Source organism: Ornithorhynchus anatinus, chromosome 4, assembly GCF_004115215.2.
Source record: "Ornithorhynchus anatinus isolate Pmale09 chromosome 4, mOrnAna1.pri.v4, whole genome shotgun sequence".
Taxonomy (NCBI): domain Eukaryota; kingdom Metazoa; phylum Chordata; class Mammalia; order Monotremata; family Ornithorhynchidae; genus Ornithorhynchus; species Ornithorhynchus anatinus.
Genome location: NC_041731.1, coordinates 41,654,588 through 41,715,535, shown reverse-complemented (window position 1 = coordinate 41,715,535; position 60,948 = coordinate 41,654,588). Strand labels below are relative to the sequence as shown.

General features: G+C 43.6%; 1 protein-coding gene across 1 annotated transcript; it reads right to left on the bottom strand.

The window, feature by feature from the left end:
• Positions 1-2,627: 2,627 nt before the first annotated feature.
• On the bottom strand, positions 2,628-36,700 carry UBAC1 (UBA domain containing 1). The gene is made up of 10 exons (XM_029063965.1): positions 36,533-36,700; positions 20,385-20,505; positions 18,811-18,884; positions 17,486-17,593; positions 15,434-15,536; positions 14,822-14,930; positions 12,872-13,094; positions 7,073-7,159; positions 6,234-6,372; positions 2,628-3,257 (listed from the first exon to the last, which is right to left on the bottom strand). Exons 1-10 carry the CDS (start codon positions 36,683-36,685, stop codon positions 3,142-3,144), a joined length of 1,233 nt encoding a protein of 410 aa, XP_028919798.1. The 5' UTR covers positions 36,686-36,700; the 3' UTR covers positions 2,628-3,141.
• Between the last annotated feature and the right edge of the window lie 24,248 nt (positions 36,701-60,948).

Genomic DNA, 60,948 nt, shown 5'->3' with positions numbered 1-60,948 from the left:
CTACATCCCTAAACATGATATGCCAGGCCACAGCCACTGGAAACAATGTTTTAAAAAGACAAGCATTTAGGGAGGACACATATAATCTACTACCTTTTATTCCTTCTCAAACTATGAAAGATTAAAATGGTAAAATGAGTTTGGAACCCATCAAAAACAACAACAACAACAAAAAAAACACACCCCAAAAACCCTTTCATCACTTACCCCCTTTCAGATATTTTAAAGATGCGGTATTTCTTTAGTTACGATGGCTTGCTTTCAACGCAGCTGCAGTGTACAGTGAATTATGAAGGGGCTTTTTCACTATCTAATTTATAAAACAGGTAGTCTGATCTGGGCATGGGAAACTAACTGCTTGTTTAAAAAGACGGTACTTTTACTGCCTTTAAAACAGTAATGAAAACTGTCCTTCTTCGCCCAGATTCGCCAAATAGACTAGAAGTGCAATTTAATTCTAGTTCTCTTGAGCCATTCCGAAAATCAACACAAAAATGAAGGAAACCACACACCCCTATATTAAAAGACTCCCTGAAGTGTTTGTAAAAATCTGTTAAAATTGACATGGATTTTCTGAAGTACTTTGCTCCTCCACAGATATGGTATACAGAATGGGACGTGCACTGAGACCAAATGCAGTGTTTACTTTCTGCTACAATTACTCTTTACCGTAAATTCCCAACTACAAATTGCGGATCATCATTCCCACCTTAACCCTAAACTGAAGTTTAATTGCAAGAGTAAAGTAAGTCCCAACTTGGTTAGGTACATATGGGGTGGGGAGGGGAAAGAGACAATGAACAGTACGAATTCCTACAGTCCAACAGCGCTTTGAGAAGGGAAAAGGAAACCTATGGGTAAATGTCAAATACAATGATTGATATACAGAATCACAATTAACTAAATGATACCTGAACAATGTATCTCAAATTTAAACCTAACACTGCCTCTCGGAACACCTTACTACTTTTTATTCCTTACTCTTTAGGAGGCAGCATGGTGTAGTGGAGAGAACACGGGTCTGGGAGTCGGAAGGTCGTGGGTTCTAATCCCTGCTCCGCCACTCATCTGCTGTATGACCTTGGGCAAGTTTCTTCACTTTTCTATGCCTCAGTTACTTCACATTTAAACTGGGGATTGAGACTGTGAGCCCCACGTGGGACAGGTACTGTGTCCAACCCGATTTGTTTGTATCAACCCTAGCACTTAGTACAGTGCCTGGCACATAGTAAGCACTTAATTACTATGAGAAGCAGCGTGGCTCAGTGGAAAGAGCATGGGCTTGGGAGTCAGGGGTCGTTGGTTCTAATCCTGGCTCCACCACTTGTCAGCTTTGTGACTTTGGGCAAGTCACTTAACTTCTCTGTGCCTCAGTTATCTGTAAAATGGGGATTAAGACTGAGCCCCATGTAGGACCACTTGATTACCCTATACCCCTCCCCAGCGCTTAGAACAGTGCTTGGCACATAGTATGTGCTTAACAAATACCATCATTATTAGAGTATTCCAGAGTGATTTACTGTCATTTGAGAAGCAGCATGACCTAGTGGAAAGAGCAAAGCCCTGGGAGTCAGAAGGACCTGGGTTCTAATACCGGCTCTGCCACTTGTCTGCTGTGGGACCTTGGGCAAGTCTCTGTACCTCAGTTCCCTCATTAATAAAATGATGATGAAGTCTGTGAGCCCTATGTGGGACATGGACTGTGTCCAACCTGATTATCCTGTATCTATCCCAATGCTTAGTAGAGTGCCAGAAACATAGTAAGCACTTAAATATCATTAAAAAAAAAACCTGAAGCAAAAAACTCTGTGCTTCGGGAGTGTTTTACAGGTCTTTAAAAAAGTAAATAATTAGCATCTGTAATAATTATTTTTAAAAATTCCTCTACATGAAATTTTGATATGGAAATCCAGAACCATAAAAATATTTGGATTGATCATGTAAAATGGTTTTCTTAAAATGAAGTCACTTGAGATCATAATCAAGATATGACCTCAACTTCTACTTCCACACCCATTAGTTATTTATGGTTTAAAGGCAACTCATAAAACTGGCACTGCCTCCTATTTAGGTGCCAACATTCAAGGCAGGTCATGCTGGTTGGATTAAGGCAGATGTTGGTTGCCCTCAGGAGGGAGGCTGATTTAATTAAAATGTTAAAATGCTTAAGGAGGACAGCTGTTTTCGGCAGGAAGAATGAGCAGAGTTAAAAAAATAATAAGGTGAAAGGCTGCAAACAAATTGGAGGGTAATAGCTCTGCTCTCAGAGAACTGGGAAAATAAGTTGAGTTTTAAAGTCAGACAAAAGTCATTTAAATCCCATGAAGACATGGCACATTTTCAGGAACAAAATATATTTAAATAGAATAAGCTTTCCAACATTGTGACTGTGATTAGCATTCTCCTGCTAATGATGCAAGTGAATGTCCATGAAGAGAAATACTGCATCTTTAATCCAGTGAAAAGACATTAAATTTAAAGTACAAGAACCCCACTTCCTCGGAAAAGATGAAAAAAGAAAATAAAGAAATTATATCTATGAATTACTTTGCTTAAATCAATATGTAAAATATGAACCTTTTGAATGTGTTCCTCCAAAAATGTATGGAATTTAAAAACAAACTGTGTCAATTAAAAGTAGAATTTCACTTTATTAGCCATAACTTAATACTCTTTAGAGATGAGAATCATTTCATTCACCCACTGTAGTGGCCAGTGACTTTTTGTAAACACCAGTCAGATACAAAAAACACTGACTTATAAATTATTGTAACAAGTTCAGCTTTTTCTTGAGGAGTAAGAAGGGAATTTGAGCAGTCATTACTCTCCCAATCAACTGCCAGTTGTTTTCACAAATGTACTCCTGGATATGGATTGCTTTTTTTTTCCTTCCCAATCTAACAACTGAATACAAAGAGTCTTCTCACACCTCTTCCCCTACCACTAAATCCACAAGGCAACTAAACTTCTGGGTGGCCATGAGCTTATACACTTCCCTTCTTGCCTGAGAAGTGTAAAGAAGAGGGGCTCTAGTCAAAGAATAACAGCAATTTTTCTTTCCCTCTCCCCAAATCTCCAGTTCCTCCTTCTTTAGGGAACATGAAGTTATGCCAGGAAGTGGCTCAAGAGAAAGGAGTCACCCTATGTGCGGTTCAGCGTCTGGAAGATCCTGGAGATCTGTAGCATGACGGGTCCTGTTTCAGGATCGTTCATCCACTGAGTGCTATTTAAAGGATTTTCAAGCATATCTTCAAATGCTGTAGAGAAAGGAGGGGCGGTATTAACTTCAGGAGACCATCGTTTGCAAAAACTAGCAAATGAATATTTTTGAAAGCTCCCCAAAACTTCAACGGAAGGGGTTGTTAGCTAGAAACAAATCAGTCATCGATTTCATCAAGTTTTCAAACTTCTGTCACCAAAACTCACTCTTCCACCCCAAATATAAATATCTATGTGCCTTAAAGGTTTTCAACACCTTCCCCATAAAAACAAAGGTACTTTTAGGGGAAACGGCAACAGTCAAGTACAACAGAAATGCTAATTATTTGGGGGGTTTATTTTGAAGACTAATTTTGTTTTACTGTGGGCAGGGAATGTATCTGCCAACTCTGTTATATTGTTATATTGTACTCTCCCAAGTGCTTAGTGCAGTGCTCTGCACACAGTAAGTGCTCAATACAGATTGATTATCTGGGTTAACAGCAAAACATCTTTTTTGATCATTCGCACTTTTGTTTAGCGGGTTGAATTTTACAGGTGAGGCACAAAAAAGGGCAGCTTTGTTGTAAAATTTGAGCACTTGATAAATTCTGGCTGCTTAATTTTGCAGGCTTCACTATCATACTGATTTGCTATTGCACATGATTTCAATTTCAATTTAGAAACCACGTATAGAAAGTAGAGTTTCCTTCAACTATTTGAGGGCTATCTTGCTCTAATCAGAAATTCATGATCTTGGGATTTTGGCATTATAATTTGTTTATGAGTTCCCTAATTGGTGAAGCAGCACAGCCTGTTGGAGAGAGTGCAGCCTAAGGAGTCAGGGTACCTGGGTTCCAATCTTGACTCACTTACCTGCTGTGTTGCTTTGGGGAAGTCATTTCTCTGTGCCTTACTGTTCTCATCTGTAAAATGGGGATTAAATACTTACTTTCCCCCCATTCTAGACTGTGAACCCCATATGAGAAAGGGATTGGGTCCCACCTGATAATCTTGTATCTACCTCAGTGCTAAGTACAGTGCTTTGCACAAAAAAAGTGCCTAAGAATATAATTATGATTGTTACTAAACTACTAGGAAACTAAGAAACTGAAACAATCTTAAAACTTCAATACTCAGGATCCCTTTTAAAATCTTAAGTATCTTATAACTAAAGTCAAACTAAAGAATTTTTCTCTTCTAAAGGTGGGAAAAAATGTTGTTTTCTACCATTCAGAACTTATTAAGGACAGTACCATTGTCACATAAATAAAAATTAAGTTCATACAAAGTTTTTGATAGAATTTCTGAAAAGAAAGACTTTCACCAAAATGGTGAAAGTTTAGTTTGAAAAGCTTCAGGAAATATGTTCTTTTGTAAAATTTGAAATATGTTCTTTTGTAAAATTTTCCAGTAATTTTCACTGATTGAAATTATGCCCTACAAAGTGATATGCAGCCTGGAATCTTGATTTTACCAAATCTCAGTGCTGCCATCTTCTGAGATTAATCTCAGAATTATAGAGCAATCACAGAAACCTGATGCATTCTGTTTCAGGGTCGGAACGAATGGGTCTTCCCTGGGAGAGGCACTTTTTGGATTGTGAAAACAGCTGCACTTCAGGGCAAAACTCCAAGAGGGGCAAACCACATGGTCAGAGTTGCTATTTCAGCCTTGGGAGATCACATGTAAAAAGCCAGGGCTGAAAGCTTCCCAAATCATTTAACTCAACCAACCTCACTGCCTTTTAATATTATGCAAAAGACAAAAACTCCAGTGGATTAAAAAAAAAAAGAAATATATGTGACCCAAGATTTTGCTTTTAGTCTCTCCCATTCATTCACTCAATCGTATTTATTGAGAGCTTATTGTGTGCAGAGCACTGTACTAAGCACTTGCCTAGAGGGGAATGGTTCAGGTACCTTCAGTCTACCAAATTAATATATCAGTTACAGTTGGGAAATAGCATGGACTAGTGGAAAGTGCACGGGTCTGGGAGTCAGAGGACCTGCGCTCTAATCCCGGTTCTGCCACTTGTCTATGTGACCTTGGGCAAGTCACTTCACTCCTCTGTGCCTCAGTTCCCTCATCTGTAAAGTGGGGATTTATCCTACTCATTCATTAATTCAATCGTATTTATTGAGTGCTTACTGTGTGCAGAGCACTGTACTAAGTGCTTGGAAAATACAGTTCGGCAACAGTTAGAGACAAACCCTACCCAACAATGGGCTCACAGTGTGGTGGGGGGACAGACAACAAAACAAATAGACAGGCATCAATACCATCAAAATAGATAAATAGAACCATAGATAAATGCACATCATTAATAAAATAAATACAGCAATAAATATGTACAAAGATATACAAGTGTCGTGGGGAGGGGAAGGGGGAAGAGCAGAGGAGGGAGAAGAGGGAATGGGGAGGGGCTGAGGAGCAGAGGGAAAGGGAGGGCTCAGACTCGGAAGGCCTCCTGGAAGCCTCCTACTCCCTCCTACATAGACTGTGAGCCCCATGTAGGACAGGGACTGTGTCCAACTAGATTATCTTGTATCTTACTCCTCTTATCTTATCTCTAGACTATAAGATTTTTTGTGGGCAGGGAATGTGTCTGTTTATTGTTACAGTGTACTCTCCCCAAGCACTGAGTAAAGTGCTCTGCACAAAGTAAGCCTTCAGTAAATACAATTGACTGACTGACCCTAGGGGTGCTTAGAACAGTGCTTGGCACATAATAAGCACTTAACAAGTACCACTAAACACAACAAAACAAAAAAACTACCACGCAGGAAATCTGAAAGCTAGAGGTTCTAGCAGAACCTTTTGCCCAGGGGACTCACTATCATTTTATTGTGGGATGTTGAAGACTTTAAACAAACCAGGAGAGGGCCTAAAAGCTGAGAAACCTATTGCAAAGATCTGTAAGTAGGCATCTAAGTTTCAGTTTTATTTTAAAACCCAGTACTCTTCTCTTCATTACTCTCCAATGCCCCAAAGTTGTCAAAATTGTCAAAATCAAAATGCTGTGCAGTACTCACCTAACAAAGTTTTGGGATTTGTAAGTCCTAGCTGGACCACAGGGTTGTCAAGGATGGCTTGAAATAATGGACTATCAGTATCAATACCCTTATCCAAATCCTCTGGAGAGGGCTTTCTATCTCCCAATAGCCATTCACACTGCAAAATTCAAGAAGCAGAAGTAGTCCACAATTAGTTTCTTCAAAACATACATATTGAAAAGAAAGAACATGCTAGTTGTTTTCAATTTTCACATGGATGATTGCACATGGAAGGCTTTATTTTCTGGTCAAACCAATGTTTCTCTATTTTTGACATTCCCAGTGGTTTACCAATTGTAAAACAAACAAAAATAAGTGTGCTGGGGAGATCTCCACTTCAGGCCAAGATGCAGAAAAATACAGACGTTATAAGCCTGGGTTCACTGATGACCAAAGGCAAGCCTTTTAACCTACTAGCCTTTGTTTTTCCAGCTATAAAAGAGGGATGACAATATTTTCTTCCTCCTAGGGGTGCTATGAGACTGAATTAACAGATACTAATAACACACAGCAATTTTACTATTCTTAGGAGGAAATGAAGAATTGAAAGACACAGGAGGAAACCCACACAATGACCGAGCAGTTAATCACGCAACCCTTTGGATGGTTCTGAAATATTCCCTGCGCTTTAGTTTTCATATCTATCATATCCAAAATCCCAGAGTGACTAGAGTAGGACAATGGAAGGTACAAAGAGATTGGGATGCCTATTGAGGCCACATAGATTTCTGGGATAATTTGGATTGGGGTTTAACGAATTTGACCTGAGCAGACTACTACAGTTGCAAAAAGAAATTAAATAACTATAAAGTACTCACAGCTGCACTTTGCTGGTTGTTGTTTACTCTGAGGGCATCTACCACTTCTTTCTCATCAAATCCCATCTCCATCAGGGCAATGACAGCCTGAATTAGAATTCCACAGCTCATTAAATGTAGCACTCATTGGGAAAAGAACAGCGAATTCAACAAACAAGCTATTTTACACTCAGCTAATAGTTCTCTTTAACAACATTTTAACAGATGTCCCATTTGAGGTGTCATTCTTTGTCTCCAGAATTCTAAAACTCTTTTTCCTCTCAGCAGTTCTGCTATATATGTTGGGATCTAACTATTCTGATCATTTTAGTTAGCAACTCAATGTCTAATAAAATGTACTGTTTCATAAAATGGATTTAAAGAAAAGTCTGTAGAATGTCTCTCAGCAAAGTTAACATTCCCAGAGGAGTTTAATCCTTTTGAAGTTAATGAAGCTAATTATTCACCCTGCCTGGATCGTTTTTCTCCAAAAAGGTCAGTTCACGTTTCCCCATTCCACATGAACCTCCAGTGGTTGCCCATCCACCTCCCCATCAAATAGGAAGTCCTTACAATCAGCTTTAAAGCACTCAACCGGCTTGCTCCCTCCTACCTTCCCTCACTGATCTCCTACCATAGCTCACCCCACACATTTTGCTCCTATTCACTGTTCCTCGATCTCATCTATCCCGCTGTGGTCCTCTCATCCCCATCCTGCCTTTGGCCTGGAATGCCCTCCCTCTTCATATCCGACAGACGATCACTCTCCTCACCCTCCGAGTCTTACTGTCAGCACATCTCCTCCCAAACGCGTTTCCCAACAAGGCCCATGTTTCCTCTTCTCCTCTAGCACTTAGAACAGTGCTCCAGTGCTTAGACCAGTGCTTGGCACATAGTAAGCGCTTAACAAATACCATCATCATCATCACTCCCTTTGGCAGCACCCTTTCTCTTGGATTTGCACCCTTTATTCACCCCTCAACCCCACAGCACTTATGTACATACCCACAATTTATTCATTTATATTAATGTCTGCCTCCCCTACTAGACCATATGTCAGGAACCTGTCTACCAACTCTGTCACTCCCAAGTGCTTAGTATAGTGCTCTGCACACAGTAAGTGCTCAATAAAAATGACTGATTATTTTGTGTTTACTAAGAGCAGCAGAATGGAATAAGCACTTCAAGTTCAATATGTCCAACATTCCTTTCCTTCACCTAACTTTCCCATGACAACTCTCTAGCCTATAAGCCTGGCATTATCCTTGACACCTCCCTTCACTTCAACTAATCATAATAATTATGGTATTTAAGTGCTTACTGTCAGTCACTGTACTAAACGCTGGGGAGGATACAGCAAGCAAATCAGGTTGGACACAGTTCCTGTCCCATGTGGGGCTCACAGTCTCGATTCCCATTTTACAGATGAGGTAAGAGACAAAGAGAAGTTAAGGACTTGCCCAAGATCACACAGCATACAAGTGGTGGAGCCGGGATTAGAACCCATGACCACCTGACTCCCAGGCCCGTGCTCTAACCACTAATAATAATAATGATAGTAATAATAATTGTGGTATTTGTTCAGCACTTACTATGTGTCGTGCACCATTCTAAATGCTGGGATAGATACAAGATCATCAGATTGGACATGGTTCCTGAGAGGGAACTGAGGCACAGAGAAGTGACGTGACTTGCCCAAGGTCACCCAGCAGACAAGCGGCGGAGCGGGGATTAGAACCCAGGTCCTCTTACTCCTTGACCCAGGCTCTTTCCACTAGGCAGTTCTGCTTCTCATCAGGAAAACAGTCACCATGGACCCTGGTCCAACAGCTCCTTTTAAGTGAGAAGCAGCACAGCTTAGTGGAAAGAGCACAGGCCTGGGAGTCAGAGGACCTGGATTCTAATCCTGGCTCCACTCCGTGTCTGTTGTGTGACCTTGGGTGAGTCACTTAACTTCGTGACGTCTCAGTTGCCTCACCTGTAAAGTGAGGATTAAGACCGTGAGCCCCATAAGGGACAAGTACTATGCCCACCGGATTAGCTTTTATCTACCCAAGTGCTTAGAGCAGTGCTTGGCACATGGTATGTGCTTAACAAAAACCATGAAAAAAACCCAACAATTGATATTAAGGCACTCGATTACTTCTCCCACCTCCTCTTTTCTCCCACTACTACCACGCTCACACTCTTCAAACTTTTCAAAGTTTTAACTCCCTCCTCAAACCCTGTCCTCTCATCTCGACCCCTATTGACCTTGCCATGCATTTCCTCGATAAATTGAAACCATCAGGCTTGCTCTCCTAAAGTCTCCTCTGTACTTCTCCACTCCCACCCTACTCCTGCCCCCCCTTCAACTTTCCCATCCTCCCAGCAGTATCTCAAGAGATCTTCTATTTCCCTCCAACTGAGCCTCCAACCCTATCCCTTCAATCCTTATAATACTTGCCACCTCCCTTCAACTGCTCTCCTTCCTCGGTGCTTTCAAATATGCTCATGTATCCCCTATCCCATAAAACCCTCCCTTGACCCCACGGCTCCCTGCAGTTATTGTCCCATTTCCTTCCTACCATTCCTCTCCACCTACACCTGCTGCCTCCACTTCCTCTTCTCCAACTCTCTCATCATCCCCCTGAAATCTGGTTTCCATTCCACTCGCTCCACAGAAACAGCCCTGTTTTTGGTTACCGATGACCCTGTTGTTAAATCCGATGGCTTCTACTCCTTACAAATCCGCCCCAACTGCTCAGCTGTCTTCAACACTGTGGACGGTGCCATTCTCCGGGAATGCTATCTAACCTTGGCTTCACTGACGCTGTCCTCTCCTGGTTCTTCTCCTATGTCTCCGGGTACTCACTTTCGCTTTCTTTTGTGGGTTCCTGATCCGGCTGCCACCCTGTAGCAGTAGGTGTCTCTCAAGGCTCAGTTCTGGGTCCCTTTCTATTCTCCATCTACACCCACACCCTTGAACAACTCATTTACTGTCATCATTTCAACTACCAACTTTCCATGGGTGACTCCCAAATGTACATCTCCAGCCCCGACCAACTTCCTTCCCTGCAGTCTTGCATTTTCTCCTGCCTATAGGACATCTCTACTTGTGTGTCCTGATAGCGCCTCAAATTTAATATGTACGAAAGAGAACTCCTAATCATCGCCCCCAAACCCTGTCCTCCCGATGATTTTTCTATTCCTGCGGACAACACCATCCTCCCTGTCTCACAAGCCCATAACCTTGGCACGATCTTCGATTACAGAAGTAGCGTGGCTCAGTGGAAAGAGCCTGGGCTTGAGAGTCAGAGGTCATGGGTGCGAATCCCGGCTCTGCCGCTTGTCAGCTGTGACCTTGAGCAAGTCACTTCACTTCTCTGTGCCTCAGTTACCTCATCTGTGAGACTGTAAGCCCCACGTGGAACAACCTCATTACCTGTATCTACCCCAGCGCTTAGAACAGTGCTTGGCACATAGTAAACACTTAAATACCAACATTATTATTATTATGAAACTCTCATTCAATCCACATATTCACCAAATCCTGTCAATTCTACCTGCATGACACCTCTAAAATCTGCCCTTTCCACTCCATCCAAACTACCACCCTGATTCGAGCACTTCTCATTTCCCGCCTTTTTTTTTAAAAGGTATTTGTTAAGTGTTCTGTACTAAGCGCTGGGTTAGAAACAAGTTAATCAAGTTGGACAAAGTCTCTGTCCCACAGAGACACAAAGCGTCTGTCCCAAGTCCCCGCTTGTCTGCTGTGTGACCTTGGCAAGTCACGTCACTTCTCTGTGCCTCAGTTCCCTTGCAGGAACCGTGTCCATCCTGATGATCTTGTATCTGTGGGACAGAGACTAAGCTCACAGGCTTAATCATCCTTTTACTGATGAGGAAACTGAGGCACAGAGAAGTTAAAAGATTTGCCCGAGGCCACACAGTAGACGAATGGCAGAGCTGGGTTTACAACCCAAGTCTTCTGACTCCGAGGCCCATGCTCTTTCCACTCGGCCATGCTGCTTCTCATTCGTTTTGACTACTGCATCAATCTCCTTGTTGACCTTCTTCTATCTTGTCTCTCCCCTCTCCAGCCCATATTTCACTTTGCTGTCTGAATCATTTTTCTGAAAAGCTGTTGATTCCACTCCCCATAAACTTTCAGTGGTTATCCATCCACTTCTGCATTAAACAGGAGCTCCTGACCATTAGCTTTACCCTATCTCATTGATTTCCTACTGCAACCCAACTGGCTCACTCCGCTCGTAACACCATTCTACTCTCCATACCTCATTCTTGTCTGTCATGCCACCAACCCTTTTCCCACATCCTCCCTCAGACCAGGAATTCCTTTCCTTTCATATCCAACATCCAGCATTCTCCCCACCTCTAAAACCCTCCTAAAATCACATCTCCATCAACAGGCCTTCCCTGTCTTAGAATTTCCTCTATCTGCTCTCCTCCTCTGCATTTGGTTATGTACTTCTTAAGAAATTTGACACTCACCCCAGCCCTAAGTACTTATGTAAATATCTTTACTATTTCCTCTGTCTGCCCCTGTAAACAGTCACCTTCTTGTGAGCAGGGACTGTGTCGACCAACTCTCTTGCACTGTACTTTCCCAGGCACTTAGTACAGTGTTCTGAATATAAGAAGGTGCTCAGTAGGTCATTCTGACTGACTGAATGTTATACCAATGGATTACAGTTCTGCCATTTCCCAAAATAGTGAGGGCTCAAACTTCTAAGTTTAGAACCTTGTACCAAAATAACCCCGATAACTCTTTTTCAGTAAACATCTATTCCTCGGGTCCTTGAAGGCCAAATAATTTGAAAAGACTCCAATTTCCGTCACTGATTTCTGCTATCTTATAGAAAGCTGTTTTGGGAAGGGATTATTGTCATTCAGTAATATTCTCGTGATTTCATGAACCCCTCAAGCGGGCTTATGTCACTCATTACCCAAGAGAAGCTGAATTAGTGGGGCCTTTATAAAAGCAGCAAATATATGAAAATTAAGTGTACCTAAGAGAGGCGAAGGAAACAGCATAATACTCATCCAGGTTGCCTCTGCAAGACTGAGGCCTTAAACCAAAATAAAAAAGTTAAGTTCAAATTTAGATCTAATATTATAGGTACAAAATACCAGTATTGTCTAGGTCTAATTTCAGTTGAAAATCAAATTGCTGAACTCTGGCCCCTGAAATGGAACCAAAGGCATATTTCGTGCTCAGAGATTAGAGATTCTGCAGATGTCATTAGTTTAAAAGCTTACAAATAAAGCTCATAAATTATTTTTTCTTTATAAGTCAATTATGTCAAACAAGGAACCAAGACACTGGATATCTCTCATGAAGTATGTCCAAAGTCACATCCTTGCAGGTGCTTTTATTGTTTAGATTTATACCATGACCCTTTAAAAACAAATTATTTAAGCACTGAGATGATTATTTTAAGAATGGAGGAATTTACTAATTTACTCCTAATTTACTCCTGCTAAGCATAATTTAAGAGGAGAAGAATTTCCTTTTAAGTTCCAGAGATTCAAAGGCAGGAAAAATAGGTCCGTCAAAGCTCCTGACTCTAAACCTGCTAGCTATAGGTAAGACCTTTCTATAGGTTTCTCACAACTATATGTTCTTTATTCCCTTCAAGAGTGCTTTAAGAAAGCCATGTTTCAATCATTTTTCAGTTCTTTCTTTTCTAACTTTGGAAGTTGACCCAGGTTGCCTAACAATGCCAGGACATTCCTCCCTTCTACATTACCACTGATATATCTTGAAGTCCAGGACTAAGAACACCGGCCTCAGGGCTAATGCCATTCCCAACGTACTCGTGGGTCAGGTCGAAATTCTCTTTTCCTGCGTATCTTCTTGAAAATCTCCGTCAGCTCATCCTTGATGTCTTCTCCTTCTGTACTGGCCCCGCCGGCTGCTTGAGAGGAGGAAGCGGTGGCCCCCGCAGCTTCTAACATGGCTTGACCAGGAAGAGGTGAGTCCACGGCGGGGTCTTCGGCATGCTCTATCAACCATTCCATGGCCTGCGTGACTGACATGCTGAAAAGCAAAATGGACAGAAGCACTACGAAACCAGTGGAAGGAAAATTAAAGCAGACTTCCTCAAGTTGGCAATGCAGGTCTTTATTTCTTCTTCCCTAATTCCTCAAATGCACTAATGTTCCTAAATACCCTGGTGTCTTTAGTAATATTCCTAAATTAACTGGCATTTCCCTCATAATGGTAATTTTGCAACGACTAAGACTCCTCTATTTGCTCAAGTGCTCTACATATCGTAGTCCATAAATCCCTTTACTGAGCCAATGGCTAGAGGAAAAATAAAAAAAATGTAGTGGCTGTGGCTATGAAATCAAAGAAGGGATTAGCACGCCTTCAGGGATTTGTGAAGCATGCATGAGGAACACAGTCCAGATACAATTTCTTGGTTGGGAATTGCTTTGGATTTAAATTAGTTTAGAGGGTAGAGAAAGAGCATTTAAATATGGAACTATATAGTACTGCAATACTACGGCACTACTCCATATATGGGGTTCCACTGAAAAATAATCATACTGTGTGGCCTGCTCTTGTGAGGAAAATAATGTCAACATGTTAACTGAATGCCCATTTAACTTTCCTACCCTTTCAAAACATTCACAGGTATTAGAGAAGCAGCGTGGCTCAGTGGAAAGAGCACGGGCTTGGGAGTCAGAGGTCATGGGTACGAATCCCGGCTCTGCCACTTGTCAACTGTGTGACTGTGGGCAAGTCACTTAACTTCTCTGTGCCTCAGTTACCTCATCTGTAAAATGGGGATTAAAACTGTGAGCCCCACGTGGGACAACCTGATCACCCTGTATCTACCCAGTGCTTAGAACAGTGCTCTGCACATAGTAAGTGCTTAATAAATACCAACATTACTATTATTATTATTGTTACTGATGGTGCAATTCAGAATGAACTGGCAAATTAGGTACTATCCACAAACAGCAGAACATTCAGAATCAGAGATACTTTCCCTTTAGCTAACTTCAACAGATCCAGGTTCCACTTTGCCCAGATCTTTCCCAGATGGCAGAAATAATGCTATGCACTGGTGTGGTATGGGGAATTGGTCATTGCTGACCAAATTACACTTCAGCATGCTTTTCTAAATTAAAATCATTTTGGGAAGGATTTACTCCCCATACAATAGCCTTGTAACTGCACAAGAAACAGTCTTAGCAAACACCTATCATTTACTGGATAGGGCCTCATCTTCCCTATTCGCTTTCCCCTATGCAGTTGGATCTGTACCCAGCCTGAGCTCTTGATATTCACCTCACCCCCAGCACTTATCTACACATCCCTATAATCTCCCATTTCCTCTATATCTAAGTTATTTCAATTTCTGTCTGCCCCTCTAGACTGTAAACCCCTTGTGGGCAGGGAATATGCCTACCAACTATACTGTACTGCACTCTCCCAAACCCCCTAGTACAGTGATTGGCACACAGTAAGCGCTCAATAAATTCCACTGACTGATTGATGTATCAGCATCATTACCAGGAGTTAAAAGTTATATCTTACAAAATTATTGTGCATTATTTTCATGATGTCAATTAACCATAAATTCGCTGTTACGAGTCAGGGTCTCTGGCATAAAATCCATCTGCACGAAAATGGGAACAGTCATTTCCAGGACATTATTTTATAACTTGTCAAAGTGGGTATGTCACTGATGACACCAGCAAGAAAGCAAAAATCACCTCTAAACCATTAAGGAATCTGGTGTTATGTGTACGTACTGGTTCAGTCGAAGTGCTTTCATAGCTCTGCTTTCAGGAAAACCCATTTCTGTAAGTTGGCGCAAAGCAGCTTCATCCACTCTCTCTTCCTCATCCTCATCCAACATTGCTGCACACAAATGAGAAAAACATTTGACTCTGGGTGACACCAAGTGCTAACCCCCCAATCATGAATTATCCTTTTATAATAATAACCTTATCAGCAAATAGTCTAAGCTTCAGAAAACCCAAGAGATGGTAATTCTTGTCTACTTCATAGTAATAAAAAATAAAAAAACTGCAAAAAGATAAAAAGAAAAGTGTACCACTATATGGCATGAGAATGGAAGCTCCTTGGCGGCAGGGAACATGTCACTGTTATTCTGTACTTCCTAAATGTACCACAATGAGTGACTGCTCATTAAATGCTGCTTCTATTGCTATGTGGCGAATGTTTGAAAATCCCAACACTCAACTTGGCCAACTTGACGTTCAGCCTGCTAGATTACAAATAACTAATTAAAAAGCAAACGATGCTATAGAATAGCTGCATGTCTGCTTTTTCAGGAATATGCAATCCATTTGGTTGAGTTGTGGGACCATAAAGTAAACAAATTTGGGGGATAATCATACCATTTGCCTTCTTAAATAACTCAACTGCATCTGGGTTCAGTGCCAATAATTTCTGGGCCACTTCTATAAGCGACACTAAGATCTTCCGGAGCTCTGTCTGAAACTGGAATAAAAAAGAGATCATGTCAAATATATCGAAAGGAATTTAACGAGATTGAAAAAAAAAGGGAATCCATTATCTTACTCTTGTGGTGGCCCTCAAGAAGTCTGAAGAGGCTCTTTATTTCATTCTAACATGTACAAATAACGAAAAACATATTGCCCCATATATTCTTGAAAACTCCATAGAACTCAATCAATAGATAACACATGTGGAAAACAGCTCTAGAGCAACACTAAAAAGACGTTGTTAGGCTCAATAAAAATGTGACAGGGTTACAATCTGGCTTCCCTAAAGACCTGTAGGTCCTTTTGGAGAACAGTCATACTGAAAGCATAAATTTGAAATACCCTCTGTTGCATTTAATGACCAAAAAATTAAACTAGCTGGTTGTAAAGAATGCCCAACATCCCTTCTTTCGCTTCATTCAACCAGAGAAAACAATTTTTCCTTAATCTGATGGTGCAAACACAATGTACAGATACCTAATATTATTCTTATTGGAATGGCTTGTCTAAATTTAGCTTGCATCTATATTCTCAATATAGCAATTGGATTTTATTCATCCGGGGGAAATAACTGCCGGAAATATTATTGGAGTATCAGGTGGTCGTGGGTCATGCGAATTCATTGCGATGTACAGGACTGAGATATCACACATATTCTATTTGACCATCAAGGCAGTTATGATGTTCTAATCGCATTTTTAATCCTTTTCCAGAGGAGCTGCTTTCCTTAATGGCTCTGAAGGATCAGAGCCGAGGTCTTCACTCCATATGTCCTTAAAATCTGACTCCTACTATCACTGTACACACTAGCCATGACTATCACCGTGTCCTTTAATGGTATTTATTGAGTCAATAGTATTTATTGAGCACTTAATGTATGCAGAACACTATACTAAGCACTTGGGAAAGTACAATAGAACAATATAACAGGCACATTCCCTGCCCACAATGAGCTTATAGTCTAGAGGAGAACACCGGATTAATGACATGCAGGGGTACCCGCTTCAGAGGGGAGGCAAGAAAAGGAGGTGGGTGAAGCTAGCAGTTTGCCCCACAGCATTTTAGGCTTCCTGTCCAACCCTTCTTTGAAAGAAAGGAGCGTCAGCTGGAATTTAGAGCTGCCACAGGGCTTCTGGCCATGGCCGACGCTAAGCCCCAGGCTCAAACAGGGCAAGAATGTTCTGGACCCCGCTGTTGAGCTAGCAACAGGCTCCCCACCTGACTGTTCCTGGTGAATAACCCCCCTGGTCTTGTGTGTCTGGGTTTCCCTCTTTTCCCTCTGTGTCTATAGTAATAGTAGTAAAAGTATTTATTATGCACTTACTATGTGCAAAGCACCAAAATAAGCCCTGGGAGAAAATACCAGGGGGAAATTCAACCTGGTCCCCGTCCCTGACGGGGCTCACGATCTAATCAAAGAGTCCACTTCCCTGACTATGGGTGGAGATGATAATAATGATGGTATTTGTTAAGCGCTTACTATGTGCCAAGCACTGTTCTAAGCGCCCCCACTTCCCAGCACCACTGGCATATGTCTTCATGCTTCTTTAGTTCCAGGTGTGCTTCTGCCGGCCCAACTCCTCAGGCCTAAATGTGACCTGCCTTTCACTTTTTCCCCAGTCTGCTCTCTCTTGGAGCCCTACCTCAAGATCAACCCACACTCAAAATGGGCACTGGCACTCCTGATATCCCCTGATTGGGTGATATATCCTCATGTTCACCTGAAGCCTCTGCTACCAAACAACTCAGAACTTGGTGAAAAAAAATTCCTTCGGAGCCCAAATTTTCTCAGATGGAGCTTTCTTTAGATACCCCAAAGCAACATCCTTTAATGGGTTTGAACAAAACTTCACCCCTAATCCACTGTGAAATCTAAGAATGGAGGTTTTCCACAACATAAGGACCAGAAAGTGGTATACTGTCACACAGAAGTTAAATGCTTACATCTCTCATGTTGTGTTGGGTAACGGTCCGATCCACACCGTGAGACGGAAGATTTGCTGTAGCTTTGAGAATAGCATCTTTATCTGGAGCCTTCTGTTCCTGCTTTTTCTAGGCAAAATAAAATGCGGAAAATCGGTAACGTGTGGGAGAGCAGTAAAGGGAAAGGTGTTCTGTAAATCTAAAATAAACAACCTAACGGACTCTACCAGGAGAACAGGTTGTTCATCTCATTATTAGCTCAAATTCATAGGGTTGTTAATGCAACACCACCTTTAAAGCTCTAATCAGAGACAGAACTGAATTTGTAGAATGGAACCAGCTGGGGTAATGTTTGTAGACGTTTCCATTTGAATAAATTCCCAATTAACTCAAAAGGCTTTGTGAAAGGTCTCCAAAATTTTTCCTTTTTTTCATAAAATACTAAACATAGAAAAGAGCTACCATTTTCTGATAAGGTTTAAAGATCAAACAGAGAAGTCCTGAGTGCTAATAAATTAAGCATAGAAACTAAAAACAGAAAGCAATAACCAGAGGGAAGACAAAACTGGAGACATAAAAAGAGATTCAGACAGAAAATTATCCTGGGGTATATTAGACAAGGAGCCTTTAGATCTGTATAAAACTTCACCCTTAAACAGAAAGGGACAAAACAAAATGCCATTTGTGAAGCTGTCCGTAGGTGGTTTTCGCTTGCTTTTATTAAATACAGAATGTATTTCTTCCACAATTTCTCAGAATTGTCCTGGCTCCTTTAGAGATAGGAGAGAGAGACTCCAGTCTGTGCTGTGGAGATCTGATGGGAGGCATTAACTCTGAGGGGGTGTGTATAAAGGCTGGAGGCCAGATGTGGCTAAAGATAGAAGTCAAGCCCTCCCTGCACAACCTGGCCCCACTGCAGCTGGAAATGCAGCTTGATGCCGCCTTCAAATAACTCATTCACTGTATCTGTCTTAAAATAGTCTGGTTTTCCCCTTCTCTTGAGTGATCGCTTTCCTAGTTCATTATGCAGCCTTCCAGTATGGACCTTGAGAGACGATGAAACTAAATTTTCTGAACAAGGAAGCATATAGTATCACCCTAAAAAAACAAGCTAACATGCTTTCTTTCAAAGATAGGTACCACGAAAGATGGTTACCTTTTACAAAAACTATTCAATGCTGCCTAATTCAAATTGGGTAGTCTGGGAAGAAACCAAGCTAGTAAATTATTCCCAAAAACAGATTCCCATTTTGTTTTGTAGTAATGTGAAAGGCTAGTATAATACACCCACAAAAAAAAAAAAAATCAGAGGTGAATAGCCTCTAAGCCCTATTTTTGGAACTTACTTTTTCCTCAGCAGAGACGTCAGCCATTTTAGGAGGAGTAGGGGGGGCTCGCTTTTTTACTAATAGTAAGACATCTGGAAAAAAAAGAATTTTGACACTATGAAAAAACTAAAATAATAAAAAGGTTTATCTTCATGAAATATGTTATAACGAGTTCCATCCCTACCTGAGGCAGAAGGTTGGCCTGAATGATTCCTTTAGTTCCCTAAGCTACGATTCCATGACTCTAAATCCATTATCGCCCAAGCAATTAGAAAAGTGGTTTTCACCCAGCAGAAGCTCAGTAAATACCATTGAGTACAGTGCTCCATCTTACAACAAGTTCGGTTCCACCACGTCTGCTGTGTGACCTTGGGCAAATCAATTAACTTCTCTGTGCCTCAGTTTCCTCATCTGTAAAATGGGGATTAAGACTGTGAGCCCCATGTGGGACATGGACTGTGTCAACCCTGATTAGCTTGTATCTACCCCAGCACTTAGTACAGTGCCTGGCAAAATAAGTGCTTAACAAATATAAGTATTATCATTACTGTTGTCAATAATATTTACATAAAAACTTGGATGTTATTCATGTTCATTTACACTTAAGCCCTTTGAGATTCACTTCAGTCCCACAATACTTAAATGTAACTGTTCTTATACTATTTACCCTATCCCCAATCTACTTTAATATCTACCTCCCCCCAAGACTATAAGCCCCTTCTGTGCAAGGATTATGCCTACCAACTCTATTACACTGTACTTTCCCAAGTGCCTAAGTACAGTGCTCTCTGCACACAATAAACACTCAATAAATACAATCGACTGTCTCAGTCAGTGGTATTTATTGAGCGCTAATTGGGAGTATGTGTTAGATGTGAAAACTAGCACACAGGCATACTGACCCCAAGGCTTGAAAGAATCAGTTAAAAGACATGTAAAGCATTATCCTTTCAAGTTTCTGAAGGTCTTGAGGAGCAGGTACACTGTGATCTTGGTCAGGTTGGTGAAAATATTGTGACATGGAAAACTTTTCCTGGCTATAGATCCTTGGAATTTACCTAAGACTGGTAGGTGGTACCTCCTCCAAGAGGCCTTCCCAGACAAAGCCCCACTTTTCCTCAGCTCCCCCTCCCTTCCTTGTCACCACGACTCGCTCCCTCTGCTCTTCCCCCCCTCCCCACACCACAGCACTTATGCATATATGTACAGATCTATAATTCGATTTATCTATATTGATGCCTGTTTACTTGTATTGACGTCTGTCTCCCCTCCTCTAGATTGTGAGCCCACTGGGCAGCAGGGATTGTCCCTCTTTATTGCTATACTCTGCTTTCCAAGCGCTTAATACAGTGCTGTGCACACACAGTAAGCAGTCAATAAATACCATTCATTGATTAACTAGGGAGGAAAGAGCAGGGGAAGGGAATGATTGTTCTTTGGAGATGGATTTTATGCTTTTTATCCAATCAGAGATCCAATACCTTGACTTGAGTTCCTGAAGATTACAGAGCGGAGCATGCCCCTAGGAAATGAAGGGAGTTAGATGTGTTGGGGCAAGTTGGTACAGGAGGGATGCTCCTTAAGATGCTCACCGTTATCTTGAATGTTCTCTTCTAAGACTGTTTTTGTATCCGACAGCACTCTCTCAGAAGTTGCGTGGATCAATTTATGATGGGTTATACTTTTGGGATCTTCTAAACTCCCATGCAAGCACTAGAGAAAAAGATAAAAGGGAACATAAGATATGAAAGGTATTGCCCAAAGCACGTACTACCAGAAATTTTGCTGCTTCTGAGGATGCCAATATTTGCAATTTATCCTGGGCTGCCGACAGTTAAGAAATTAAAGTTCTTTTGAGCTTTAACCAGCACTACGCCAAGTGATTTTTGTTTCTGCTTAGCTGATCTTCCTGGATGTAGAATGATGTTCCCCTGAGAACAAAGACTGTTGAATTCATGGTCAAAAAGGTAATATCTTGGCTCCTTCAAGTTAGCTAAATCACTACCCAAATTTAAAAAAAAAATATTCAAAAAGTTCAAGACGAAAGCAACCACGCTACTATCTTTGAACCAAAATGCCTCCTCAAATGCAGAGGTAAACCTTAAAAAGCAATTTGAAAGAACATACACTAGAACAGTCCAATTCTATAGAAAATTCACAGGTTGATTTCAAAGCCATCCTATAAAGAAATAACCAACATTTTATCTACCTCCTACCTCCTGTTGAAATTGGGAGTCACCATGAAATTCCAGAGTGCTGGGTTGACTGTTTATTGTTCTGATGCACTTTCCCAAGCCCTTAGTACAGTCCTCTGCACACAGTAAGTGCTCAGTAAATACGACTGCATGAATGAAACATGCAGCCCATCTTATGAGGTTAATATAGATTAGTTGAGGTGATTATCTTCTTACGTGGCTCTCGGGGGTGCTGCCATCCTCTACCAGGAGCTGTGTGGAGGAGGGAGCGCCCTATGCCACTTCTGGATCTTCTGCTTTTGGCAGGCTGACTCCAAATAGCCACCAGTAGGACTGGCACTACTCTGCTCTCCCGCATAATGCAGCCAACTCAGGGGCGAACGCATGCAGTGGCCTAATTCTCCAGCCCCACAATCTTTGGGGTGCCTCTGAGGCTCCCGAATGCTGAAGGGGCCTAATTGGGTTTGCAGGTTCTCCCGCAATATAGTCAATCGCATTTATCGAGCGTGTTGATTGAACACTGCGCTGTGCTACGGCTTGGGAGAGTATGCTATAACAATAAACTGACAATTTCCCTGCCCACAGCGAGCTTACAGGCTAGAGGCTCCTAACAGAGGTGTCTGGTTTAGATCACTGAGGGGCCCTTGCACCTGAGCGGTCTTCTCGACAGGCCCAGGGAACCTTAGGTACCCCAAGCACCGGAGGGTTCAGGGCCGTGTTACTAGGGATGCCCAGGGAGGCATCCTGGCAGCTGCTGTGCAGGTGGAAGCCTTGGCATTAACGTGAAGCAGCCACCGTGCCTTTGACCCCAAAGTGGCAGAAAGTGCCCAATGTCAGCCTGCAGGGAGGGCACATCCGGAGGGGAGATCTCCATGGTCCAGACCTGTTCCTATCCAAGGAAGAAAGGGTTCAAGGCCATTCTTATTACTTAGAACTTAGCTTTGAAGAGTTCTTCCTAAGGCCTCAAATTCCTTTGAAATATAATACCTCATTTCTCTTTACATCTTCCCAGTGAAGTGGTGAGGTATCCCCATTTTAGGAATCGGGAAACAGGCTCGGCTAGAACACCATCCAAGCTTCCCTGGCAGTCAGGGACTGTGATTGAATATCCCCGTGCATTTTATCCAATAGTTTTTGCCCCAAATAAGCATTTAGCTAATAACGACACATGACTTAGCCTTTTGGGGGGCCTAGGGAGCAAGGGGGAGGAGGAAGGGGAGGGAGGGAAGACGGGCCCAGGGCTGAGGTCTACTGACTTCTGGCCTAAAACTTCACTCTCTAAACCACTCAACATCCCTAAGTACCATTAACCCCCATGAATCTCTGATGCATAGTAAAAAGAATATTACTTAAAAAAAAAAATAACAGACGATTCAGGAATGTCTTCCAAAGTTCAGAATGACAGTTACCTCGGGATGATAAAAAGATGCCCAGTTCTCCTCTAATGCAACTATTACATCGTCGCAGGACCCCACAATGAGGAAACCTCAGGTTGTAGTTTTCCACATTATGCCTGACACCTCACTCATATGCAAAACTGTTTCTGCCAACACTGCATCAAGTTGTATCCAGGCAGATATGTGTTGCCTGAAGAGCATTCCCTAATTCTGCTGCCATATTTTGCTGTCATATGCTGAGAAGCAGCGTGGCTCAGTGGAAAGAGCACAGGCTTTGGAGTCAGAGGTCATGGGTTCGAATCCAGGCTCTGCCACCTGTCAGCTGTGTGACTGTGGGCAAGTCACTTAACTTCTCTGCGCCTCAGTTACCTCATCTGTAAAATGGGGATTAAGACTGTGAGCCCCACGTGGGACAACCTGATTCCCCTGTGTCTACCCCAGTGCTTAGAACACTGCTCTGCACATAGTAAGCGCTTAACAAATACCATTATTATTATTTTTCCAGAACATGGGGTGAAAACACATATTTTGGAAAAGCTGAGTGTATCTAGAACTGTTAAACTAAAATGGTGCTACAGTTGGCCCTAACTGTGGATTGCAAAGGAGAATGGTGGGGGTGAAATGGATAATTTGAACTATGATTACGGTCTTAACAAGGAAGCATTCTTTTTAAGACTACTTAATAGAGACTCAATCAATCAATCAAGAGTATTTATTGAGTGCTGACTGTGTGCAGAGCACTGTATTAAGTGCCTGGGAGAGTACAATACAATGGAGTAGGTAGACGTGTTTCCCGCTCACAAGGAGCTTACAGGTTAGAGGAGTGTGTGGTTGGATCAGAGATAGGCAGTACATCGTGTAGACAAGCTAAACGTAACAAAATCTTTTGGCAGTGGGCGCACAAAGACACACACTAGTTACGGCACCCCAAATGATCAGTGATTTCATTAGATCGCGATGCTCAGTGCCATGTGTTGACGTTATAATAATAACAATTGTGTATTTGTTAAGCACTTACTCCGTGCCAGGCACTGAACTATGCGCTGTATAAGCTAATCGGATTGGACACGGTCCCTGTCCCGCAGGGAGCTCACAGTCTTAAACTTCATTTTACAGATGAGGTAACTGAAGCCCAAGACCACCCAGGAGACAAGTGGTGGAATTAGAACTCACAGACCTCTTGACTCCTGGCCCCGTACTCTATCCACTATACCATGCTGCTCATGGCTGTCTCACAGTAAAAGCTGTCACTGTTTAGGGGAAGGCAGGGTGGGGAAGACAGTCAGCTACAGGCAGTGCGCCAGAGATTGTCAGCAACAGGCTTGGGCCTGCTTGGGTCTGCCTTGGGCCTTCTGCCAGGCAAGGGCCGGTGGGCACCAACCTCCAGAAAGCCTCGGCCCCAGCCTCCTGCCTTGAGAGGCCAGGAGGGCTTCCTGGGCCCAGACCTAACTTTCCACTGAGCCACCCAGGGTGGGAGTTTCTGTCTCTCATGTCACCCAGATGGAAAGGGAGTCTCCATCCATCCTGGATGCTCTGTGGGAGAAGGGAAGGCAGCTTTTCAACCGGTCCTTGGCCCTACTCTTGTCCTTAGTCCTAGTCCGGCCTAGCCTGCAGAACTGGTTTGGAGGAAATTCTCTCCCTTATTAGTGCCAGCAGGAGAAGCCGGGCAAGGAAGGGGTTGAGGGATTTGGAAATGTCCCACCCAGATATGTCCCACCCAGGTAATAATGATGGGGACAGTGTATGTGGGGGTGGGTCTGTGTATGTGTTAATAATGATGGGGACAGTGTATGTGGGGGTGGGTCCGTGTATGTGTTAATGATGGGGACAGTGTATGTGGGGGTGGGTCTGTGTATGTGTGTGGGAGAGGGAGAAGAAGAGGGAAAGAAAATATAGAGAATGAAAAGTCAGGTCCTTTTGTACTCCTTCTCTATGCTTTAACTTGGCCATTCCCACACACAGTGCACGCTAAGGCCCTGTGAGAAGTGCTGAGGTGCCCAGCTGGGTGGTTCAACTCACTCCTGACCCCAGCTCTGGCACTCCCCTGCTGCCATCAGGGCTTGCTGTGGAGCCGCTCCGGAGCCTGGCGGACATGGGGAGCGAGCGGTTTCATTGACCGCCTGACTTTGGTGGCCCAGCTCGATGCCACCGCCGCCGCTTGCGGCGATGGGCAGCTACTGTGCGGAGGTGGGGACGAGAGCAGCTCCCGCTCACCCACTCGTCTGGTTAGGAGTGGAGCTGCCATCTTGGTTCTAATGTAAAAAGTGTGGGCCTGGGAGTCAGAGACCCGAGGCTCTATACCCAGCTCTGCCACTAGCCTACTGTGTGCCCGTGGGCAAATCACTTCACTTCTCTGTGCCTGTTTCCTCATCTGTAAAATGGGGATTAAGACTGGGAGCCCCATGTGGGACAGGGACTGTGTCCAACCCGATTATCTTGGATCTACCTCAGCAGCAAGTACAGTGCCTGACATATAGTACGCATGTAATACCACCATAATTATGGTAATCGATACATAGGAAGCACCTAACGAACACCACTATCATCATCATCTCTCAGACCCTTTCCAAATCAAAGGGATGGGCCACCTGGTTCCTGCCCAGCTTCCTGCGGAGCTGTTGGCCATAGGGCCGTAAAGCCAATGTCCCGGACCTCGGAGAGCAAGTGGGCCAAAGGGCTTCTATGCTTGAAAGTTACAGTTGATTCCAAGAAGAGCCATATCTGGCTTGCGTGTCACAGGTTCCCGACACCTATTTTAGAACAATATAATTTTCAAATGTTCAAAGTTTAACCTCTAGTTGCAAGACAGCTTTTCTATTGATGGGCAAATTTCCTTAATATAATTGCTTGCAGAGACAATAAAATAAATGGAATCTGAATAATTCTTTTCCTTTTAGTCTTGCCATTTCAATTTTGGGGCTTTAGAGGCTCATGAATGCAGATGTGGTAGTGAGAGAGAACAAAAAAGGCTGGCTTGGAGATAATAACTTTATCTTCAAGTTACAAGGCCCATGGAGAAAAAGGCTCTGCCCACTTAGAGCACACAAAACTTCAAAGGGATGGAAAAAAAAAAAGAAAGCGTATAATGCTGCTTTTTTTTTGCCCCTGCCAGGTTTTTGTCCTTGACACAAATGGCAATTTTGATCTTTTGATCTTTTCGTACACAATAATAACATTTCCACAAATTAATATGTGCAAATACCCGCTTTGATTTCAAGGTGAGTCATTAAACCTCGCAAGCAAGGAACTAAAGGAGAAAGTAGCTATGGTACTTGCTAACGACCATCCAGAGGGTTAGTTGCAGAACAAGCAAAACAGTCAGTCATTCCCAATATTTGGAATATTTGACTGTTTTACCAAAGATGTAATTTTACACACGTTGCTTTGTTCCCTATAGCGCTGCTAGCCTTGAGTCCTCTTTATACATGTAGCATCTGCCTTGCTCCTACAATTTTCCAACACTAATTTGGTTCCAGTAATTCCGAAAAACTTTCATAGTTCTTAAATTACACCTTCCTTGAAAAACTCTACAGTGAATGCCAACAGAAATTCTTGAAGTCTGTTCGAATTTGCTCCAAAAACACAGCAGAAAACCACTTTTAAGCCATTTTAAGATTTAAAATTGGACCGTAAATTTTGAGATGAAAGAGCTAAACTGCAGTTTGGAACTTTGGCAAGAAAAGCACAAGCCCCACAAAATATACCTGAATCTATAAATACTCCTGTACATTTGCCTAAATTTCCAAGGGATATACAATTTCACGCTACCCGGGCATTAGCGTTAGCACTGCATTGCGACATAAAACACATCCAGTTCACACTGACTCATCTTCACACAAAGGTGGTTCACTGACCTACAGCGATAGCTTCCAAGAATAATATTGAAGTCAGCATATTTTATCTTCTAATTTAAGGGGGAAAATTATAAAGGCTGCAATTTTAGAAAAGAGGCAAAAGGAAAATTTGTGACTCTGTGACCCTGCTAAGGCACTGATAAGCAGAAAGCTCACTTAGATAAACTATAATCCTGCACCGGGGCAACCTTGAGCAAGACCTTGCTGCAGTTACGCTCTCTCAAAAAACAAAGCGCTTAGAAGAGTGCCTGGCACATAGTAAGCGCTTTTCAAATACCATATCCCACCCCCACTGAAATAAAAAGGAAAGTCTTCTAGGTGATAGCACTTTATCGATGCCTGGTTTAAAGAAATATTAAAGGGATCAAGGGGGTAAAAGACACAAACCTATCTTATAGTGGAACAAGAGAAAATGCCCCTCCTGCTTCTAGGTAGTAAGGATTGAAAGGATCCACCCTTCATGTGGATGTGAATCGTGCTGGTTTTAGCTAAAGCAGTATGGCCCAGTGGATAGAGCACGGGCCTGGGAGTTGGAAGGATCTGGGTTCTCCGCCACTTGTCTGTGTGACCTTGGGCAAGTCACTTCATTTCTTTTGGCCTCTGAGGATTAACACTGTGAGCCCCAAGTGGGACGTGGACTGTGTCTAAACTGATGAGCGTGTGTCTTAGTTGTCAGCTGGATGACTGTGGGCAAGTCACTTCACTTCTCTGGGCCTCAGTGACCTCAACTGTAAAATGGGGATTAACTGTGAGCCTCATGTGGGGCAACCTGATTACCCTGTATCTACCCCAGCACTTAAAACAGTGCTCTGCACATAGTAAGCGCTTAACAAATACCAACATTATTACACTGCCTGGTGCAAAATAAGCACTTTAACAAATGCAAGTATTATTTTTGATTATTCTTTAATCTCCAGTTAAGGTCCTGTGTGGAGGCATGCTCTGGGTTTTAGTGAGGATGAAGGTGAGCAGCAACTCCCGTGCAAGTGTCAGAGCTTCTGACTCCTCAACATGTACCAATTACTCATGGGTGGGGGGCAATCTCCAAAAAGGTGCGGCATCAGATTAGAATACCAGGACTGAGGTGGAAACTCCCGTAGACAGCTACCCACCTTTGGAGAAGTGTAAACACCAGCAGAGGGCCATTCTGGGAAATTTCAGAGAGAGCAGCTGGGAACGGCCCAGCCTAGGAGCAGGGCAGAAGGGAAAAGAGAGACTTCCCTAACTTGGCAGGAAGTCAGGGAGAGAGCAGCGTGGCTCAGTGGAGAGAGCACAGGCTTGGGAGTCAGAGGTCATGGGATCGAATCCCAGCTCCGCTGCTTGTCAGCTGTGTGACTCTGGGCAAGTCACTTAACTTCTCTGTGCCTCAGTTCCCTCATCTGTAAAATGGGGACTGTAAGCCTCATGTGGGACAACTTGACTACCCTGTATCTACCCCAGCGCTTAGAACTGTGCTCTGCACATAGTAAGCGCTTAATATCAACATTATTAATAACCGAGCCTCTTGCCTGCGGACTCCGCCTCTGCCTCGTTGGTTCTCTCCTTCTGCTTCGACTCCCTCTTCCCCACTGCCAACGGTCAGTAGATGGGGCATTTACACATTAAGATCTAAATCTGAGTGCTTTATTTTTCTTAAATAAAAAAATGAATTGCAAATATGAGTAGTTCTAAAATGAGATGTTCCACGTCTTCCAAGTGACTGCACTCCCTAACGAGGGTGACAGTAAGAGCAGCCTGGCTCAGTGGAAAGAGCAGGGGCTTGGGAGTCAGAGGTCATGGGTTCGAATCCTGGCTCTGCCACTTGTCAGCTGTGTGACTGTGGGCAAGTCACTTCACTTCTCTGGGCCTCAGTTACCTCATCTGTAAAATGGGGATTAAGACTTTGAGCCTCACGGGGGACAACCTGATTACCCTTTATCTACCCCAGCGCTTAGAACAGTGCTCTGCACATAGTAAGTGCTTAAATACCAACGTTATTATTATTAAAAAACAAACTTAGATCCAAAGATGCATGTGATGCCCACATGTAACTGGGGTCAAGCACCATTTTTGTACAGGTCTGCCTGATACTGGCCGAATTCACCTGAGCTTACAGGCATTTCTCCAGGCTACCTTGCTCTCCCCTATGCTTGCTCCAAAGTCACTGTGTTCCTTTACCGGGCCGGCGTGAATGCGGGTGCCACGTTGGGAGCCATGGAATTTGGTGGCAGCGACTGTGGCGGCGAGAGGCTCGGGGCTGAAAATGAAAATAGTGGATGGAACGACATCTGGCTCCAAACCCACACAGCGCAGGGGACAGGTGAGCTGAAAACTAGACTGACTGGTATAAAACAGGACAACTAGCCAGCCGTCCCAGCCCTTTCTCTTTCCTAACAATTCTTACCTACAGATTTTACTGGGTTGAGTAAAGGCTGGCAACTACGTGTTGGATTCTAGGACACGCTTGCAAAATACGATCAATAATTACTGCATTTTTAGGCCCGAAACAATTGAACCGTAAAATACAAATGTGAACAAATGTGATCATAAAGCTAATGAAAACATGGGAAGATAGATAAAGTTGTGAAAACATCAGAGCTGACACTGGGCTAAAAAAAAAAAAACTCGACAATCTAATCTTCGCAAGCAAAACTATTTAGAAACATGGAAATAGAGATATGAAAATTCCCATGTTGATGACCAAAGACTGGGTGGTGAAAAGCCTTATTGAAGAACCTGAAGATGCAGTGGTTTCTTAATTCTGCCTAACAAGAGTAGTCTCTATTTGGGGCAATGGTAACTTTGTGTGACTTGTGCAAAAAAGGACAAGGTCAAACCAGAAGGTACTAAGAAGCTCGCTGTGGGCAGGAACTGTGTCTATCAACTCTGATGTTGTATCCTCCCGAGTGCTTGGTACAGCGTGCTGTACACAGTAAGAATTCAATAAAATACGATTGATTGATACTAAGAAGTTTCACTGTTTAAAAAAAACAAAACGTTTCCAGCTGGCTCTGTAGAATAATGTTGATTCATCCATGTTCTTAGATTTTTTTTTTCTCAATTCAACCTCTGACTTTCAGACTAGTGAGGATTAGCGCTATGGGGAAGCGTCATCTAATTGTCCTTTAATGCAAACCACCTTTCATCAGTAACATTTCTGGTAACCTAGAAAAAAACTGCAGACATTTGGGAGATGAGAATTTGTCTTTCAAGTAAAATAAGGTTGGTGAGTGAGGAATTCCTCTCATTTTAATTTGATGATCAAGGGAAAGGAGATGCTTCATTATGAGCAGAACTAAAAATGTTAGGACTCAAGACTGGAAGATTGAGAACATGACACAACTGAAACAAAAAAAAAAATCACAAAACAGACTGACAGGAGAAACACAGAATTTCTGTTCAACAAAACTCATAACAAATGAAAGAAATGTACTTCCTGAAAGTTCATTTTCCAAAATTCAAATTGACCTCTGTAAACATTTACTCTGGGGGAACTGGGGAGAAATCATAGATATGATTCATTTTCATTATACAATTTACTTTGCAGGCAAGGAGTGTGGGGTTAAGATTCTATCAAAGATCAAGGCAAAGTCCCAAATGCAGCCGTTAAAAATAACTTTTATGTTAATATGTACTGCATATAATATATATACATATATATAAAACGCATAATGCATGTGTGTGATTATTATAACTTGGTGTCAATTTGGACGCTATTGACTTGCAGATTACTAGGCTATTGAGAGCAATTTTGTGGATGTGTGTGCCTCCATCTAAATTTTATTACTTATTCCAGTCTTGGAAACCATAATGTCAGTTTGGTTCTGGCAATTAAATGTGGCTACTGACAAGCTTTGGGGGAAAGGTATGATTCCTAAGGTCCTCAGGTTATAAGAATCTACTCTTGGAGTCCCATATGTATCATTAAAATCAGGACTTATTTGTTAAAAATTATTCACTTATATCAAGAGTTTTGAACACAAAATTACAGAAATATTTCAGTGTCAGAAAACGTATCATGGAAATATGATTTTAGGAAGCCTGGGAAACAGCTCAAACAATGTCACAAGAAAGGCATTCTTTCAGTATGGTACTGTTCAACTCTGACTGGGGAAATGATTTTTGACAAAAGACATGGGGCAGTTAAAGGCACCTCAGTTTGGAATTTAAAAATAAGAGCTTTGAATGTGGTGTAGAGGTATGAAAATGTACAGGGAAGAAGGTCAGAGGCAAATGGGGCATGCATTAAGGGGAGGGATAAATTGGAAAATGTGTTCACAAAAGCTGAAACCCACCCACTTATGTAGTACAGCTCTGCAGCCAAATAAATTCAGTAACCGGTTTCCAGGGGGACATTATGAAAAATTTCAGAATATTATGACTGCAGCTTGGAAGTCTGTTTCAATGGGTGGGATAGGAGAGGACATGGGGAATGGAATATTTTATGTCTGTCCCGTCTGACGTGAAAATGCCCTTGACTGGCTTGTCCCACATTCCGGGGAAGCTAATGAAAAATGAAATCTTGTGTCAAAGTAGGACAATCTACAAAAATACAAACAAACCAGGCAATTTCTCTTTGGCTAGAAGAATTAAGAAAGGTGTCTCAAATACAGTGATTTCCATCACATCTCAATTTAGCTATCCCAAAGTACTGCAATATTTTAGTACATAATCAGGTATTTTAGTTAGTGGTCACTGTGGTTCAAGCACTGAGCTAAATGCTGGCGTAGGTGCAATACAATCAGAACAGACAGTGTCTATCACCCAGAGGGCTCAAAGTCTAAAGGGAAGAAAAGATTCCCAATCCCCATTTTATAGGTAAGGAAACAGAGGCACAGAAGTCAAGTGACTTGCTCAAGGTCCCAATGCGGGCAAGTGGCAACGCTGCTTCCCTCTTTCTCTATTTCTTCCATACTTCTTTGACCAATCAAGAATTTTTTTAAAACTTTTAGTTCCCACTCCATAAATTAACCAAGTGTCCATAAGTATATGCAAATTTATTGTTTGCACGAAGCAGTGAGTCAAACTAAATACCACCAATCAAGGTAGCAACTCCCTTGAGGCATGACTCACATAGGTGAGCTCCTAACTAGATTTCTCGAAATCTAAGTTTTTTTGGAGTTCACAAGAGCATCACTTCATTTCAGGTGAACCTAATACAGCAAGAGGCCATTTGAGAAATATAACTGTATAATCCTCAACACCATCATGTACTGCAATGGGACAGAAATTAAATTTAGGGAAAAGAGGATGAGGCCCAAACTTGGCATTAACTAACTTATGGAAAATTACAAGAGTCCTGGAATCATATTTGAATCTGCAAGAAAACAAAATAATTTCATTTCCGGAACCTGAGCTTGAGGTGTGGCTTGCAGAGGCTAGTGTGTTCTAAACTGTCTTCACCTGAGCAGCTGCACCCAGATGAGTCCGGACCTGTTGTCTTTCTCCGTGGCATCCAGATGTTCAGAAAAGCCACAACTAATCAATGGTGCTTTCTTAAAAAAGTGCTTTCTATATGCCAAGCACAGTACCAAGCTCTGGGATAGAAACAAGATAATCGGTTAGGACACAGCCCCTGTGTCCAAGTTAAGTGACAGGTCCAAAGTCACACAGGAGACAAGTGGCAGAGCTGGGATTAGAACCCAGGTCCTCTTACTCCCAGACCTGTGCTCTCTCCACCAAAACACACTGCTTTTCTATTTATTGAGCTTCTCTATTGAGTGCTTACTATGTGCAAAGCACTCTACTAACTAAGCCCTTGGGGGAGTACACTACAACAGAAATAGCAGACAAATTCCCTATCCATAATGAGTTTACAGACTAGAGAGGGGGACTACAGTAGGCTGCAGTCCATCCTTTGTGACCCATAACAAAGGCATTACTGGCCTTCTGGATAGTTTCATTCTATTTTTTTTTTTTTGGTATTTTTCAAGTGCTTTCTCTGTGCCAGAAACTGAACTAAGCGCTGGGGTAGCTACAGGTAATTCAGGTTCGACACAGTCCCCATCCCGAGTAGGGCTTTCTCTTAATCCCTATTTTCCTGATGAGGTAACTGAAGCACAGAGAGGTTAAGTGACTCATCCAAGGTCACACAGTAGACAAGTGGTGAAACAGAATTAGAACCCAATGTCCTTCTGACTTTCAGGCTCATGCTCTACCCACAAGCCCACGCTGCTTCTCTTCTTCATTTACTCTAGAATGTATAACCGCATTGTGGGCAGGGAACATGTCTCCCAACTCGGTTGTATTGGACTCTCCCAAGCACTTAGTACAGTGCTCCGCACACAGTAAGCGCTCAATACAATGGATGATGATTTACCTGAATGCCTATCAATGGAATATAATGTAGCCATATTTTAGAGATCCTTAAAAAACCTGTTAGCTGTAAATCCCAAATATCATTGCTGTCATTTTATTAAGAAAACAACTTTAAAGGGGGGGAAAAAAAACAAGTGTAAAAAGAAAACACATTAGCCCCAGCCTGCCACACACAATAGCCCCAGCCAGTCACTTGACCGTAGATAACTCAGGCACCAAAAACGTACTAGTAAATTTTAAAGATACTTTACAGTCTCTTTGACAAAGACATGCATCTTGATCAGCCATGCCTCAATTTGGTCTTCTAACAGTGACCTCACTAATCATATGACGTTTAAAGCGGAAGAAAAACATTAATGAGAGAAAATGCCGGGAGCTGGGCCTAGGACTCTGCAATGTTACATAACACTGGAGAGATTATACAACATGCATTCCACTGCTGAGAAGTAGACAACAATAACAAAACAACCAAAACAAACAACAAAAAAGCAGTCATCTGAGAAGTTCCAGACAAAAGGGAAGCCTTAAAGGCCAAACCTCTTGCCTTTTCCTAAACACCTCCGTTTGCTGCCTCAATTTGTACCAGGAATTGGGGCACTTACTGAGGAGGAGGAGGAGGAGGAGAAGGAGGAGGAGTGGCTGCAACTTGGAGAGGAACTGAACTTGTCTTTCCTTGGCAACAAAAAAACACCACAATAATTAACCCAATCAAAGCCAAGAGAAACTCTGAGACTAAGTCTGCAAGGCTGCTCCTATTTACCCTTTCAGTCCTCACTGATCACTAGCCTACTGGGGTGGGCTTATTGAACTAACTGTATTATTAGTGGTATTATTGAATTTATAATAATAATAATAATTTTAAAACTCTTCCTCGTGTGCACATAATTATGCTACAATTCTCCTCAAATCATATTATCTTTTGAGCGGCCTCTTCACTCCCCCAACCTCATTAGGATGGGACTCTTCCTATTTTCCTCCTCCTTTCCTAACTCCTATCAAAGAACTGGCTGGGAGAATGGGGAAGGGGGGGGTCGAGATGGTCCAGGAATAGTATTAACAGTATTTACTAAGCACTTAGTGGGTGCGGGGAGATGGAAGTTAATACAGAGGTGAGAAGTGGGGGCATCGAAGAAAGAAAAGATGGAGAGAAAGAACAAAAGGAAGGGCAAAAACAGGATAAGAGGAAAAAAAGCAATCCGGGAAGTGACCCATTCATCCAAATGGTATTCACTGAGCGCTTACTCTGTGCAAAGCACTGTAATTCCGGCTCCGCCACTTGTCTGCTGTGTGACCCTGGCTAAGTCACTTCACTTCTCTGTGCCTCAATTACCTCATCTGTAAAAGGGGGATTGAGACTGTGAGCCCCACGTGACGACCAGCCCCATGGACCACAGGGATCGGGTCCAACCTGATTTGCTTGTACCCACCCTGGCGCTTAGTAGATTGCCTGGCACACAGTAAGCGCTTAACCAATACCACCATTATTATTAACTATTATTATTATTAAGCGCTTGGGAGAATACAGTACAATGATGGAAGAAGGGATAACCAGAAGGGAAAAGAGGGGGTGAAGGAAGGGGAGGAAAAATGGGAGGGCAATGGGTTCTGGAGAAGGAGAAAGGAAAAAGCAGCAGATTGATGGATCGATAGAAGCAGGGATGGGAGGAAGGGGAAAAGATGTCAGTTTGGGGGAGGAAAGAGCAGAGGGGCTGAGCTGGGAGACTGAGCCCCTCCTTTTCCTCTGCCCCCTGCCTCTCCTCATCACCCCAACACCCTCCCTCTACTCTACCCCCTCTCCCTGCCCCACAGCACTGGTGTATATATGTATATATTTATTATTCTATTGATTTTATCAATGATGTGTATATAACTATAATTCTATTTGTTTATAACGATGCTATTGATACCTGTTTACTTGCTTTGCTGTCTGGCTCCCCGCTTCTAGACTGTGAGCCCGATGTGGGCAGGGACTGTCTCTGCTGCCAAACTGGACTTTCATTCATTCATTCCATCGTATTTATTGAGTGCTTACTGGGTCTAGAGCACTGTACTAAGCGCTTGGAATGCAGAATTTGGCAACAGAGAGAGACAATCGCTGCCCAACAACAGTCTACAAGAGGGAGACTGGCAGCAAAACAAGTAGTCAGGAAATAAATAATAAATAGAATCATAGATATATACACATCGTTAATAAAATAGAGTAATAAATACTATATACAAATATACACAAGTGCTGTGGGGAGGGGAAAGGGGTCGAGCAGAGGGAGGGAGTGGGGGGAATGGGGAGGGGAGGTGGGGTAGAGGGAAAGAGAGGGCTCAGTCTGGGAAGGCCTCCTGGAGGAGGTGAGCTTTGAAGAGCGCTTTCATTCATTCCATCGTATTTACTGAGCGCTTACTGGGGCAGAACACTGGACTAAGCGCTTGAACTGTACAATTCGGCAACAGATAGAGACGATCCCTGCCCAACAACGGGCTCACGGTCTAAACGGGGTGAGACAGACAATAAAACAAGTAGACAGGCATCGGTACCATCAAGATAAATAGAATCATAGATATACGCACATCATTAATAAAGAGTAATAAATAATATATAGAAATATACACCAGTGCTGTGGGGAGGGGAAAGGGGTACAGTAGAAGGTGGGAGGGGGGGAATGGGGAGGAGAGGAGGAGCAGAGGGAGAGGGAGGGCTCAGTCTGGGAAGGCCTCCTGGAGGAGGTGAGCTTTGAAGAGTGCTTTCATTCACTCCATTATGTTTATTGAGCGCCTACTGGGTGCAGAGCATTGTACTAAGCACTTGGACTGTTCAAATCGGCAACAGAGATAGACCATCCTGCCCAACGACAGGCTCCCAGTCTAAAAGGGGGGAGACAGACAACAAAACAAGCAGTCAGGCATCGATACCATCAAGATAGACTCACAGATATATATGCATCCTTAATAGAATAATAAATAATATACAGAAATATACACCAGCGCTGTGGGGAGGGGAAGGGGGTAGAGCAGAGGGAGGGAGTAGGGGGAATGGGGAGAGGAGGAGGAGCAGAGGGAGGGCTCAGCCTGGGAAGGCCTCCTGGAGAAGGTGAGCTGTGAAGGGCGCTTTCATTCATTCCATCATATTTACTGAGAGCCTACTGGGTGCAGAACACTGAACTAAGCGCTTGGACTATACAATTCGGCAACAGAGACCATCCCTGCCCAACGGTGGGCTCCCAGTCTAAAGGGAGGGAGACAGACAACAAAACAAGTAGACAGGCATCAATACCATCAGGATAAATAGACTCGCAGATATATAAGCATCCTTAACAGAATAATAAATAACATATAGAAATATACACCAGAGCTGTGGGAACCAAGAGACCATCCCTGCCCAACAACGGGCTCCCATCTAAAGGGGTGGGGGGGGAGACAGACAACAAAACAAGTAGACATGCATCAAGATAGACTCGCAGATATATAAGCATCCTTAACAGAATAATAACATATAGAAATATGCTATGTGAACCAAGAGACCATCCCTGCCCAACAACGGGCTCCCATCTAAAGGGGGGGGGGGGGAGAGACAACAAAACAAGTAGACAGGCATCAATACCATCAAGATAAACAGACTCCCAGATATATAAGCATCCTTAACAGAATAATAATAACATATAGAAATATACACCAGTGCTGTGGGGACCAAGAGACCATCCCTGCTCAACGATGGGCTCCCATCTAAAAGGGTGGTGGGGGGAAGACAGACCACAAAACAAGTAAACGGGCATCGATACCAGCAAGATAGACTCAGAATAAATAATATATAGAAATAAACACCAGTGCTGTGGGGAGGGGAAGGGGGAAGAGCAGAGGGGAGGTCTGGGAAGGCCTCGTGGAGGGGCAGGGCTTCGAGGAGGGTTTAGCAGAGAGTCGGAGTGAAGGAAGGAGTGGAGGGAGGAGGCAGGTGTGAAGGTGTGCAGGAAGGAGGGCAGGAGGCAGGGGGTCGGGGTGGGGTCCTTACGTGCTTGAGGCAGCGCTCCTTGAGCCTGTCCACGGTGGTGTCGTCCGACACCTCCTCCAGCCACTCGGCCCCGTCCAGGGTGCACACGTGCAGCCGCAGCACCTTCCCGCCGCCGCCGCCGCCGCCGAAGATCTTCTCCTCCTGCACGTACATGGCCGCCGCCGCCGCCGCCTCCGCCGCCGCCTCCGGGCCGCCCTCCGCCCGACCCCCCGCGCCTCACCAGGACCGGCCGGCGGGCAGCCCGCGGGGAACCCCCGGCCCGCAAGGTCACCGCCGGGGCCGCGCCCACGCTCGGCCCCGCTCGGCCCCGCTCGGCCCCGCTCGGCTCCGCTCGGCCCCGCTCGGCTCCGCTCGGCTCCGCTCGGGCGCTGAGAGGGGACGCCCGCCGCCTCCTGTCATTGGCTGAGCCCACCCAAACGCCCGCCCCCGCCGAGAGCGCCGGAAGTGACGACACCCCCCGGGCCTTCTGGACTTGTAGTTCCCGCTCTACCTGGTGCTGCCCATGATGCCATTTTTTTCTTTCTTTCTTTCTTTCTTTCTTTTCTTTCTTTCTTTCTTTCTTTCTTTCTTTCTTTCTTTCTCTCTTTCTCTCTTTCTCTCTTTCTCTCTTTCTCTCTTTCTCTCTTTCTCTCTTTCTCTCTTCCTCTCTTCCTCTCTTCCTTTCTTCCTTTCCTTTTCTTCCCTTTCTTTCTTCTTTCCTTTCTTTTCTTCTTTCCTTTTCTTCATTTCTTCTTTTCCTTTATTTTCTTTCTTTCCTTTTCTTCTTTCCTTTCTTCCTTTCTTCCTTTCCTTTTTTCCATTTCTTCTTTCTTTCTTTCTTTCTTTCTTTCTTCTTTCTTTCTTTCTTCTTTCTTTCTTTCTTTCTTTCTTTCTTTCTTTCTTTCTTCTTTCTTTCTTTCTTTCTTTCTTTTCCTTCCGCCCCTTCCTTTCCCTCCCTCCCTCCCTCCCTCCCTCCCTTCCTTCCTTCCTTCCTTCCCTCCCTCCCTCCCATGGGCAGAGCACCGTACTTAGCACTTGGAATGGACAATTCGGGCAACAGAGAGAGACAATCCCTGCCCAACAACGGGCTCCCAGTCTAAACGGGGGAGCAGACAGCCCAACAAAACAAGTAGTCAGGCATCAGTACTATCAAGATAAATAGAATCATAAAGATATACACATCATTAATAAAATTCATTCATTCAATAGTGTTTATTGAGCACTTACTAACAAAACAAATAGAGTGATAAATAATGCATGCACTAAGCACTTACTATGTGCAAAGCTCTGTTGTAAGCGCTGGAGAGGATACAGGGTGATCAGGTTGTTGCACGTGGGGCTCACAGTCTTCATCCCCATTTTGCAGATGAGGGAACTGAGCCCCAGAGCAGTTAAGTGACTTGCCCAAGGTCACACAGCTGACAAGTGGCTGAGTGGGGATTTGAACCTATGACCTCTGACTCCCAAGCCCGGGTTCTTTCCACTGAGCCACCCTGCCCCGCTTCTGATCATACTGCTTCTGATTATAATGAAGGGATTTGTGAAGCACTTGCGATGTGCCAGGCACTGTAATAATAATAATGATGATGGTATTTGTTAAGCGCTTACTGTCTGCCAGGCACTGTAATAATAATAATAATAATAATAATGGTATTTGTTAAGCGCTTACTATGTGCCAGGCACTGTAATATCAATAATAATGATGATGATGGTATTTAGCGTGGCTCAGTGGAAAGACCCCGGGCTTGGGAGCCAGAGGTCATGGGTTCGAATCCCTGCTCTGCCACTTGTCAGCTGTGTGACTGTGGGCAAGTCACTTCACTTCTCTGGGCCTCAGTTACCTCATCTGCAAAAATGGGGATGAAGACTGTGAGCCTCATGTGGGACAACCTGATGAACCTGTATCTACCCCAGTGCTTAGAACGGTGCTCTGCACATAGTAAGCGTTTAACAAATACCAACATTATTATTATTATTATTATTTGTTAAGCACTTACTATGTGCCAGGCACTGTAATAATTTAATTATGGTATTTGTTAAGCACTTACTATTTGCCAGGCACTGTAATTATTATTATTATTACGGTATTTGTTAAGCGCTTACTATGTGCCAGGCACTATTCTAGGAACTGAGGAAGATACGGGGTAATCAGGTTGTCCCTCTTGGGGCTCACAGTCTTAATCCCCATTTTACAGATGCGGGAACTGAGGCACAGAGAAGTTAAGTGACTTGCCCAAGGTCACATAGCAGAGAAGTGGCAAAGCCAGGATTAGAACCCATGTTTTCTGCCTCCCAAGCCTGTGGTCTTTCCACTAAGTGCTGGGGTGGATACAAGCAAGTTGGGTTGGACACAGTCCCTGTCCCACGTGGGGCTCACAGTCTCAATCCCCATTTTACAGATGAGGGAACTGAGGCTCAGAGAAGTGAAGTGACTTGCCCAAGGTCAAACAGACAAGTGGTGGAGTTGGAATTAGAACCCATGACCTTCTGACTCCCAGGCCCAAGCTCTATCCACTATGCCATGCTGCTTCTCCACTACTATTGCTACTAATAATAATGATGATGTGTGTATTTGTTAAGCGCTTGCTATGTGCCAAGCACTGCTCTAAGCGCTGGGGTAGATATTAGGTCATCAGGTTGTCCCACGTGGGGCTCACAGGCTTCATCCCCATTTTACAGATGAGGGAACTGAAGCCCAGAGAAGTAAAGTAGCTTACCCAAGGTCACACAGCAGACAAGTGGCCAAGTCGGGATTAGAACCCACATCCTCTAACTCCCAAGCCTGTGCTCTTGCCACTGAGCCAAGCTGCTTCTCTACGATTACTAATGGTTTTTGTTAAGCACTTACTATGTGCCAAGCACTGTTCTAAGTGCTAGGGTAGATCCAAGGTTATCAGATTGGACACAGTCCCTGTCTCAAATGGGGCTCACAGTCTTAATTCCCATTTTACAGATGAGGAAACTGAGGTTCTGAGTATTGTCCAGTTTATAGCTAATAATAATAATAATGATAATAATAGTATTTGTTAAACATTCACTATATGCCAAGCACTGTTCTAAGAGCTAGGATCGATGTAAGTTTATCAGATTGGACACAGTTCCTGTCCCATATGGGGTTTACAGTCTTAATCCCCATTTTACAGATGAGGGAACTGAGGTTCAGAGTATTGCCCAGTCTACAGCTAACAATAATAATAATCATAATAATAATTTTTCTTAAGCACTTACTATGTTCCAAGCACTGGAGTGTTTACAAGCAAAGAGGGTTGGATGCAGACCCTATCCCACACAGGGCTTACAGTTTCAATCCCCATTTTACAGATGAGGTAGCTGAGGCTCAACGGATTGCCCAGGCTATAGCTAATAATAAAAGTAATGATACCAAGTCTATAGCTAATAATAATAATAACAATTTTTGTTAAACAAACAATTACTATATGCCAGGCACTGTAATAAGCACTGGGGAGGAATTGGGCAAATTGGGCTGGACCCAGTCCCTGTCCCACATGGGACTGACAGTCTTAATCCCCATTTTCCAGATAAGGTAACTGAGGCACAGAGAAATTAAGAGATTTGTCCAGAGTCACAAAGCAGACAAGCGGTGGAGCTGGGATCAAATGAAGGCCCCTAGGGTGTTCTGGGGTTTGGAATATAATTATTGGGTCATTTCAGTAATATTATTTCTGCCCTTAGTGGTGAGTTTCCTCAGCTATGACTTACTTTTTAAAAAATGGTGGTATTTGTTAAGCGCTTACTATGTGCAAAGCACCGTTCTAAGCGCTGGGGGATACAAGGTGATCAGGTTGTCCCACGTGGGGCTCACAGTTTTAATCCCCATTTTACAGATGAGGGAACCGAGGCACAGAAAAGTTAAGCGACTTGCCCACAGTCACACAGCTGACAAGTGGCAGAGTCAGCATTCGAACCCATGACCTCTGACTCCCAAGGCCGGGCTCTTTCCACTGAGCCTTTTAAAGGGGGTGGATTTAATACTGCCACCACTCTCCCTTTCAACAAACCTGTGATTCGAACACCTGACCTACTGACTCTCAGACCCATGCTTTATCCACTATGTCATGCTATTTTCTAATAATAAATGATAATAATAATAATGGCATTTGCAAAGCACTTACTGGGTGCCAAGCACTGTTCTAAGCATTAGGTTGGATATAAGATAATCATGCTGGACACAGTCCCTCTCCCACATAGAGCTCAAAGTCTTAATCCCCATTTTACGGATGAGGGAATTGAGGGACGGAGAAGTGCAATAGCTTGCCCAAGATCTCACAGCAGACACATGGTGGAGCTGGGACTAGGACCCAGGTCCTTCTGACTCCCAGGCCCTTTCTCTATCCACAGTGACATGCTGCTTCTCTTTCTACTCCCCACCTTCTCTCCTCCTCTGCCTAACCCCTTAATAATAATAATAATAATAATGACGTTGGTATTTGTTAAGCGCTTACTATGTGCAGAGCACTGTTCTAAGCACTGGGGAAGATACAGGGGATACTGGGGAATACAGGGGATACTGGGGAAGATACAGGAAGATAATACAACCTGATTATCCTGTATCTACCCCAGCGCTTAGAACAGTGCTCTGCACGTAGTAAGCGCTTAACAAATACCAACATTATTATTACAGGGTAAACAGGTTGTCCCACCTGAGGATCACAGTTAATCCCCATTTTTACAGATGAGGTAACTGAGGCACAGAGAGGTTAAGTGACTTGCTCACAGTCACACAGCTGCCAAGTGGCAGAGCCAGAATTCGAACCCATGACCTCTGACTCCCAAGCCCGGGCTCTTTCCGTTGAGCCACGCTGCTTCTCTCAATCAATGGCATATATGGAGCGCTCTATGTGCAGAACACTGTACTTACTAAGTGCTTGGGAGAGTGAAATACAACACGATTACCAGGCACATTCCCTCCCTCACAGTCTCCTCTACTTCCCTCTCTCGCTTCAACCTCACTCCCCCTCCCCACCATCCCCCACCTCTTCTTTTCCCTGTCCCTACCCAGTCTCCTTTTTAGGAGGACCATTTGTCCTGTTTTAAACTGGTCAATAAGATTTTTGGTGGATCTGGCTAAATAAACACCATTTATTTTCAATGTTACTTGTTCACACAAAAAGGACAGCCTTTTGATGTGCAAAGAAATCCGGGATTGCACAAACTGGCCTTTTCAGCAACACACATGCTCACAGGTGAACCTTACTGCCAATGATGTCTTCTTTGAGCGTGAAGGACACCTATACATTACTTCTGGTGTTTTTATTTCAAAAGTCCTACTTCCTTCAGCCTCGACCCCTGCCACCAACTCCGGCAGCTCAAAAGAGGAGCCCATTTTCATAAGACCTGGTGTAGAACGCAACAGCTCTGGAGCAAGAGAGCCCTCTGGGAATTCACTCTAGATTTTTCAGCTCTCTATAAAGATTTTGTATGATGTCATTACACTGCACTGCGTCTCTCATGAACATAATGTATGTCTGCTATTTCCAGTACGACAAAAGGGTGTCTAGTATATTTAATACTGTTGGTCTTAACTATGCTGTAAACTTGTTGTGGGCCGGGAATATGTCTACCACCTCCGTTGTACTCTCTCAAACGTTTGGTACAGTGCTCTGCACACAGAAAGTGTTCAACGAATACCGCTGATGATTAACGGTTAGTGATTTATAGGCGTCAAACATGGTGCTAAGTGCCGAAGTAGGTACAGGATAATCAGGATGAATACAATTCTTGTCCCTCATGGGGCTCACGGGGTCTTAGAGGGAAGAGAACAGATATTTTATTCCCATTTCACACAGGATGGTGAGGCACAGAGAAGCTACGTAACTTGCCCAAGGCCTCCCAGAAGGCAAGTGGCAGAGCAAAGACTAAAACCATGGTTTCCTGATTTCCAGCCTCAAGCTCTTTCGATTATATAATATAATAATAACAATTATGGCATTTATTAAGTGCTGACTTTGTGCCGAGCACTGTTCTCAGCGCTGGGGTGGATACAAAGTAATCAGGTTGCCCCACGTGGGGCTCACAGTTTTAATCCCCATTTACAGTTGTGGTAACTGAGGCACAGAGAAGTTAAGCGACTTGCCCAAGGTCACACAGCAGACAAGTGGCAGATCCGGGATTAGAACCCGTGTCCTCTGGCTCCCTAGCCCGTGCTCTTTTCACTGAGCCACGCCGCTTCCCCTGACTAGGCCATTCTGCCTCCAATTTTAAATGTTGACCAACTCACTTTCTACTGTTTCCTCTCCACCCTAATTCCTTCCTTCTTTACCCCCTCTTCTTTCCAGCCTTTCTCTCAACTATAGTTCTCTGTATTCCCTCCATCCCTCTCCTATCATCCCTCCTCTTCTTCCCCGCCTTCCTCTCTCCCCATATATCCTCTTCACCTCACCCCTCTCCCGCCCCCCTCATCTTCACCTCCTAGACTCCCTTCCAGGCTGAGGATTCCATACTTTCCCTTGGCAGCCTTTCTGTCCTTTCAAACCTCTCTTCAGCCAAATCTAGAGCTTCAAAACTTATTCACACCCTCCTGGGCACTCAAATATATGCCTGCTCTATTGATTTTAACCATTCTAGTCATGAATATTTTTATGTTTGCTTCTCCTGTTAGAGCTCCCTGCAAGCAAGGGAAGGGACACGTTTCTTATTCTGTCCTTTCCAAGTGCCTAGTACAGTGCACCGCACCAAGTTTGCTCTCAATAAATTCTGCTGCTGCTATTATTACTAGTACTACTGCTCTTCTATCCATCCCACAAAATTCACAAGATCTTGTCACAGCCTAGCTGAGAGGCATCTAAGACCGTAACTTTTGTATTTATGGTTGACATTTCTGAACGACTTGCCAGAGCCTTTGGCGTCTGCTGAAATGTGAGGCAGTAAATGAAGGGCCCCGAGACTGGAACCTAAAAATGATCTCCAAATGGCCTCTACCCTGATTTCCTAACCAGAAGACACCCATTTCTGTCAAAGATTAAAATCCAAATTTTCTTATTAAACTCCCAAGAGTGTTTTTTTTTCCCTCAAGAGTTACTAATCTGCAATGAAAGGTGACTGAAGACCCTATCGAATCTCTTCCTACCTGTACTCACGTTGGCATTGCCCCAGTTGACATTGTATTTCAGTGTAGGAAGGGATTTGTCTGAAACCTATTGACTTGGCCACTAGAGTGAAGACATCGGAGCAGACCGTAAGCTCGTTGCGGGCAGGGACTCTGTCTGTTTATTGTATTGAACTCTCCCAAGCACTTAGTACACTGCTCTGCATAGGGTAAGTGCTCAATAAATATGATTGATTGAATGAATGAAATGTAGGGAGCAAAGAGAAAGCGGAACCCCTTACTTGGACTGGACTTCACAAACATTTTTTTCTTAGCAAAAGCAGATTACCATTTTAGTTAGAGGATAGTTGGCAGAGAAAAGAGGTTACAGGGGTTTTAAAGATAAAATAAGAAGAAGAAGAAGAATGATGGTATTTGTTAAGTTTACTATGTGCCAAGCGCTGTTCTAAGCACTGACAGATAGCAGGTTGTCCCACGTGGGGCTCACAGTCTTCATCCCCATTTTACAGACGAGGTAACTGAGGCACAGAGAAGTGAAGCGACTTGCCCAAAGTCACACAGCTGACAAGCGGCAGAGCGGGGAGTAGAACCCACCACCTCTGACTCCCAAGCCTGGACTCTTTCCACTAAGCCACGTACAGGAGGTGTTCAATTCTTTGATGTTTTATGGTCTGGGGCTCTGGTTACTTTTTCCACACCTCATTCTGGGGAATAAATATAGTTAAAATCATGTGGTAGAAGCCAATCAAAATGTTCCTGTAGGAACTTTTCCTGGGGAGTTGAGAGGATTTAATTAAAAAATAATTGTCTCGGTTTGGCCACAAGAGGGGGATGGTGAGCTGCAATTACCAGAAAAAATAGCAAGCACAAAAGGCGCTAAATTTTGTGTCCCTCAGTGTCCAAACTGTGACTCTCTGGATCATTCTTTTACCAGAGTTCTAAACTCCCATCCCAGTGGGCCAAGTCACTAAGTGTGCAGTTTCACAGGAAACTACGTAGCTGTGTGACCTTGGGCAAATCACTTCACTTCTCTGTGCCTCAGTTCCCTCATCTGTAAAATGGGATTTGAAACTCTGAGCCCCACGTGGGATTGTGTCCGACCAGGTTTGCTTGTATCCACCTCAACGCTTAGAACACTGCCGGGCACAAATGCCATAATAATAATCCAAACTCTGGTCACTTAAGCTTAAAATCCCTTTTCTTCCTCTTACAGTCTTCTTGATTTTTCTTTGGTCTGTCCTCTTTTCTTTTTCTCTTTTCTTTTAAAGGGAGGTTAAGTGATGCCTAACTCTTTATGGCAATAGATTATCTGGATCTGAGGGCCGGAAGGTTTCCAAATTCGCGGCCTTAAACCAACGTAATCAGACTCTATTCTGAAAAGAGAGCTACCTTTCACTTAATAGCTGGCTGAGGAATATCACAATTTTTGGCAAAGCAGGAGCAAATCATTTTAATTTAATGATTTAATTTAATTTTGATTAATCTATTTTACCTTATCGGTTGGGAAGTGTTTCTATTTACCTATAAAGCTGTGTTAAGGTACCTCCTTCATTTTGTAAATTCTCTTTCTTCCTTGCCTTTAGGATTCTACTCAGCAGCTAGCTTTAGCTTTCTTTCTTTCCGGTCCTGTCATTACCATAGACAAGAAAAATGATAACACATTTAAACTGAGTGCCCTCAGATTGCTGGCCCTTCTTCAAACGGATTTTTTTATGTGCTGGATATTTCTCCCCAAAAGTCTTCTTTTTGAGGTGTTAAAGCACTACAAATGTATCATCCACATTCTCACTGGCTGGCGAGCCGCTCTTGGTCCTGCCAGTGTGATCGACAAAGTACACTCATGGGATCTCAGTAGCTGGTGGAAAAGGCTTGCAAAAGCATCTATTCAGTTAGGACTGTCTGCGAAAAAATCTCTGGCATTAACACCACCTCATTCATCCAGATTTTGGAAAATGATGGTCCCTTAACTTAGTGCTTCATTAATCGGAGTAAGCACAGTCCATCTGATAAAGACGACTCCCAGATCTGTCTCTTCATACCTGACTTCTCCCCTCTGCAATCTCATATTTCCTCTTGCCTTTAGGATGTTTCTTCTTGGATGTACTGCCAACACCTCAAATTTAGCATGTCCAAAGCAGATTTCCTCTTCTTCCCTCCCAAACCCTTTCCTCCCCTTGACTTTCCCATTGCTGTTGACAACACCACCATCCTCCCTGTCCCACAAGCCCATAATCTTGGTAATATCCTCTACTCATTTCTCTCATTTAACCCACATATGAAATAGGTCACCAAATCCTCTTAGTTCTACCTTCACAACGTCTCTCAAATCCACCCCTTCCTCTAAATCTAATCTGTCACTGTGCTTGTCCAAGAATCTGTGATATCCCTTCTTGGCCACTGCATCAGTTTCTTTGCTGATCTTCCTGCCTCCAGCCTCCCCTCTATCCATTCCATACTTCACTCTGTTGCCCAGCTCATTTTTCTTTCTTGTCATGTGGTCAAGTTTGATGTTATATCAGCACAGGCCAGATCTGCTTTAAAACCTCCAGGGGTTCCCCATCCCTTTCCTCATCAAGAAGGAACTCCTCACAATCATTGGCTTTAAAGCACTCATTTATCTTATCCTCACTCCTCTCCCCCTGTTAATGCGACCCCGCAAACTTCACTCCTCTAACACCAGTCTACTCACTGTGCCTCAATCTCATCTCTCTCGCCATCTCTCGTCTTGCTCTCACCCTCCCTCCTGCCTGGGAATACCTCCCCCTTTGTATCCAACAGACCATTCATTCATTCAATATTGAGCTTTTACTATGTGCAGAGCACTATACTAAGCACTTGGAATAAACTATTCAGCAACAGATAGAGACAGTCCCTGCCCAATAACGGGCTTACAGTCTAATCGGGGGGGACAGGCGGACAAAAACAAGACAACATAATCACGATATCCAGAATCAAGGGGATGTTCACCTCATTAACAAAATAAATAGGGTAATAAAAATATATACAAATGAGCACTGTGCTGAGGAGAGGGGAAAGGAGAGATGGAGGAGCAGAGGAAAAGGGTCTTAGCTGAGGGGAGGTGAAGGGGGGCAGAGGGAGGGAGCAGAGGGTGGAGGGGGAGCAGAGAGGGAGCAGAGGGAGCAGAGGGAAAAGGGGAAGCTCAGTCTGGGAAAGCCTCCTGGAGGAGGTGAGCTCTCAGTAGGGCTTTGAAGAGGGGAAAAGAGTTAGTTTGGCAGACGTGAGGAGGGAGGGCATTCCAGGACAGCGGGAGGATATGGGTCAGAGGTCGACGGCGGGATAGGCGTGAACGGGGGATGGTGAGGAGGTGAGCGGCAGAAGAGCGGAGTGTGCAGGGTGGGCAGTAGAAAGAGAGAAGGGAGGTGAGGTAGGAGGGGACAAGGTGATGGAGAATCTTGAAGCCCATCACCCTTCTCATCTTCAAAACGCTACTAAAATTATATCTCCTCCAGGAAGCCTTCCCTGACTAACCTCTCATCTCCCCAACCTAGCCTCTCTTCCTTCTGAAACATTCTGAGTCACCTATACACCTGCATCCCCCCTCTAGACTGTGAGCCTATTGTGGACAGAGATCATCTCTCTCTATTGCTGCATTGTACTTTCCAAGCACTTACTACAATGGTCTGCACACAGAAAGCGCTCAATAAATATAACTGAATGAATGAATGAATGCATCTATACCTCCCAGGTACTTTGATTCTTATCCCACTCCCAGCACAGTTATGTATATACCTATAAATTCTGTTTCTTCCTTTAAACTTCATTCATTCATTCATTCATTCAATAGTATTTATTGAGCGCTTACTATGTTCAAAGCACTGGACTAAGCGCTTGGAATGAACAGGTCGGCAACAGATAGAGACAGTCCCTGCCGTTTGACGGGCTTACAGTCTAATCGGGGGAGACGGACAGATGAGAACAATGGCAATAAATAGAGTCGAGGGGAAGAACATCTCGTAAAAACAATGGAAACTAAATAGAATCGAGGCGATGTACATTTCATTAACTAAATAAATAGGGTAATGAAAATATATACAGTTGAGCAGACGAGTACAGTGCTGAGGGGAGGGGAAGGGAGAGGGGGAGGAGCAGAGGGAGATGGGGGGAAAAGAGTATTAAGCTGGGGAGAGGTGAAGGGGGGCGGTAGAGGGAGTAGAGGGAGAAGGGGAGCTCAGTCTGGGAAGGCCTGTTGGAGGAGGTGAGTTTTAAGTAGGGTTTTGAAGAGGGGAAGAGAATCAGTTTGGCGGAGGTGAGGAGGGAGGGCGTTCCAGGACCGTGGGAGGACGTGGCCCGGGGGTCGACGGCGGGATAGGCGAGACCCAGGGATGGTGAGGAGGTGGACGGCAGAGGAGCGGAGCGTGCGGGGTGGGTGGTAGAAAGAGAGAAGGGAGGAGAGGTAGGAAGGGGCAAGGTGATGGAGAGCCTCGAAGCCTAGAGTGAGGAGTTTTTGTTTGGAACGGAGGTTGATAGGCAACCACTGGAGGTTTTTAAGAAGGGGAGTGACCTGCCCAGAGCGTTTCTGCAGGAAGATGAGCCGGGCAGCGGAGTGAAGAATAGACTGGAGCGGGGCGAGAAAGGAGGAAGGGAGATCAGAGAGAAGGCTGACACAGTAGTCTAGCCGGGATATAATAAAAGCCCGTAGCAGTAAGATAGCTGTTTGGGTGGAGAGGAAAGGGCGGATCTTGGCGATATTGTAAAGGTGAGACCGGCAGGTCTTGGTAACGGATAGGATGTGTGGAGTGAACGAGAGAGACGAGTCAGAGATGACACCGAGATTGTGGGCCCGAGAGATGGGAAGGATGGTCGTGCCATCCACGGTGATAGGGAAGTCTGGGAGAGGACCGGGCTTGGGAGGGAAGATGAGGAGCTCAGTCTTGCTCATGTTGAGTTTTAGGTGGCGGGCCGACATCCAGGTGGAGACATCCTGGAGGCAGGAGGAGATGCGAGCCTGAAGGGAGGGGGAGAGGACGGGGCGGAGGTGTAGATCTGCGTGTCATCTGCGAAAAGATGGTAGTCAAAGCCATGAGAGAGAATGAGCTTCCGTAGTATAGTGGATAGAGCACAGGCCTGTGAGACAGAAGGTCATGGGTTCTAATCCCGGATCTGCCACTTGTCTGCTGTGTGACTTTGGGCAAGTCACTTCACCTCTCTGGGCCTCACTTACCTCATCTGTAAGATGGGGATTGAAATTGTGAGTCCCACGTAGACGAGGGTCTCTGTCCAACCCGATTTACTCGTAACCACCCCACCGCTTAGTAGAGTGTCTGGTACACCATAAGCACTTAACAAATACCACAGATATTATTATTATTGTTCCCTGAAATTTATTTTATTGTCTATCTCCTCCACTAGGTCATAAGTGACTTGTTGGCAGACATCGAGTCTTGGAGCCCCCACCCCAAACCCACCGAGGGCCAGGGACCATGTCTAATCCCTAGCTGTATATTCTTTCCCAGCATGTAGTACCATGCTCTGCACATAGTAAGTGCTTAATAAATTCTCCCACTATTACTCCTGCTACTGTACTCTTTTAAGTGCATATTACAGTGCTTTGTATACAGTAAGCACTCAATAAACACCATGGATAGATTCGTTGCTCAAGACTTCCTTGAAAGTTAGTTCTTACGATTTAAGGTGTCTTGAGAACTCCCCTTTCAAATCCTTCCTCAAAATGTATAGACTTCTGAGCATTCTTCAAAGGGTAATCCACCAGTCATATCCAGCACAGACTGAGAGGGAGAATCTGGGAGAACAGGCAAAGAGAAAGAAATCAAGCCAATCTCTCCTTCCCTCTGAGGATCATGACCCTTCTCACCCAGTGTTTTGAAATTCGTATTGACCGCTCAGCTCCAAAGAGTTACCCCAGGGTCAAGGACTGCAGCTTTCTTCCAGTTATGCATGATGATGGATGTGCTGCTCTCTCTCAATAATCACAGCAACAATAATTACATTAAAAATACACCCACAGTAAAAGGAGATTGCACAAACAGGAAAGTATTCATCACACATTTCCCTGGATGACAAGCTTCTTTCCCTAAATTTCTCCTGCTGTTTATTTAAATGGAGCGATCATCCCTGCTCTGCCATTTCATTCAGGTTCATTCTCTGTGGAATCACGTACCATGAGTATTCTTGTACTGCAATTTGGTTTCTTAAAAGGGTAGAATTTTTTAATCTGCTGTTGCAAATAATATTTTCCATTAACAAATCATAAGAGAGCAAAAAATACCTTTCTGGACAGCTACATAGAAGCCGGAGGCAGTTAAATTGGAGTAAATGGTTCAGGGACCGTGGCTCAGGAGAGCCCCATAAGTGGAAAATAATTTCCGTAACCAAGTTAGAAACAGGGAGTCTTTGGATTTCTAAGGGGTAGGTTTGGCTCCAAATCTGATGCCAAGAAATCTGAACACCTTTCCCATGTGGGAAACCTCAGCATCGGCAGTGTCATGTTCAACTCCCCAAGGACATACATATTAAATGTCCTTTCCTAGTGGGACTGTCATCTGCAGACTAAAGCTTATTGACCGTAACAGGGAACCTGACACTTATCGGGAGCAGTGTAGCCTAGTGGAAAGAACATGGGCCTGCGAGTCAGAGGAACTGGGTCCTAATCTGGGCTCTGTCATTTGCCTTCCCTGTGACCTTGGGCAAGTCACTTAGCATGTCTGTGCCTCAGTTCCCTCATTTGCAAAACCTGTCTTCTTCCCACTTGGACTATGAGCCCCATGTGGAAACCAGTCATCTTATATCTACCCCAGGATTTAGTACAGTGCTTGGCAAATAGTAAGCACACAACAATTACCATACTTATCAATTAATCAATCAGTCATATTTACTGAGTGCTTACTATGTACAGAGCACAATACTAAGCGCTTTGGAGAGTACAACACAACATTAAAGCAGATATATTCTCTGCCCACAATGAGCTTGCAGTCTAGAGGGGGAGACAGACCTCAGTATAAATTAATAAATTACCGATTTATGCATAAGTGCTATGGGGCTGGAGTGGGGGTGGAGTGAAAAAAGGGAGCAAGTCAGCATGATGCAGAAGGGAGTTGGAAAAGAGGAAAAGAAGATTTAGTCAAGGAAGGCCTCTTGGAGGAGATTTGCCTTCAATAAGGCTTTGAGAGTAGTTGTCTGTTGGATATGAAAAGGGTGGACATTCCAGGCCAGAGGCAGGACATGGGTGAATGACTGGGGGCGAGATAGATGAGATCAAGGTACAGTGAGTAGGTTGGCATTAGAGGAGTGAAGTGTGTGGGCCAGGTTGTAGTAGGAGAGTAGCAGTGTGAGGTAGGGAGGAGCCCGGTGATTGAGTGCTTTAAAGCCAATGGCAAGGAGTTCCTGTCTGATGCAGAGGTGGATGGGAAAACCCTGGCAGTTTTTGAAGAATGGGGAAACATGGACTGAACATTAGAAAAATGATCTGGGCAGCAGAGTGAAGTATGGACTGGAGTGGGGAGAGACAGGAGGCAGGGAGGTCAGCAAGGAGGCTGATACAGTAATGAAGGCAGGGTAGGATAAGTGACTGGATTAACATGGTAGCACTTCAGATGGAGAGAAAAGGACAGATTTTATCAATGTTGTCGAAGTTGAACTGACAGGATATAGTGATAGAGTGAATGTGTGGATTGAATGAGAGAGGAGTCAAGGATAATGCCGAGATTACAAGCTTGTGAGGCAGGAAAGGTGGTGGTGTTATCTGTAGTGATGGGGAAGTCAAGTGGAGGACAGAGTCTGGGTGGGAAGATGAGACGTCCTGTTTTGGGCTTGTTGAGTTTGAAGTGTCGGAGGGACATCCAAGTAGAGATGTCTTGAAGGCAGGAGGAAATGTGAGACTACAGAGAGGGAGAGAGATCAGGGTTGGAGATGTAGATTTGGGAATCATCCACAAAGAAGTGGTAGTTAAAGCCATGGGAGCGAATGACATCTCCAAAGGAGTGGGTATAGATGGAGAATAGAAGGGGATCCAGAACTGAACCTTGAGGGGCCCCTACAGTTAGGGGGTGGGAAACAAAGGAGGAGCTCGCAAAACAGATTGAGAATGAGCAGTCAGAGAGATAGGAGGAGAACCAGAGGACAGTGTCAGTGGACTTGAGGTAGGATAATGTTTCCAGGAGAAAGGGTGATAGACAGTGTTGAAGGAAGCTGAGAGGTCGAGAAGGATTAGGATGGAGTAGAGGCTGTTGGCTTTGCAAAGAGATCACTGGTGACCTTTGAGAGGACAGTTTCTGAGGAGCCAAGTGGACAGAAACCAGATTGGAGGGGATCAAGGAGAGAATTGGAGGAGAAGAACTTGAGGAAGCTAAAGATAATCTGGAAAATGATGAGCCTCAGCCCACCTAGAGAGAAATGACAGGATCACTTTAAACTATATTTCACCACAGCTGACCTGGATCCAGTTAATAACGATAATGATAACTCTAGACTATAAGCCCATTATGGGCAGAGGATGTGTCTGCTATTCTGTTGTACTCTCCCAAGGACTTAGTACAGTTCTCTACACTTATAGATCGATTGATTGATAGCAATGACAATAATAATAGTATTTGTCAAGTGCTTTCTATGTATCAAGCACTGTTCTAAGTGCTGGGTAGATACAAGTTAATCAGTTTGGACACAAACTCTACCCCACGTGAGGCTCACAGTCATAGTAGGAGGTAGAACAGGTACTAAAATCCCATTTTAAAGATGAGGAAATCGAGGCCCAGAGATGTTAAGTGACTTGCCCAAGGTCATACAGCAGTGAGTGGTACAGCTGGGATTAGAACCCACGTCCTCGCTCTTTCACACTTGTCATATACCACTTATGTTCTTTCAAACGTCACTTCTAGAAAGCTTCTGCTGAGTCATTTGAGCAAGATCGAAGTCTTAACCCACTCCACTCCTCCTCACATAGCCCCAATGAAAGAACAGTTGTGTTTGTCTTATTTTCTTTGTGCAAATATGTGAATCAATCAGTCAGTCAATCAGCAGAATTTATTGAGGACTTATTGTGTGCAGAGTTCTGTACTAAACACTTGGGAAAGTGCACTACAATAGAGTAGAATACTGTATTTAGAAATATCATCATCCATGCTATTTTTTGAGGGCTCACTGTGTGCAGAGCACTGTAATAAGCACTTGGGAGGGTACAATACAATAGTGCTGATTGAAAAAAAATCTTTAAAGCTCCTTAGACCTGTAGTTTTGACTGGATCCTGGTAAGCAGCATGGCCTACTGAATTAAGCACGAGCCTGGGAGCCAACGGTCTTGGGTTCTAATCCCAACTCTGCCACTTGCTTGCTGTGTGACTTTAAGCAAGTTACTTAACTTCTCTGTGCCTCCATTTCATTCATTCATTCAATAGTATTTATTGAGCGCTTACTATGTGCAGAGCACTGTACTAAGCGCTTGGGATGAACAAGTCGGCAACAGATAGAGACAGTCCCTGCCGTCTGACGGGCTTACAGTCTAATCGGGGGAGACGGACAGACAAGAACAATGGCAATAAATAGAGTCAAGGGGAAGAACATCTCGTAAAAACAATGGCAACTAAATAGAATCAAGGCGATGTACACTTCATTAACAAAATAAATAGGGTAATGAAAATATATACAGTTGAGCGGACGAGTACAGTGCTGTGGGGATGGGAAGGGAGAGGTGGAGGAGCAGAGGGAAAAGGGGAAAAAGAGGATTTAGCTGCGGAGAGGTAAAGGGGGGATGGCAGAGGGAGTAGAGGGAGAAGAGGAGCTCAGTCTCACCTCTTGGAGGAGGTGAGTTTTAAGTAGGGTTTTGAAGAGGGAAAGAGAATCAGTTTGGCGGAGGTGAGGAGGGAGGGCGTTCCAGGACCGTGGGAGGACGTGACCCAGGGGTCGACGGCGGGATAGGCGAGACCGAGGGATGGTGAGGAGGTGGGTGGCAGAGGAGCGGAGCGTGCGGGGTGGGTGGTAGAAAGAGAGAAGGGAGGAGAGGTAGGAAGGGGCAAGGTGATGGAGAGCCTTGAAGCCTAGAGTGAGGAGTTTTTGTTTGGAGCGGAGGTTGATAGGCAACCACTGGAGTTGTTTAAGAAGGGGAGTGACATGCCCAGATCGTTTCTACAGGAAGATGAGCCGGGCAGCGGAGTGAAGAACCTCAACTGCAAAATGGGAATCCAATACCTGTTCTCCCTCCTATTTAGGCAGTGAGTCCTATATGGAATAGGGACTGTACCGGGCCTAATTAATTTATATTTACCCTAGTGCTGAGAAGAGTGCTTGACACAAAGTAATCACTTAACAAAAACCATAAAAAAACTTCCAAGCTGCCACACTCTGGCAATTTAACAAAACATGTGTTGGCTTTCTTGATTAGGTTTTCTACTTCCTTATCTGTTGTTGCATTCTTGGTCAGTGTGCTCCCTAGGTAATGGAATTCAGTGACCGTGTTTAACTCTGTGTTGCCAAACTATATTTTTTTGAATGTGTAATAATAATGTTGGTATTTGTTAAGCACTTACTGTGTGCAGAGCACTGTTCTAAGCGCTGGGGTAGATACAGGGTAATCGGGTTGTCCCACGTGAGGCTCACAGTTAATCCCCATTTTACAGATGAGGTAACTGAGGAACAGAGAAGTGAAGTGACTTGCCCACAGTCCCACCTCTGCCAGGTGGCAGAGCCGGGATTCGAACCCATGACCTGTATATACCTGTATATAGCTGCATACACGTAAGAAGCTATGTGTATAGCTTCCTTGGGTGTGTGCCTCAGGGACACAGTTCTTGAAAGCTCAGTTTTCTTTATGCACTAATTGTTGAATGTAGCAGTGTGTACTAGTGGAAAAAACATAGGCCTGGGAGTCAGAGGATCTAAGACCTTGCTGTGTGACCATGGGTAAGTCATTTAACTTCTCTGTACCTCTAGTTACCTCATTTGTAAAATGGGGATTAAGACTGTGAGCCCCATGTGGGACATGGACTATATTCTAACCTTTAGACTGTGAGCCCCTTGTTGGGCAGAGATTGTCTCTATCTGTTGCCGAATTGTACATTCCAAGTGCTTAGTACAGTGATCTGTACACAGTAAGCACTCAATAAATACGATTGAATGAATTAATAACCTTGTATCAACCCAGAACTTAATAGAGTAAGGCTGGCATATAGTAAGCCCTTAATACATACAAATTTTAAAAAAAAGACTGTTTCTAGGACTTTGGGTGAAGTTCGAAGCCCATCGAGGTGGAAGAGTTTCCTGAATGAGCAGAAGAGATTCTAACACCTGCCATCAGAGCTCCAATTGCACCTTCCAGAATGGTTGAGTAAAATACATTGACTTGGACTGGCCCGTACTGTAGCACATGGTCAGTGGGGAATGGATCAAGAAGAGGATTTCCAGCTCTGACATGGCCAGCTGGGTCATCATGAATTAGTTTCAGAATCTTAAGCAACTTTTCAGGGCAGCCAGATTTGCAAAGTAGTTTCCAGAGTCCACGTCGACTGATGGTAAGATCTTCAAAAGCCGAATAAAGATCTTGGTTTATTGAGTGCTTACTGTGTGCAGAGCACTGTACTAAGCATTTGGGAAAATATAATATAACAATAAACTGACACATTTCCTGCCCACAGTGAGCATATTGTATTTATTGAGCAATAGAATTTACTGAGCACTTACTGTTCGCAGAGCATTCTGTGGTTTAGTGGAAAGAGCACCGGCTTGGGAGTCAGAGGTCTTGGGTTCTAATCCCAGCTCCGCCACTTGTCATCTGTGTGACTTTGGGTACATCACTTAACTTTTCTGTGCCTCAGTTACCTCATCTGTAAAATGGGGATGAAGACTGTGAGCCCCAAGTGGGACAACCCTATTACCTTGTATCTGTGCCAGTGCTTAGAACAGTGCTTGGCACATAGTAAGTGCTTAACGAATACCATAATTAATATACTAGGTGCTTGGGAGAGGACAATATAATGGAGTTGGGAGACATGTTCCCTGCTCACAGTGAGCTTACAGATGGATACATACAAAAGTGCTGTGAGGCTAAGGCTGGGGGGGGGGGGGTGGGGAGCGTCAAAGTGTTTAAGGGATGTTCACCCAGGTGCATAAGGTGTTGCAGAAGGGAGGGAGACTAGGGGAGTGAGCACCTTGATATTGTCTGCAGTCTAACTTTTGTCCCTTTCTCCTTGAAGCTGGGGATGAGACTGTGGGATTTCCTCGGGGTTCCATGTGTAGAGAAATTTTGTTTTTAAGCACGCTTGTGGTTCTCAGCACCTATGCCACCAGGTCCAGGTGTTTTGCCATTTTGCATGGCTCTGTCTGCTGCAGTGACTTCCTCACAATACATGAAGCAGTTGCCACGTTGGAAGGTGTTATTTTGGAAGGTTCTGCATCTTTTGAACTAGTGTATGTATGCTTAATCCATTGTACATTCAATCATTGATGCTGATTATTTATATTAAGTCTGCCTCTCCCTTTAAAGTGTTAGCTCCTTGTAAGCAGGGAACATGGCTCTTCATTCTGTTGTATCTTCCCAAGTACTTAGTATAGTGGATTGAACCCAGTGGATGCTCAATGAGTACCATTACTTCTGCCAACTATTTCAACTCCTAATATCATACTACTATCACCGCTTTAAGCATGAACCCATGCAACTGAATTGGCTGCTGAGACAGTAGTTACAGGCACTGATTCCAGACCTTAGGGGTTCATTTGCCTCAGCTTCTGTGTGCTCCCCTGAAATATTTTTTTGGATTCCCAATTATTCAACTGGTGGTGGGGGGGTGTTTTTGGGGGAGGGCGGTGCAGGCGGGAGTAAGGGGGTGTGCCCATCGTTAGAAGCATTGTACACTCAAGGAGAAAGATGAGTATTTGAGTGATGTCGTTCTCATCGAGACTGGATCACAATGAGGAATCCACAAGGGGCTGTCCTTTCCTAGAAGAAGTGGACTGGGATGTGGGGCACTGAAGAGCTGTATCTTTCTTTGGACACTAGATTTGGGCTGGGCACCTCACACTCCCTCACTTGTCAATGTTGAAACCAAGCCAAACAATGGGCTGGTTAAAGTCTCTGTCGGTAGAATACATTTCCTGGGGGAAACACAACCTGTAAGAAAAGTGGAGTTCTCTGTTTATGGTTGGTCACTAACTTTCAGGTTGCTCATTCATTCATTCAATCGCATTTATTGAGTGCTTATTCTGTGTAGAGCCCTGTATCAAACCCTTGGAATGTATAATTGCTCTTGTAGGGGGTTAGCTCAGAATCCTAGGAATGGAGGGGACTCCAAAAAGACAACTCCGACCTCCTTCCCTAACAGATTGTGAGAATGACACCATTCTGTATATTTTTTCTCAACTCATTAATTAGTAATTCAAAGTGAATAAAAGCCACTGATATTTATTTAACAAATTTTTAGGCATAGTCTAAAGTTTTATCCACTATCTCCTGGACAGGATATGAGTTCATTGTGCACAGTGTAAGAAAAAAACTACATTATAAAGATGAGGGGATCATAATAATAATAATAATGGTATTTGTTAAGTATTTACTATGTGCCAAGCACTAGTCTAAGCACTGGGAAGATACAAGGTTATCAGGTTGTTCCACGTGGGGCTCACCATTTTACAGATAAGGTAATTGAAGCCCAGTGAGGCTAAGTGACTTGCCCAAAGTCACACAGCACACAAGTGGCAGAGCTGGGGAGAGAATAATAATGTTGGTATTTGTTAAGTGCATACTATGTGTAAAGCACTGTTCTAAGCGCTGGGGGGATAAAAGGTGATCAGGTTGTCCCACGTGGGGCTCACAGTTTTAATCCCCATTTTACAGATGAGGTAATGAGCCACAGAGAAGTGAAGTGACTTGCCCAAAGTCACACAGCTGGCAAGCAGCAGAGCCAGGATTAGAACCCATGACCTCTGACTCCCAAGCCCAGGCTCTTTCCACTGAGCCACGCTGAGAACCCATGGCTGACTTCCAGGTCGGGGCTGTAGCTACTATGCCATGCCACTTCCCTGTCTTTAAAGACAAGAGAGAGTTTGATCTGTCAAGAATAGGGTGGCTGCATCCAGGGGCAGGGGGGTGGACTTGATGCAAGGTTCTTAGCATAATTTTACTTGGAACCCAAATCCAAATCCGAACTAGAAACACTAGTTCTTGAAGATGGAAAGAGTGATTCTAATAGACTGTAAAGTCCTTTAGAGCAAGGATCATGTGTACTATCTTCTATTGTACTCTCCCAAGCACTTTTCATTCATTCATTCAATAGCATTTATTGAGCGCTTACTATGTGCAGAGCACTGTACTAAGCGCTTGGAATGAACAAGTTGGCAACAGATAGAGAGAGTCCCCGCCGTTTGACAGGCTTAGAGTCTAATTGGGGGAGACAGACAGACAAGAACAATGGCAATAAATAGAGTCAAGGGGAAGAACATCTCATAAAAACAATGGCAACTAAATAGAATCAAGGCGATGTACATTTCATTAACAAAATAAAATAATACTGTCCTTTCCGCATTCACTAAATTCACTAAATGCTTAGTAAATGTGATTGATTGATTGATTGTTTCATCCTTGTACCTCCATTCACTTTAGTCCTACATTTGGAATCTTAAATAGAAACTTAGTTTTCTCTCCCTCCCTCTTACCTCCAAGATTTCATTTAGAGTGAGGGCAAGGGAAACAAAATCTAGTCCCCGTTCAGACATGACTTCTTTCTTCCTCCAGTAGCAATATGATGCAAGGAGATTTATTCTTAGAAACATTAAAAGCAATTGGGTTCTCTACTAAATGAAGTAACCCAAAAGGACTGATTGTAAAGGTAGAGAAATCCTACCCATTTTCTAAAAGATGAAGTTTAGCATTTTTCCTTGATCTCCTCCAACCTCATCGACTGCTGAATAATAGTCATAGAATATGTTAGTGAAACATAATAATTGTCACAAAAAGTCTTTTGTGCTCTTCCTTTTGGGTTAGGGCTGCGCGTATCATCTTCTTTTGAGATCTTTGAGAGAGAGGCTGTATTCCTTTAAAGATCTCCTGGTTTTTAATTCATGATTTGACCTCCTGTCATGTGACTTTACACTCCTTTAATCTTTCTGCACCTCTTTTTTCCTGCATATAAGTGCAATTTGGGGATATTAATACAGCTGTTCCTTACAGGAAAAATGTGAGATTTAATTAAAGTGAGTGGGAAGATCTTGAGATCCTTAGATGCAAAAGGACATAGAGGTAAAAAGCACTCTTGCTCTTGGTATTAGGTCAAAGTTAATCATTACTTTAATTCAGTCTTCAGTTGGAGATTTGCCAGTACTTGACTCTCTGAATATGAGACTTTTTCCATGGGAAACATTAATGTGTGTGAGCTTTCTTTCCCGGGCCTGGAACTAACCTGAATTTTAAAATACATATTTTGTTAATTGAATGTTATCCGCATCCAAATAAACTGGTTCGTGGAAAAGCTCATTTAGCAAATTGCCCTTTATTATGGTATTCAGTTATGAAGTCTAGAAATAAGATCTTGGATAAATCCGATCATCATCGAGACCAGATTTTTGGGATTGCTTCAGACTAAGGACAGATCAGAAGAGAAACAAATGTTTTTCAGTTCTTCGTTGGTTTCTCCATTTTAATAGCCTAACCTTCGCCTTCATTCCCCAAATTGTTCTTATTTTTAATCAGATGTGATCAATTCCTAGATTAAAAGACCCTGGGGAGAAGAAGATAGAATATTATATTCCTCTTTTTTTTCTAGGCCAAAATCCCTTCTAATGCCTCTAGCAAGACAAGGCAATAAATCCTTCCAAATCCTCTATCATGTCATTAAGTATTGTTCCTCCATTTGGATAAACATAAAATCACTCCAAAGCACAAGGGAGTTAAAAATATGCTTCAGATGTATCTTTTTTAAGTGGCCTCGCTCTGAGATAGAATTCATCCACTTTTCATTTTCCCTTGAGGCCCCGAGTCCCCTGGAAGGTGGTTTTCTCTGCTCTTCTCCATGGTGCTGAAAACTTATTATTGAAAGCACCTGTTTCTCCTGAATATTGTTTTTTACCCATCTATATTCCAAGTCTTCCTCTGCACCTTTCCATCCACCCACCAAATACTCCCCCCATCGCTCCCATTCTCTGTGGAAGAGAATCAAGGTCAACATGAGGAAAGACATTTTTAAGGGTTACTGGAAACTTAGGTGAGTGGTGGAAATGCTTTTGCAGAAGTTCTTCAGGGTTGGAATAAGGAGGGACCTCAAAAGGTCAGATTGTCCTGCCCTGGGTTTGAGGCAGGTGAATGACTCAATTATCCAGGACCAAATGCTCTATTTTTTTAATGTTGAAAGTAGGGGACAGGCCAAATGAAAGGATTCTAAATCCTTCGGTGATCGTGATCTCTTCCTTCTCTGTAATTTCGAATTTCCTCCTGCCTTCAGAATATCTCTACTTGGGTATTCCCCTGACACCTCAGACTTAACATGTCCAAAACAGAATGTCTCATCTTCTCACTCAAAACCTGTCATCCCAATGAATTCTCCATCACCATAGAAAACACTACTCTCCTCCCTGGCTCAAAAGCCTGTTAACTTGGCATTATCCTTAACTCAACTCCTTCATTCAACCCACATATTCAATCTGTCACCAACTCCTGTCAGTTCTACCTTCACAACATCGATAAAATCTGCCCTTTCCTCCCCATCTATATCATTACCACACTGATCCAAACACTTGCTCTATCCTGCCTTAACTACTCCATCAGCCTCCTTGATGACCTCCATGCCTCCTATCTCTCTCCACTCTATTCTTTACTTCACTCTGCTGCCCGGATCGTTTTTCTAAAAACAACAACAGCAACAACAAAAATTCAGTCCACATGTCCCCATTTCTTAAGAATTTCTAGTAGTTGCCCATCCACCTCCACATAAAACAGAAACTTCTTTCCATAGGCTTTAAAACACTAAATCACCTTGTCCCGTCTTATCTTACCTCCCTGATTTCCTACTGTAACCCAGATCATTCACTTCACTCCTCTAACACCAACATACTCACTCTACCTCGACTTCATCTATCACACTGGTGAATCTTCACCCATGTCCTGCCTCTGACCTGGAACTCTCTCCCCCTTAATAGCCAACAGACAATCATTCTCCTCATCTTCAAAGCCTAATTAAAATCATATCTTCTTCAAGAGACCTTCCCTGACTAAGTCATTTCCCCTATTCCCTCTCCCTTCCATGTTACCATTGCATTTAGATTTGAACCCCACCCTCAGCCCTACAGCACTTATATCTGTAATTTATTTTAATGTCTGTCTCTCCCCATAAGCTCCTTGTGGTTAGGGAAAGTGTGTACCAGTGTGGCCTAGTGGATAGAGCACAGGCTTGGGAGTCAGAAGGACTTGGGCTTTAGTCCC

Coding starts and splice junctions, on each gene's coding strand:
- UBAC1 (XM_029063965.1), bottom strand. CDS start 36,685: ATGTACGTGCAGGAGGAGAAGATCTTCGGCGGCGGCGGCGGCGGCGGG. Junction 20,506..36,532: donor AGGAGCGCTGCCTCAAGCAC/GTAAGGACCCCA, acceptor CTTTTTCTCTAG/TGCTTGCATGGGAGTTTAGA. Junction 14,931..15,433: donor GTTATTTAAGAAGGCAAATG/GTATGATTATCC, acceptor ATTTGTGTGCAG/CAATGTTGGATGAGGATGAG.